The sequence below is a fragment of the Phalangium opilio genome, unplaced genomic scaffold (genome assembly GCF_054372755.1).
Source record: "Phalangium opilio isolate 3A_F unplaced genomic scaffold, DU_Popi_V2 ptg001675l_1, whole genome shotgun sequence".
In the NCBI taxonomy this organism is placed as follows: Eukaryota; Metazoa; Arthropoda; class Arachnida; order Opiliones; family Phalangiidae; genus Phalangium; species Phalangium opilio.
Genome location: NW_028324261.1, coordinates 1,679,856 through 1,740,803, shown reverse-complemented (window position 1 = coordinate 1,740,803; position 60,948 = coordinate 1,679,856). Strand labels below are relative to the sequence as shown.

At 44.4% G+C, this 60,948-nt stretch overlaps 5 non-coding genes across 5 annotated transcripts; all 5 read right to left on the bottom strand.

Moving 5' to 3' along the window:
- Window positions 1–333: 333 nt before the first annotated feature.
- Window positions 334–406, bottom strand: TRNAH-AUG (transfer RNA histidin (anticodon AUG)). The gene has a single exon. It is a non-coding gene; the product is annotated as a tRNA-His (tRNA).
- A 13,095-nt stretch (window positions 407–13,501) lies between these two features.
- Window positions 13,502–13,574, bottom strand: TRNAN-AUU (transfer RNA asparagine (anticodon AUU)). Its single transcript has one exon. It is a non-coding gene; the product is annotated as a tRNA-Asn (tRNA).
- A 1,837-nt stretch (window positions 13,575–15,411) lies between these two features.
- Window positions 15,412–15,484, bottom strand: TRNAI-GAU (transfer RNA isoleucine (anticodon GAU)). Its single transcript has one exon. It is a non-coding gene; the product is annotated as a tRNA-Ile (tRNA).
- A 3,050-nt stretch (window positions 15,485–18,534) lies between these two features.
- Window positions 18,535–18,607, bottom strand: TRNAH-AUG (transfer RNA histidin (anticodon AUG)). Its single transcript has one exon. It is a non-coding gene; the product is annotated as a tRNA-His (tRNA).
- A 1,927-nt stretch (window positions 18,608–20,534) lies between these two features.
- On the bottom strand, window positions 20,535–20,607 carry TRNAH-AUG (transfer RNA histidin (anticodon AUG)). Its single transcript has one exon. It is a non-coding gene; the product is annotated as a tRNA-His (tRNA).
- Window positions 20,608–60,948: the final 40,341 nt, after the last annotated feature.

Genomic DNA, 60,948 nt, shown 5'->3' with positions numbered 1-60,948 from the left:
AAGTTTGACTTTTCACGCTACATCTGAGACCTCACAACACCGCTCCCGGATGGGCTCGAACCACCAACCTTTCGATTAACAGCCGAACGCGCTAACCATTCGCCACGGACGCCCAAAAATTAAATGGTCGTCAGGTATTGTGGAAAAACTCTGACATTTTACGTTACATCTGAGACGTCACAACACCTCTCCCGGATGAGCTCGAACCACCAACCTATTGGTTAACAGCCGAACGCGCTAACCATTGCGCCACTGAAGCCCAAAAATTAAATTTTCGTCAGGTATTGAGGTAAAACTTTGACTTTTTACTTCACATCTGAGACCTCACAACACCGCTCCCGGATGGGCTCGAACCACCAACCTTTCGGTTCATAGCCGAACGCGCTAACCAATGCGCTACGGAAACCCAAAAATTAAATGTTCGTCAGGTATTGTGGAGAAACTTTGGTTTTTACGTTACATTTGAGATCCCACAACACCGGTCCCGGGTGGGCTCGAACCACCAACCTATTGGTTAACAGCCGAACGCGCTAACAATTAAGCCACGGAAGCTCAGAAATTAAATGGTTATCACGTATTGTGGAAAAGTTTTGAATTTTTATGCTACATCTGAGACCCCACAACACCGCTCCCGGGTGGGCTCGAACCACCAACCTATTGGTTAACAGCCGAACGCGCTAACCATTGAGCCACGGAAGCTCAGGAATTAAATGGTTGTCCCGTATTGTGGAAAAGTTTTGACTTTTTACGCTACATCTGGGACCCCACAACACCTCTCCCGGGTGGGCTCGAACCACCCACCTTTCGGTTAACTGCTGAACGCACTAACCATTGCGCCACGGAAGCCCAAAAATTAAATGTTCGTCAGTTATTGTGGAAAAACTCTGACATTTTACGTTACATCTGAGACCTCACAGCACCGCTCCCGAGAGGGCTCAAACCACCACTCTTTTGAATAACAGCTGAACGCGCTAACAATTGCGCCACGGAAGCCCAAAAATTGAATGGTCGTCAGGTATTGTGGAAAAACCTTGACTTTTTACGCCACATCTGAGACCTCACAACACCGATTTCGGGTGGGCTCGAACCACCAACTTACTGGTTAACAGCCGAACGCGCTAACCATTGAGCCACGGAAGTTCAGAAATTATATGGTTGTCTCGTATTGTGGAAAAACTCTGACTTTGTACGTCACATCTGAGACCTCACAACACCGCTCCTGGGAGGGCTTAAACCACCAGCTTTTGAATAACAGCTGAACGCGCTAACCATTGCGCCACGGAAGCCCAAATATTAAACGGTCGTCAGGTATTGTGGAAAACTCTTGACTTTTACGTCACATCTGAGATCTCACAACACCGCTCCCGGATGGGCTCGAACCACCAACCTTTCGGTTAACAGCCGAACGCGCCAACCATTGAGCCACGGAAGCTCAGTAATTAAATGGTTGTCAGGTATTGTGGAGAAACCTTGACTTTTTACGCCACATCTGAGACCTCACAACACCGGTTTCGGGTGGGCTCGAACCACCAACTTACTGGTTAACAGCCGAACGCGCTAACCATTGAGCCACGGAAGTTCAGAAATTATATGGTTGTCTCGTATTGTGGAAAAACTCTGACTTTTTACGTTACATCTGAGACCCCACAAAACGCTCCCGGAGGGGCTCGAACCAGCAACCTTTAGAATAACAGCTGAGCGCACTAACCATTGCGCCACGGAAGCCCAAAAATTAAATGTTCGTCAGGTATTGTGGAAAAACTCTGACTTTTCACGTTACATCTGAGACACCACAAAACGCTCCCGGATGGGCTCGAACCACCAAACTTTCGGTTCGTCAGTTATTGTGGAAAACGTTTGACTTTTTACGTTACATCTGAGACCTCACAACACCGCTCCCAGTTGGGCTCGAACCACCAACCTATTGGTTAACAGCCGAACGCGCTAACCATTGAGCCACGGAAGTTCAGAAATTAAATGTTCGTCAGTTATTGTGGAAAAACTATGACATTTTACGTTACATCTGAGACCTCACAACACCGCTTTCGGGTGGGCTCGAACCACCAAGCTTTCGGTTAACAGCCGAACGCGCTAACCATTGCGCCACGGAAGCCCAAATATTAAATGATCGTCAGGTATTGGGGAAAAACCGCGACTTTTTACGTCACATCTAAGACATCACAACACCGCTCCCGGGTACGCTCGAACCACCAACGTTTTGAATAACAGTTGAGCGCGCTAACCATTGCGCCACGGAAGCCCAAAAATTAAATGTTCGTCAGGTATTGTGGAAAAACTCTGATTTTTACGTCACATCTGAGACCTCACAACACCGCTCCCGGATGGGCACGAACCACCAACCTTTCGGTTCATATTCGAGGGAATTAAGATGAATTCGGTCAAACATTTCTCCAGAAAAAAATGCATTCAAAAGTGTACCGAAAAAATCGCATGTTTTTTTTCTTCAAGATACAAAATCCGTGACAACGATTTCTTATTTAAAATTGAATTTTAACAGTTTGTTGAATGAATATCGTTACATTTGCTTGAATTAACGCAAAAATTACAAAAATAATGGTTTCAGTGGTTATATTTGAAAACAGTGAACAAATACTCAAAATGTTTTTCTTAGGCCGAGTTACGTCGATTTTGAAAATGTTATTAAAAATCGAGGTACATTTTTATTTATTGTTCAATCGAGATGAAATCACTTTCAATGAGTGTTTTATAGGGAATTAAGCTGAATTGGGTCAAAAATTTCTCCAGAAAAAAATGCATTCAAAAAAGTTTAGAAAAAATCGCATGTTTTTCTTCTTCAAGATACAAAATCCGTGACAACGATTTCTTATTGAAAAATTGAATTTTAACAGTTTTTTGAATGAATATCGTTACATTTGCTTGAATTAAAGCAAAAAGTATAAAAATAATGGTTTCAGTGAATATATTTGTAAATAGTGAACAAATACTCAAAATGTTTTTCTTAGGCCTAGTTACGTCGATTTTGAAAATGTTATTTAAAATCGAGGTACATTTTTATTTATTGTTCAATCGAGATGAAATCACTTTTATTGAGTGTTTTATAGGGAATTAAGCTGAATACGGTCAAAAATTTCTCCAGAAAAAAATGCATTCAAAAAAAGTACCGAAAAAATCGCATGTTTTTTTCTTCAAGATACAAAATCCGTGACAACGATTTCTTATTTAAAATTGAATTTTAACGGTTTGTTGAATTAATATCGTTACATTTGCTTGAATTAACGCAAAAATTACAAAAATAATGGTTTCAGTGGTTATATTTGAAAACAGTGAACAAATACTCAAAGTAAGCTTCTTTGGCCGTGAAACGTCGATTTTGAAAATGTTATTAAAAATCGAGGTAAATTTTTAATTATTGTTCAATCGAGATGAAATCAATTTCAATGAGTGTTTTATAGGGAATTAAGCTGAATTCGGTCAAACATTTCTCCAGAAAAAAATGCATTCAAAAGTGTACCGAAAAAATCGCATGTTTTTTTTCTTCAAGATACAAAATCCGTGACAACGATTTCTTATTTAAAATTGAATTTTAACAGTTTGTTGAATGAATATCGTTACATTTGCTTGAATTAACGCAAAAATTACAAAAATAATGGTTTCAGTGGTTATATTTGAAAATAGTGAACAAATACTCAAAATGTTTTTCTTAGGCCGAGTTACGTCGATTTGGAAAATGTTATTAAAAATCGAGGTACATTTTTATTTATTGTTCAATCGAGATGAAATCACTTTTATTGAGTGTTTTATAGGCAATTAAGCTGAATTCGGTCATATATTTATCCAGAAAAAAATGCATTCAAAAAAGTACCGAAAAAATCGCATGTTTTTCTTCTTCAAGATACAAAATCCGTGACAACGATTTCTTATGGAAAAATTGAATTTTAACAGTTTTTTGAATGATTATCGTTACATTTGCTTGAATTAAAGCAAAAAGTATAAAAATAATGGTTTCAGTGGTTATATTTGAAAATAGTGAAGAAATACTCAAAATATGCTTCTTTGGCCGTGAAACGTCGATTTTGAAAATGTTATTAAAAATCGAGGTACATTTTTATTTATTGTTCAATCGAGATGAAATCACTTTTAATGAGTGTTTTATAGGGAATTAAGCTGAATTCGGTCAAAAATTTCTCCAGAAAAAAATGCATTCAAAAAAGTACCGAAAAAATCGCATGTTTTTCTTCTTCAAGATACAAAATCCGTGACAACGATTTCTTATGGAAAAATTGAATTTTAACAGTTTTGTGATTGAATATCGTTACATTTGCTTGAATTAAAGCAAAAAGTATAAAAATAATGGTTTCAGTGTGGATAAACTTTGGGTTTTTACGTTACATTAGAGATCCCTCAACACCGCTCCCGGGTGGGCTCGAACCACCAACCTTTCGGTTAACAGCCGAACGCGCTAACCATTGCGCAACGGAAGCCCAAATATTAAATGGTCGTCAGGTATTGTGGAAAAACTCTGACATTTTACGTAACATCTGAGACGTCACAACACCGCTCCCGGATGGGCTCGAACCACCAACCTTTCGGTTAACAGCCGAACGCGCTAACCATTGCGCCACGGACGCCCAAAAATTAAATGGTCGTCAGGTATTGTGGGAAAATTTGGGTTTTTACGTTACATTAGAGATCCCACAACACCGCTCCCGGATGGGCTCGAACCACCAACCTTTCGGTTAACAGCCGAACGCGCTAACCATAGCGCAACGGAAGCCCAAATATTAAATGGTCGTCAGGTATTGAGGTAAAACTTTGACTTTTTACTTCACATCTGAGACCTCACAGCACCGCTCCCGGATGGGCTCGAACCACCACCGTTTCGGTTAACAGCCGAACGCGCTAACCATTGCGCCACGGACGCCCAAAAATTAAATGGTCTTCAGGTATTGTGGAAAAACTTTGGGTTTTTACGTTACATTTGAGATCCCAAAACACCGCTCCCGGGTGGGCTCGAACCACCAACCTATTGGTTAACAGCCGAACGCGCTAACAATTGAGCCACGGAAGCTCAGAAAATAAATGGTTATCACGTATTATGGAAAAAGTTTGACTTTTCACGCTACATCTGAGACCTCACAACACCGCTCCCGGATGGCCTCGAACCACCAACCTTTCGATTAACAGCCGAACGCGCTAACCATTGAGCCACAGAAGCCCAAAAATTAAATGTTCGTCAGGTATTGTGGAAAAACTCTGACATTTTACGTTACATCTGAGACGTCACAACACCGCTCCCGGGAGGGCCCGAACCACCAACCTATTGGTTAACAGCCGAAAGCTCTAACCATTGAGCCACGGAAGCCCAAAAATTAAATGTTCGTCAGGTATTGTAGAAAAACTCTGACATTTTACGTTACATCTGAGACGTCACAACACCGCTCCCGGGAGGGCCCGAACCACCAACCTATTGGTTAACAGCCGAACGCTCTAACCATTGAGCCGCGGAAGCCCAAAAATTAAATGTTCGTCAGGTATTGTAGAAAAACTCTGACATTTTACGTTACATCTGAGACGTCACAACACCGCTCCCTGGAGGGTTCGAACCACCAACCTATTGGTTAACAGCCGAACGCTCTAACCATTGAGCCACGGAAGCCCAAAAATTAAATGTTCGTCAGGTATTGTGGAAAAACTCTGACATTTTACGTTACATCTGAGACGTCACAACACCGCTCCCGGGAGGGCCCGAACCACCAACCTATTGGTTAACAGCCGAACGCTCTAACCATTGAGCCACGGAAGCCCAAAAATTAAATGTTCGTCAGGTATTGTGGAAAAACTCTGACATTTTACGTTACATCTGAGACGTCACAACACCGCTCCCGGGAGGGCCCGAACCACCAACCTATTGGTTAACAGCCGAACGCTCTAACCATTGAGCCACGGAAGCCCAAAAATTAAATGTTCGTCAGGTATTGTGGAAAAACTCTGACATTTTACGTTACATCTGAGACGTCACAACACCTCTCCCGGATGGGCTCGAACCACCAACCTATTGGTTAACAGCCGAACGCGCTAACAATTGAGCCACGGAAGCTAAGAAAATAAATGGTTATCACGTATTATGGAAAAAGTTTGACTTTTCACGCTACATCTGAGACCTCACAACACCGCTCCCGGATGGCCTCGAACCACCAACCTTTCGATTAACAGCCGAACGCGCTAACCATTGAGCCACGGAAGCCCAAAAATTAAATGTTCGTCAGGTATTGTGGAAAAACTCTGACATTTTACGTTACATCTGAGACGTCACAACACCGCTCCCGGGAGGGCCCGAACCACCAACCTATTGGTTAACAGCCGAACGCTCTAACCATTGAGCCACGGAAGCCCAAAAATTAAATGTTCGTCAGGTATTGTGGAAAAACTCTGACATTTTACGTTACATCTGAGACGTCACAACACCGCTCCCGGGAGGGCCCGAACCACCAACCTATTGGTTAACAGCCGAACGCTCTAACCATTGAGCCACGGAAGCCCAAAAATTAAATGTTCGTCAGGTATTGTAGAAAAACTCTGACATTTTACGTTACATCTGAGACGTCACAACACCGCTCCCGGATGGCCTCGAACCACCAACCTTTCGATTAACAGCCGAACGCGCTAACCATTGAGCCACAGAAGCCCAAAAATTAAATGTTCGTCAGGTATTGTGGAAAAACTCTGACATTTTACGTTACATCTGAGACGTCACAACACCGCTCCCGGGAGGGCCCGAACCACCAACCTATTGGTTAACAGCCGAACGCTCTAACCATTGAGCCACGGAAGCCCAAAAATTAAATGTTCGTCAGGTATTGTAGAAAAACTCTGACATTTTACGTTACATCTGAGACCTCACAACACCGCTCCCGGATGGCCTCGAACCACCAACCTTTCGATTAACAGCCGAACGCGCTAACCATTGAGCCACGGAAGCCCAAAAATTAAATGTTCGTCAGGTATTGTGGAAAAACTCTGACATTTTACGTTACATCTGAGACGTCACAACACCGCTCCCGGGAGGGCCCGAACCACCAACCTATTGGTTAACAGCCGAACGCTCTAACAATTGAGCCACGGAAGCTAAGAAAATAAATGGTTATCACGTATTATGGAAAAAGTTTGACTTTTCACGCTACATCTGAGACCTCACAACACCGCTCCCGGATGGCCTCGAACCACCAACCTTTCGATTAACAGCCGAACGCGCTAACCATTGAGCCACGGAAGCCCAAAAATTAAATGTTCGTCAGGTATTGTGGAAAAACTCTGACATTTTACGTTGCATCTGAGACGTCACAACACCGCTCCCGGGAGGGCCCGAACCACCAACCTATTGGTTAACAGCCGAACGCTCTAATCATTAAGCCACGGAAGCCCAAAAATTAAATGTTCGTCAGGTATTGTGGAAAAACTCTGACATTTTACGTTACACCTGAGACGTCACAACACCGCTCCCGGGAGGGCCCGAACCACCAACCTATTGGTTAACAGCCGAACGCTCTGACCATTGAGCCACGGAAGCCCAAAAATTAAATGTTCGTCAGGTATTGTGGAAAAACTCTGACATTTTACGTTACATCTGAGACGTCACAACACCGCTCCCGGGTGGGCTCGAACCACCAACCTTTCGGTTAACAGCCGAACGCGCTAACCATTGCGCAACGGAAGCCCAAATATTAAATGGTCGTCAGGTATTGTGGAAAAACTCTGACATTTTACGTAACATCTGAGACGTCACAACACCGCTCCCGGATGGGCTCGAACCACCAACCTTTCGGTTAACAGCCGAACGCGCTAACCATTGCGCCACGGACGCCCAAAAATTAAATGGTCGTCAGGTATTGTGGGAAAATTTGGGTTTTTACGTTACATTAGAGATCCCACAACACCGCTCCCGGATGGGCTCGAACCACCAACCTTTCGGTTAACAGCCGAACGCGCTAACCATAGCGCAACGGAAGCCCAAATATTAAATGGTCGTCAGGTATTGAGGTAAAACTTTGACTTTTTACTTCACATCTGAGACCTCACAGCACCGCTCCCGGATGGGCTCGAACCACCACCGTTTCGGTTAACAGCCGAACGCGCTAACCATTGCGCCACGGACGCCCAAAAATTAAATGGTCTTCAGGTATTGTGGAAAAACTTTGGGTTTTTACGTTACATTTGAGATCCCAAAACACCGCTCCCGGGTGGGCTCGAACCACCAACCTATTGGTTAACAGCCGAACGCGCTAACAATTGAGCCACGGAAGCTCAGAAAATAAATGGTTATCACGTATTATGGAAAAAGTTTGACTTTTCACGCTACATCTGAGACCTCACAACACCGCTCCCGGATGGCCTCGAACCACCAACCTTTCGATTAACAGCCGAACGCGCTAACCATTGAGCCACAGAAGCCCAAAAATTAAATGTTCGTCAGGTATTGTGGAAAAACTCTGACATTTTACGTTACATCTGAGACGCCACAACACCGCTCCCGGGAGGGCCCGAACCACCAACCTATTGGTTAACAGCCGAAAGCTCTAACCATTGAGCCACGGAAGCCCAAAAATTAAATGTTCGTCAGGTATTGTAGAAAAACTCTGACATTTTACGTTACATCTGAGACGTCACAACACCGCTCCCGGGAGGGCCCGAACCACCAACCTATTGGTTAACAGCCGAACGCTCTAACCATTGAGCCGCGGAAGCCCAAAAATTAAATGTTCGTCAGGTATTGTAGAAAAACTCTGACATTTTACGTTACATCTGAGACGTCACAACACCGCTCCCTGGAGGGTTCGAACCACCAACCTATTGGTTAACAGCCGAACGCTCTAACCATTGAGCCACGGAAGCCCAAAAATTAAATGTTCGTCAGGTATTGTGGAAAAACTCTGACATTTTACGTTACATCTGAGACGTCACAACACCGCTCCCGGGAGGGCCCGAACCACCAACCTATTGGTTAACAGCCGAACGCTCTAACCATTGAGCCACGGAAGCCCAAAAATTAAATGTTCGTCAGGTATTGTGGAAAAACTCTGACATTTTACGTTACATCTGAGACGTCACAACACCGCTCCCGGGAGGGCCCGAACCACCAACCTATTGGTTAACAGCCGAACGCTCTAACCATTGAGCCACGGAAGCCCAAAAATTAAATGTTCGTCAGGTATTGTGGAAAAACTCTGACATTTTACGTTACATCTGAGACGTCACAACACCTCTCCCGGATGGGCTCGAACCACCAACCTATTGGTTAACAGCCGAACGCGCTAACAATTGAGCCACGGAAGCTAAGAAAATAAATGGTTATCACGTATTATGGAAAAAGTTTGACTTTTCACGCTACATCTGAGACCTCACAACACCGCTCCCGGATGGCCTCGAACCACCAACCTTTCGATTAACAGCCGAACGCGCTAACCATTGAGCCACGGAAGCCCAAAAATTAAATGTTCGTCAGGTATTGTGGAAAAACTCTGACATTTTACGTTACATCTGAGACGTCACAACACCGCTCCCGGGAGGGCCCGAACCACCAACCTATTGGTTAACAGCCGAACGCTCTAACCATTGAGCCACGGAAGCCCAAAAATTAAATGTTCGTCAGGTATTGTGGAAAAACTCTGACATTTTACGTTACATCTGAGACGTCACAACACCGCTCCCGGGAGGGCCCGAACCACCAACCTATTGGTTAACAGCCGAACGCTCTAACCATTGAGCCACGGAAGCCCAAAAATTAAATGTTCGTCAGGTATTGTAGAAAAACTCTGACATTTTACGTTACATCTGAGACGTCACAACACCGCTCCCGGATGGCCTCGAACCACCAACCTTTCGATTAACAGCCGAACGCGCTAACCATTGAGCCACAGAAGCCCAAAAATTAAATGTTCGTCAGGTATTGTGGAAAAACTCTGACATTTTACGTTACATCTGAGACGTCACAACACCGCTCCCGGGAGGGCCCGAACCACCAACCTATTGGTTAACAGCCGAACGCTCTAACCATTGAGCCACGGAAGCCCAAAAATTAAATGTTCGTCAGGTATTGTAGAAAAACTCTGACATTTTACGTTACATCTGAGACCTCACAACACCGCTCCCGGATGGCCTCGAACCACCAACCTTTCGATTAACAGCCGAACGCGCTAACCATTGAGCCACGGAAGCCCAAAAATTAAATGTTCGTCAGGTATTGTGGAAAAACTCTGACATTTTACGTTACATCTGAGACGTCACAACACCGCTCCCGGGAGGGCCCGAACCACCAACCTATTGGTTAACAGCCGAACGCTCTAACAATTGAGCCACGGAAGCTAAGAAAATAAATGGTTATCACGTATTATGGAAAAAGTTTGACTTTTCACGCTACATCTGAGACCTCACAACACCGCTCCCGGATGGCCTCGAACCACCAACCTTTCGATTAACAGCCGAACGCGCTAACCATTGAGCCACGGAAGCCCAAAAATTAAATGTTCGTCAGGTATTGTGGAAAAACTCTGACATTTTACGTTGCATCTGAGACGTCACAACACCGCTCCCGGGAGGGCCCGAACCACCAACCTATTGGTTAACAGCCGAACGCTCTAATCATTAAGCCACGGAAGCCCAAAAATTAAATGTTCGTCAGGTATTGTGGAAAAACTCTGACATTTTACGTTACACCTGAGACGTCACAACACCGCTCCCGGGAGGGCCCGAACCACCAACCTATTGGTTAACAGCCGAACGCTCTGACCATTGAGCCACGGAAGCCCAAAAATTAAATGTTCGTCAGGTATTGTGGAAAAACTCTGACATTTTACGTTACATCTGAGACGTCACAACACCGCTCCCGGGAGGGCCCGAACCACCAACCTATTGGTTAACAGCCGAAAGCTCTAACCATTGAGCCACGGAAGCCCAAAAATTAAATGTTCGTCAGGTATTGTAGAAAAACTCTGACATTTTACGTTACATCTGAGACGTCACAACACCGCTCCCGGGAGGGCCCGAACCACCAACCTATTGGTTAACAGCCGAACGCTCTGACCATTGAGCCACGGAAGCCCAAAAATTAAATGTTCGTCAGGTATTGTGGAAAAACTCTGACATTTTACGTTACATCTGAGACGTCACAACACCGCTCCCGGGAGGGCCCGAACCACCAACCTATTGGTTAACAGCCGAACGCTCTAACCATTGAGCCACGGAAGCCCAAAAATTAAATGTTCGTCAGGTATTGTAGAAAAACTCTGACATTTTACGTTACATCTGAGACGTCACAACACCGCTCCCGGGAGGGCCCGAACCACCAACCTATTGGTTAACAGCCGAACGCTCTAACCATTGAGCCACGGAAGCCCAAAAATTAAATGTTCGTCAGGTATTGTAGAAAAACTCTGACATTTTACGTTACATCTGAGACGTCACAACACCGCTCCCGGGAGGGCCCGAACCACCAACCTATTGGTTAACAGCCGAACGCTCTAACCATTGAGCCACGGAAGCCCAAAAATTAAATGTTCGTCAGGTATTGTGGAAAAACTCTGACATTTTACGTTACATCTGAGACGTCACAACACCTCTCCCGGACGGGCTCGAACCACCAACCTATTGGTTAACAGCCGAACGCGCTAACAATTGAGCCACGGAAGCTAAGAAAATAAATGGTTATCACGTATTATGGAAAAAGTTTGACTTTTCACGCTACATCTGAGACCTCACAACACCGCTCCCGGGAGGGCCCGAACCACCAACCTATTGGTTAACAGCCGAACGCTCTGACCATTGAGCCACGGAAGCCCAAAAATTAAATGTTCGTCAGGTATTGTGGAAAAACTCTGACATTTTACGTTACATCTGAGACGTCACAACACCGCTCCCGGGAGGGCCCGAACCACCAACCTATTGGTTAACAGCCGAAAGCTCTAACCATTGAGCCACGGAAGCCCAAAAATTAAATGTTCGTCAGGTATTGTAGAAAAACTCTGACATTTTACGTTACATCTGAGACGTCACAACACCGCTCCCGGGAGGGCCCGAACCACCAACCTATTGGTTAACAGCCGAACGCTCTAACCATTGAGCCACGGAAGCCCAAAAATTAAATGTTCGTCAGGTATTGTAGAAAAACTCTGACATTTTACGTTACATCTGAGACGTCACAACACCGCTCCCGGGAGGGCCCGAACCACCAACCTATTGGTTAACAGCCGAACGCTCTAACCATTGAGCCACGGAAGCCCAAAAATTAAATGTTCGTCAGGTATTGTGGAAAAACTCTGACATTTTACGTTACATCTGAGACGTCACAACACCTCTCCCGGACGGGCTCGAACCACCAACCTATTGGTTAACAGCCGAACGCGCTAACAATTGAGCCACGGAAGCTAAGAAAATAAATGGTTATCACGTATTATGGAAAAAGTTTGACTTTTCACGCTACATCTGAGACCTCACAACACCGCTCCCGGATGGCCTCGAACCACCAACCTTTCGATTAACAGCCGAACGCGCTAACCATTGAGCCACGGAAGCCCAAAAATTAAATGTTCGTCAGGTATTGTGGAAAAACTCTGACATTTTACGTTGCATCTGAGACGTCACAACACCGCTCCCGGGAGGGCCCGAACCACCAACCTATTGGTTAACAGCCGAACGCTCTAATCATTAAGCCACGGAAGCCCAAAAAATAAATGTTCGTCAGGTATTGTGGAAAAACTCTGACATTTTACGTTACATCTGAGACGTCACAACACCGCTCCCGGGAGGGCCCGAACCACCAACCTATTGGTTAACAGCCGAAAGCTCTAACCATTGAGCCACGGAAGCCCAAAAATTAAATGTTCGTCAGGTATTGTAGAAAAACTCTGACATTTTACGTTACATCTGAGACGTCACAACACCGCTCCCGGGAGGGCCCGAACCACCAACCTATTGGTTAACAGCCGAACGCTCTAACCATTGAGCCACGGAAGCCCAAAAATTAAATGTTCGTCAGGTATTGTAGAAAAACTCTGACATTTTACGTTACATCTGAGACGTCACAACACCGCTCCCGGGAGGGCCCGAACCACCAACCTATTGGTTAACAGCCGAACGCTCTAACCATTGAGCCACGGAAGCCCAAAAATTAAATGTTCGTCAGGTATTGTGGAAAAACTCTGACATTTTACGTTACATCTGAGACGTCACAACACCTCTCCCGGATGGGCTCGAACCACCAACCTATTGGTTAACAGCCGAACGCGCTAACCATTGCGCCACTGAAGCCCAAAAATTAAATTTTCGTCAGGTATTGAGGTAAAACTTTGACTTTTTACTTCACATCTGAGACCTCACAACACCGCTCCCGGATGGGCTCGAACCACCAACCTTTCGGTTAACAGCCGAACGCGCTAACCATTCGCCACGGACGCCCAAAAATTAAATGGTCGTCAGGTATTGTGGAAAAACTTTGGCTATTTACGTTACATTTGAGATCCAAAAACACCGCTCCCGGGTGGGCTCGAACCACCAACCTTTCGGTTAATAGCTGAACGCGCTGACCATTGCGCCACTGAAGCCCAAAAATTAAATTTTCGTCAGGTATTGAGGTAAAACTTTGACTTTTTACTTCACATCTGAGACCACACAACACCGCTCCCGGATGGGCTCGAACCACCAACCTTTCGGTTAACAGCCGAACGCGCTAACCATTGCGCCACGGACGCCCAAAAATTAAATGGTCGTCAGGTATTGTGGGAAAATTTGGGTTTTTACGTTACATTAGAGATCCCACAACACCGCTCCCGGGTGGGCTCGAACCACCAACCTTTCGGTTAACAGCCGAACGCGCTAACCATAGCGCAACGGAAGCCCAAATATTAAATGGTCGTCAGGTATTGAGGTAAAACTTTGACTTTTTACTTCACATCTGAGACCTCACAGCACCGCTCCCGGATGGGCTCGAACCACCAACCTTTCGGTTAACAGCCGAACGCGCTAACCATTGCGCCACGGACGCCCAAAAATTAAATGGTCGTCAGGTATTGTGGAAAAACTTTGGCTATTTACGTTACATTTGAGATCCCAAAACACCGCTCCCGGGTGGGCTCGAACCACCAACCTATTGGTTAACAGCTGAACGCGCTGACCATTGCGCCACTGAAGCCCAAAAATTAAATTTTCGTCAGGTATTGAGGTAAAACTTTGACTTTTTACTTCACATCTGAGACCACACAACACCGCTCCCGGATGGGCTCGAACCACCAACCTTTCGATTAACAGCTGAACGCGCTAACCATTGCGCCACGGAAGCCCAAAAATTAAATGCTCGTCAGGTATTGTGGAAAAACTCTGACATTTTACGTTACATCTGAGACGTCACAACACCGCTCCCAGGAGGGCTCGAACCACCAACCTATTGGTTAACAGCCGAACGCTCTAACCATTGAGCCACGGAAGCCCAAAAATTAAATGCTCGTCAGGTATTGTGGAAAAACTCTGACATTTTACGTTACATCTGAGACGTCACAACACTTCTCCCGGATGGGCTCGAACCACCAACCTATTGGTTAACAGCCGAACGCGCTAACCAGTGAGCCCCAGAAGCTCAGAAATTAAATGGTTGTTAGGTATTGTGGATAAGTTATGACTTTTTACGTTACATCTGAGACCCTACAGCACCTCTGCCAGGTGGGCTCGAACCACCAACCTTTCGGTCAACAGCCGAACGCGCTAACCATTGCGCCAAGGAAGCCCAAAAATTAAATGGTAGTCAGGTATTGTGGAAAAACTTTGGCTTTCTACGTTACATTTGAGATCCCACAACACCGCTCCCGGGTGGGCTCGAACCACCAACCTTTCGGTTAACAGCCGAACGCGCTAACCATTGCGCCACGGACGCCCAAAAATTAAATGGTCGTCAGGTATTGTGGAAAAACTCTGACATTTTACGTAACATTTGAGACGTCACAACACGGCTCCCGGATGGGCTCGAACCACCAACCTTTCGGTTAACAGCCGAACGCGCTAACCATTGCGCCACGGACGCCCAAAAATTAAATGGTCGTCAGGTATTGTGGAAGAACTTTGGCTTTTTACGTTACATTAGAGATCCAACAACAACGCTCCCGGGTGGGCTCGAACCACCAACCTTTCGGTTAACAGCCGAACGCGCTAACCATTGCGCAACGGAAGCCCAAATATTAAAAGGTCGTCAGTTATTGTGGAAAATCCTTGACTTTTTACGTCACATTTGCGACCTCACAACACCGCTCCCGGAAGGGCTCAAACCACCAGTCTTTTGAATAACAGCTGAACGCGCTAACCATTGCGCCACGGAAGCCCAAAATTTAAATGGTCGTCAGGTGCTGTGGAAAAACTATGACATTTTACGTTACATCTGAGACCTCACAACACCGCTCCCGGATGGGCTCGAACCACCAACCTATTGGTTATCAGCCGAACGCGCTAACCATTGAGCCACGGAAGCTCAGTAATTAATTGGTTGTCAGGTATTGTGGAGAAACTCTGACTTTTTACGTTATATCTGAGACCCCACAAAACGCTCCCGGAGGGGCTCGAACCACCAACCTTTTGAATAACAGCTGAGCGCACTAACCATTGCGCCACGGAAGCCCAAAAATTAAATGTTCGTCAGGTATTGTGGAAAAACTCTGACTTTTCACGTTACATCTGAGACACCACAAAACGCTCCCGGATGGGCTCGAACCACCAAACTTTCGGTTCGTCAGTTATTGTGGAAAACGTTTGACTTTTTACGTTACATCTGAGACCTCACAACACCGCTCCCAGATGGGCTCGAACCACCAACCTATTGGTTAACAGACGAACGCGCTAACCATTGAGCCACGGAAGTTCAGAAATTAATGTTTGTCCCGTATTGTGAAAAAGTTTTGACTTTTTACGCTACATCTGAGACCCCACAACACCTCTCCTGGGTGGGCTCGAAACACCAACCTTTCAGTTAACTGCTGAACGCGCTAACCATTGCGCCACGGAAGCCCAAATATTAAATGGTCGTCAGGTATTGTGGAAAAGCCTCGACTTTTTACGTCACATCTGAGACATCACAACACCGCTCCCGGGTACGCTCGAACCACCAACCTGTCGGTTAACAGCCGAAAGCGCTAACCATAGCGCAACGGAAGCCCAAATATTAAATGGTCGTCAGGTATTGAGGTAAAACTTTGACTTTTTACTTCACATCTGAGACCTCACAGCACCGCTCCCGGATGGGCTCGAACCACCAACCTTTCGGTTAACAGCCGAACGCGCTAACCATTGCGCCACGGACGCCCAGAAATTAAATGGTCGTCAGGTATTGAGGTAAAACTTTGACTTTTTACTTCACATCTGAGACCACACAACACCGCTCCCGGATGGGCTCGAACCACCAACCTATTGGTTAACAGCTGAACGCTCTAACCATTGAGCCACGGAAGCCCAAAAATTAAATGCTCGTCAGGTATTGTGGAAAAACTCTGACATTTTACGTTACATCTGAGATCCCAAAACACCGCTCCCGGGTGGGCTCGAACCACCAACCTATTGGTTAACAGCTGAACGCGCTGACCATTGCGCCACTGAAGCCCAAAAATTAAATTTTCGTCAGGTATTGAGGTAAAACTTTGACTTTTTACTTCACATCTGAGACCACACAACACCACTCCCGGATGGGCTCGAACCACCAACCTTTCGATTAACAGCTGAACGCGCTAACCATTGCGCCACGGAAGCCCAAAAATTAAATGCTCGTCAGGTATTGTGGAAAAACTCTGACATTTTACGTTACATCTGAGACGTCACAACACCGCTCCCGGGAGGACTTGAACCACCAACCTATTGGTTAACAGCCGAACGCTCTAACCATTGAGCCACGGAAGCCCAAAAATTAAATGCTCGTCAGGTATTGTGGAAAAACTCTGACTTTTCACGTTACACCTGAGATACCACAAAACGCTCCCGTATGGGCTCGAACCACCAAACTTTCGGTTCGTCAGTTATTGTGGAAAACGTTTGACTTTTTACGTTACATCTGAGACCTCACAACACCGCTCCCAGATGGGCTCGAACCACCAACCTATTGGTTAACAGCCGAACGCGCTAACCATTGAGCCACGGAAGTTCAGAAATTAAATGTTTGTCCCGTATTGTGAAAAAGTTTTGACTTTTTACGCTACATCTGAGACCCCACAACACCTCTCCTGGTTGGGATCGAAACACCAACCTTTCGGTTAACTGCTGAACGCGCTAACCATTGCGCCACGGAAGCCCAAATATTAAATGGTCGTCAGGTATTGTGGAAAAACCTCGACTTTTTACGTCACATCTGAGACATCACAACACCGCTCCCGGGTACGCTCGAACCACCAACCTTTCGGTTAACAGCCGAACGCGCTAACCTTTGCGCCACGGAAGCCCAAATATTAAATGGTCGTCAGGTATTGTGGAAAACCCTCGACTTTTTACGTCACATCTGAGACATCACAACACCGCTCCCGGGTACGCTCGAACCACCAACCTTTTGAATAACAGTTGAGCGCGCTAACCATTGCGCCACGGAAGCCCAAAAATTAAATGTTCGTCAGGTATTGTGGAAAAACTCTGACTTTTTACGTCACATCTGAGACCTCACAACACCGCTCCCGGATGGGCACGAACCACCAACCTTTCGGTTAACAGCCGAACGCGCTAACCATTGCGCCACGGACGCCCAAAAATTAAATGGTCGTCAGGTATTGTGGGAAAATTTGGGTTTTTACGTTACATTACAGATCCCACAACACCGCTCCCGGGTGGGCTCGAACCACCAACCTTTCGATTAACAGCTGGACGCGCTAATTATTGCGCCACGGAAGCCCAAAAATGAAATGTTCGTCAGGTATTGTGGAAAAACTCTGACATTTTACGTAACATCTGAGACGTCACAACACCGCTCCCGGATGGGCTCGAACCACCAACCTCTCGGTTAACAGCCGAACGCGCTAACCATTGCGCCACGGACGCCCAAAAATGAAATGTTCGTCAGGTATTGAGGTAAAACTTAGGCTATTTACGTTACATTTGAGATCCCAAAACACCGCTCCCGGGTGGGCTCGAACCACCAACCTATTGGTTAAAAGCCGAACGCGCTAACAATTGAGCCACGGAAGCTCAGAAAATAAATGGTTATCACGTATTATGGAAAAGTTTGACTTTTCACGCTACATCTGAGACCTCACAACACCGCTCCCGGATGGGCTCGAACCACCAACCTTTCGATTAACAGCCGAACGCGCTAACCATTCGCCACGGACGCCCAAAAATTAAATGGTCGTCAGGTATTGTGGAAAAACTCTGACATTTTACGTTACATCTGAGACGTCACAACACCTCTCCCGGATGAGCTCGAACCACCAACCTATTGGTTAACAACCGAACGCGCTAACCATTGCGCCACTGAAGCCCAAAAATTAAATTTTCGTCAGGTATTGAGGTAAAACTTTGACTTTTTACTTCACATCTGAGACCTCACAACACCGCTCCCGGATGGGCTCGAACCACCAACCTTTCGGTTCATAGCCGAACGCGCTAACCAATGCGCTACGGAAACCCAAAAATTAAATGTTCGTCAGGTATTGTGGAGAAACTTTGGTTTTTACGTTACATTTGAGATCCCACAACACCGGTCCCGGGTGGGCTCGAACCACCAACCTATTGGTTAACAGCCGAACGCGCTAACAATTAAGCCACGGAAGCTCAGAAATTAAATGGTTATCACGTATTGTGGAAAAGTTTTGAATTTTTATGCTACATCTGAGACCCCACAACACCGCTCCCGGGTGGGCTCGAACCACCAACCTATTGGTTAACAGCCGAACGCGCTAACCATTGAGCCACGGAAGCTCAGGAATTAAATGGTTGTCCCGTATTGTGGAAAAGATTTGACTTTTTACGCTACATCTGGGACCCCACAACACCTCTCCCGGGTGGGCTCGAACCACCCACCTTTCGGTTAACTGCTGAACGCACTAACCATTGCGCCACGGAAGCCCAAAAATTAAATGTTCGTCAGTTATTGTGGAAAAACTCTGACATTTTACGTTACATCTGAGACCTCACAGCACCGCTCCCGAGAGGGCTCAAACCACCACTCTTTTGAATAACAGCTGAACGCGCTAACCATTGCGCCACGGAAGCCCAAAAATTGAATGGTCGTCAGGTATTGTGGAAAAACCTTGACTTTTTACGCCACATCTGAGACCTCACAACACCGATTTCGGGTGGGCTCGAACCACCAACTTACTGGTTAACAGCCGAACGCGCTAACCATTGAGCCACGGAAGTTCAGAAATTATATGGTTGTCTCGTATTGTGGAAAAACTCTGACTTTCTACGTCACATCTGAGACCTCACAACACCGCTCCCGGGAGGGCTTAAACCACCAGCTTTTGAATAACAGCTGAACGCGCTAACCATTGCGCCACGGAAGCCCAAATATTAAACGGTCGTCAGGTATTGTGGAAAACTCTTGACTTTTACGTCACATCTGAGATCTCACAACACCGCTCCCGGATGGGCTCGAACCACCAACCTTTCGGTTAACAGCCGAACGCGCCAACCATTGAGCCACTGAAGCTCAGTAATTAAATGGTTGTCAGGTATTGTGGAGAAACCTTGACTTTTTACGCCACATCTAAGACCTCACAACACCGGTTTCGGGTGGGCTCGAACCACCAACTTACTGGTTAACAGCCGAACGCGCTAACCATTGAGCCACGGAAGTTCAGAAATTATATGGTTGTCTCGTATTGTGGAAAAACTCTGACTTTTTACGTTACATCTGAGACCCCACAAAACGCTCCCGGAGGGGCTCGAACCACCAACCTTTAGAATAACAGCTGAGCGCACTAACCATTGCGCCACGGAAGCCCAAAAATTAAATGTTCGTCAGGTATTGTGGAAAAACTCTGACTTTTCACGTTACATCTGAGACACCACAAAACGCTCCCGGATGGGCTCGAACCACCAAACTTTCGGTTCGTCAGTTATTGTGGAAAACGTTTGACTTTTTGCGTTACATCTGAGACCTCACAACACCGCTCCCAGATGGGCTCGAATCACCAACCTATTGGTTAACAGCCGAACGCGCTAACCATTGAGCCACGGAAGTTTAGAAATTAAATGTTCGTCAGTTATTGTGGAAAAACAATGACATTTTACGTAACATCTGAGACCTCACAACACCGCTTTCGGGTGGGCTCGAACCACCAACCTTTCGGTTAACAGCCGAACGCGCTAACCATTGCGCCACGGAAGCCCAAATATTAAATGATCGTCAGGTATTGTGGAAAAACCGCGACTTTTTACGTCACATCTAAGACATCACAACACCGCTCCCGGGTACGCTCGAACCACCAATGTTTTGAATAACAGTTGAGCGCGCTAACCATTGCGCCATGGAAGCCCAAAAATTAAATGTTCGTCAGGTATTGCGGAAAAACTCTGATTTTAACGTCACATCTGAGACCTCAAAACACCGCTCCCGGATGGGCACGAACCACCAACCTTTCGGTTCATAGCCGAACGCGCTAACCAATGCGCCACGGAAACCCAAAAATTCAATGGTCGTCAGGTATTGTGGAAAAACTTTGGTTTTTACGTTACATTTGAGATCCCACAACACCGGTCCCGGGTGGGCTCGAACCACCAACCTATTGGTTAACAGCCGAACGCGCTAACAATTAAGCCACGGAAGCTCAGAAATTAAATGGTTATCACGTATTGAAAAAGTTTTGAATATTTATGCTACATCTGAGACCCCGCAACACCGCTCCCGGGTGGGCTCGAACCACCAACCTATTGGTTAACAGCCGAACGCGCTAACCATTGAGCCACGGAAGCTCAGGAATTAAATAGTTGTCCCGTATTGTGGAAAAGTTTTGACTTTTTACGCTACATCTGAGACCCCACAACACCTCTCCCGGGTGGGCTCGAACCACCAACCTTTCGGTTAACTGCTGAACGCACTAACCATTGCTCCACGGAAGCCCAAAAATTAAATGTTCGTCAGTTATTGTGGAAAAACTCTGACATTTTACGTTACAACTGAGACCTCACAGCACCGCTCCCGGGAGGGCTCAAACCACCACTCTTTTGAATAACAGCTGAACGCGCTAACCATTGCGCCACGGAAGCCCAAAAATTGAATGGTCGTCAGGTATTGTGGAAAAACCTTGTCTTTTTACGCCACATCTGAGACCTCACAACACCGGTTTCGGGTGGGCTAGAACCACCAACTTACTGGTTAACAGCCGAACGCGCTAACCATTGAGCCACGGAAGTTCAGAAATTATATGGTTGTCTCGTATTGTGGAAAAACTCTGACTTTTTACGTCACATCTGAGACCTTACAACACCGCTCCCGGGAGGGCTTAAACCACCAGCTTTTGAATAACAGCTGAACGCGCTAACCATTGCGCCACGGAAGCCCAAATATTAAATGGTCGTCAGGTATTGTGGAAAACTCTTGACTTTTTACCTCACATCTGAGACCTCACAACACCGCTCCCGGATGGGCTCGAACCACCAACCTTTCGGTTAACAGCCGAACGCGCCAACCATTGCGCCATGGAAGCTAGAAACTTATATGGTCGTCAGGTATTGTGGAAAAACTTTGACTTTTTACGTCACATCTGAGACCTCACAACACCTCTCCTGGGTGGGCTCGAACCACCAAACTTTCGGTTAACAGCTGTACGAGCTAACCATTGAGCCACGGAAATTCAGAAATTAAATGTTTGTCCCGTATTGTGGAAAAGTTTTGACTTTTTACGCTACATCTGAGACCCCACAACGCCTCTCCTGGGTGGGCTCGAAACACCAACCTTTCGGTTAACTGCTGAACGCGCTAACCATTGCTCCACGGAAGCCCAAATATTAAATATTCGTCAGTTATTGTGGAAAAACTATGACATTTTACGTTACATCTGAGACCTCACAACACCGCTTTCGGGTGGGCTCGAACCACTAACCTTTCGGTTAACAGCCGAACGCGCTAACCATTGCGCCACGGAAGCCCAAATATTAAATGGTCGTCAGGTATTGTGGAAAAACTCTGACTTTTTACGTCACATCTGAGACCTCACAACACCACTCCCGGGTACGCTCGAACCACCAACCTTTTGAATAACAGTTGAGCGCGCTAACCATTGCGCCACGGAAGCCCAAATATTAAATGTTTGTCAGGTATTGTGGAAAAACTCTGACTTTTACGTCACATCTGAGACCTCACAACACCGCTCCCGGATGGGCACGAACCACCAACCTTTCGGTTCATAGCCGAAAGCGCTAACCAATGCTGCACGGAAACCCAAAAATTAAATGGTTGTCAGGTATTGTGGAAAAACTTTGGTTTTTACGTTACATTTGAGATCCCACAACACCGGTCCCGGGTGGGCTCGAACCACCACTTTCAATGGGTGTTTTATAGGGAATTAAGCTGAATTCGGTCAGAAATTTCTCCAAAAAAAAAATGCATTCAAAAAAGTACCGAAAAAATCGCAGGTTTTTCTTCTTCAAGACACAAAATCCGTGAATACGATTTCTTATTGAAAATTGAATTTTAAGTTTTTTGAATGAATATCGTTACATTGCTTGAATTAAAGCAAAAAGTATAAAAATAATGGTTTCAATGAATATATTTGAAAATAGTGAAGAAATACTCAAAGTATGATTCTTTGGCCGTGAAACGTCGATTTTGAAAATGTTATTAAAAATCGAGGTACATTTTTATTTATTGTTCAATCGAGATGAAATCACTTTTATTGAGTGTTTTATAGGGAATTAAGCTGAATTCGGTCAAACATTTCTCCAGAAAAAAATGCATTCAAAAGTGTACCGAAAAAATCGCTTGTTTTTCTTCTTCAAGATACAAAATCCGTGACAACGATTTCTTATTGAAAAATTGAATTTTAACAGTTTTTTGAATGAATATCGTTATATTTGCTTGAATTAAAGCAAAAAGTGTAAAAATAATGGTTTCAGTGGTTATATTTGAAAATAGTGAAGAAATACTCAAAATATGCTTCTTTGGCCGTGAAACGTCGATTTTGAAAATGTTATTAAAAATCGAGGTACATTTTTATTTATTGTTCAATCGAGATGAAATCACTTTTAATGAGTGTTTTATAGGGAATTAAGCTGAATTGGGTCAAAAATTTCTCCAGAAAAAAATGCATTCAAAAAAGTACCGAAAAAATCGCATGTTTTTCTTCTTCAAGATACAAAATCCGTGACAACGATTTCTGATTGAAAAATTTAATTTTAACAGTTTTTTGATTGAATATCGTTACATTTGCTTGAATTAAAGCAAAAAGTATAAAAATAATGGTTTCAGTGAACATATTTGAAAATAGTGAAGAAATACTACAGTCACTGGTAACAAGATCTAACTGCATTCTCGACGCTCCCACTACCGTGATTATTGCTATCTTTCTGTTGTGCCCTACTTGTGAGAAGTCAGTTCGCTTTCGCTCGTGATCGATTAGTTTTGTTGCCAAATCCGGCCCAATCAAAAACGAGTAACTAGCAAACCGTGTTAAAAAATCTTCTGTTATTGCGTCGCAACCTAAAAAAAATGGCGTGTAAATTCAAGACCAACGTACTTTCGTGAAACATTCAACGCCCGCTATATAAAAAATAAAATCGAATATCTCTTATTTTATCAGCAACCGACGAAAAATTTGGAATCTCAATTTTTCACTCTTCAGAGCACCAGCCACTGTGAACAAGGACTAACTGTATTCTATCTTTCAGGTATGAATGATCACCTTTAACGTTTTCAACGTCTCGCCTTCCACTGTGATCGCTACCGTCGGCTTAGCTACTTGCAAATCGTCGTAAGTCATCCCGCTTTTGCTGGTGGACAGCTTTCTCCAAGACCCGTATTTGCCTCGTGATAAGTACCATTAACGCATAACTTACAATCCGTGCTGAAACAAAAAACATCCGTTCTTGCGTCGCTTAAAAAAGACCTGGCGTGCAAAGCCAAGAGCATCGGTCTTCTTAAAAAAATCAACGCCCGCTTCTAAAAAAAAAGAAAGGAACTACTCTCGCTTATCTCATCTACAACCGAGGATTTAAATTGTGATCTCAACGCTTTGGAGCTTCAGTCACTGGTAACAAGATCTAACTGCATTCTCGACGCTCCCACTACCGTGATTATTGCTATCTTTCTGTTGTGCCCTACTTGTGAGAAGTCAGTTCGCTTTCGCTCGTGATCGATTAGTTTTGTTGCCAAATCCGGCCCCATCAAAAACGAGTAACTAGCAAACCGTGTTAAAAAATCTTCTGTTATTGCGTCGCAACCTAAAAAAACTGGCGTGTAAATTCAAGACCAACGTACTTTCGTGAAACATTCAACGCCCGCTATATAAAAAATAAAATCGAATATCTCTTATTTTATCAGCAACCGACGAAAAATTTGGAATCTCAATTTTTCACACTTCAGAGCACCAGCCACTGTGAACAAGGAGGGGTTTGTTTGTTCACGTATTGCTTAATTACTTGACCCTGTTCTTTCGATTAAAAATAATAACATATCTTTAGTGTAGCGGTTATCGCATCCGCCTCACTCCCGGAAGGCCACAGGTTCGAAACCGCGAAGCTTTTTTTTTGCTTGGAACATGCAAAGACCTTTATAATTATCCGAACATTTGTGTCAAGGTCACATTATTTACATCCCCGTATCTCTGGTAGAACCAGAGTTACGAGCCTGCAAAGTTTATTTTCAAAAATCAAAAGTAACCTTCTAACAATAAGTGAGACAAAAAATAAGTTGACGACGATATTGAGGTAGCCTCAAGATTAAAGTATCCTTGTATGGGGAGCAAAGAGTACTATAACATATCCAAAGGAGATCCCAGTATCTCTTGTAGAACAAGAGTTATGAGCCTCCAAAGTTTAGTGCAAAAATCATAAGTAACATAATAAAAATAAGTGAGACGATACCAAAGTTGACGAACATTTTGCTTAATATCTCGGCCCTTGTTTGTCGTAGCTCAATGTTTTTAGTATGGTTAGATGGGGGACAATTTGGACTATAACATATCCTAAGGACATCCCCGTATCTCTAGTAGACAAAGAGTTATGGGCCTGCAAAATATAGTCTAATGCATTTCCTATGGACCGGTTGTTTGTTTACGTTTAGCTTAATTACTCGGCCCCTGTTTGTCGTAGCCCAAAGTTTTTAGTATGGTTAGATGGGGGACAATTTGGACTATAACATATCCTAAGGACATCCCCGTATCTCTAGTAGACACAGAGTTATGGGCCTGCAAAGTATAGTCTAATGCATTTCCTATGCAGGGGTTTGTTTGTTTACGATTAGCTTAATTACTCGACTACTGTTTGTCGTAGCTCAATGTTTTTAGTATGGTGAGATGGGGGACAAATTGGACTATAACATACTCAAAGGACATCCCCGTATCTCCAGTAGATACAGAGTTACGAGCCTGCAAAGTATAGTCTAATGCATTTTCTATGGAGGGGTTTGTTTGTTCACGTATTGCTTAATTACTTGACCCTGTTCTTACGATTAAAAATAATAACATATCCTTAGTGTAGCGTATATCGCATCCGCCTCACTCTCGGAAGGCCACAGGTTCGAAACCACGAAGTTTTTTTTTGCTTGGAACATGCAAAGACCTTTATAATTATCCGAACATTTGTGTCAAGGTCACATTATTTACATCCCCGTATCTCTGGTAGAACCAGAGTTACGAGCCTCCAGAATTTAGTCTAATGTATTTCCTATGGAGGGGTTTGTTTGTTTACGATTAGCTTAATTACTCGACTACTGTTTGTCGTAGCCCTAATTCTTAGTGTGGCAAGATGGGGGACAAATTGGTCTATAACATACTCTAAGGACATCCCCGTATCTCCAGTAGAAACAGAGTTACGAGCCTGCAAAGTATATTTTCAAAAATCAAAAGTAACCTTCTAACAATAAGTGAGACAAAAAGTAAGTTGACGACGATATTGAGGTAGCCTCAAGTTTAAAGTATCCTTGTATGGGGAGCAAAGAGTACTATAACATATCCAAAGGAGATCCCAGTACCTCTTGTAGAACAAGAGTTATGAGCCTCCAAAGTTTAGTGCAAAAATCATAAGTAACATAATAAAAATAAGTGAGACGATACCAAAGTTGACGAACATTTTGCTTAATATCTCGGCCCCTGTTTGTCGTAGCTCAATGTTTTTAGTATGGTTAGATGGGGGACAATTTGGACTATATCATATCCTAAGGACATCCCCGTATCTCTAGTAGACACAGAGTTATGGGCCTGCAAAATATAGTCTAATGCATTTCCTATGGACGGGTTGTTTGTTTACGTTTAGCTTAATTACTCGGCCCCTGTTTGTCGTAGCCCAAAGTTTTTAGTATGGTTAGATGGGGGATAATTTGGACTATAACATATCCTAAGGACATCCCCGTATCTCTATTAGGCACAGAGTTATGGGCCTGCAAAGTATAGTCCAATGCATTTCTTAAGGACGGGTTGTTTGTTTACGTTTAGCTTAATTACTCGGCCCCTGTTTGTCGTAGCCCAAAGTTTTTAGTATGGTTAGATGGGGGACAATTTGGACTATAACATATCCTAAGGACATCCCCGTATCTCTAGTAGACACCGAGTTTGGGGCCTGCAAAGTATAGTCAAATGCATTTCCTATGCAGGGGCTTGTTTGTTTACGATTAGCTTAATTACTCGACTACTGTTTCTCGTAGCTCAATGTTTTTAGTATGGTTAGATGGGGGACAATTTGGACTATAACATATCCTAAGGACATCCCCGTATCTCTAGTAGGCACAGAGTTATGGGCCTGCAAATTATAGTCCAATGCATTTCTTAAGGACGGGTTGTTTGTTTACGTTTAGCTTAATTACTCGGCCCCTGTTTGTCGTAGCCCAAAGTTTTTAGTATGGTTAGATGGACGACAATTTGGACTATAACATACTCAAAGGACATCCCCGTATCTCCAGTAGATACAGAGTTACGAGCCTGCAAAGTATAGTCTAATGCACTTTCTATGGAGGGGTTTGTTTGTTCACGTATTGCTTAATTACTTGACCCTGTTCTTTCGATTAAAAATAATAACATATCTTTAGTGTAGCGGTTATCGCATCCGCCTCACTCTCGGAAAGCCACAGGTTCGCGCCATTGCGCCACGGAAGCCCAAAAATTAAATGGTCGTCAGGTATTGTGGAAAAATTTTGGCTTTCAACGTTACATTTGAGATCCCAAAATACCGCTCCCGGGTGGGCTCGAACCACCAACCTATTGGTTAACAGCCGAATTCGCTAACCATTGAGCCACGGAAGCTCAGAATTTAAGTGGTTGTCACATATTGTGGAAAAGTTTTGACATTTTACGTTACATCTGAGACGTCACAACACCGCTCCCGGATGGGCTCGAACCACCAACCTTTCGGTTAACAGCTGAACGCGCTAATCATTGCGCCACGGAAGCCCAAAAATTAAATGTTCGTCAGGTATTGTGGAAAAACTCTGACATTTTACGTTACATCTGAGACCTCACAACACCGCTCCCGGATGGGCTCGAACCACCAACCTATTGGTTAACAGCCGAACGCGCTAACCATTGCGCCACGGAAGACCAAAAATTAAATGGTCGTCAGGTGTTGTGGAAAAAACCTTGACTTTTTACGTCACATCTGAGACGTCACAAAACCGCTCCCGGATGGGCTCGAACCACACACCTATTGGTTAACAGCCGAACGCGCTAACCTTTGAGCCACGGAAGCTCAGAAATTAAATGGTTGTCAGGTATTGTGGATAAGTTATGACTTTTTACGTTACATGTGTGACCCTACAACACCTCTTCCGGTTGGGCTCGAACCACCAACCTTTCGGTTAACAGCCGAACGCGCTAAACATTGCGCCAAGGAAGCCCAAAAATTTAATGGTCGTCAGGTATTGTGGCAAAACTTTGGCTTTCTACGTTACATTTGAGATCCCACACCACCGCTCCCGGGTGGGCTCGAACCACCAACCTATTGGTTAACAGCCGAACGCGCTAACCATTGAGCCACGGAAGCTCAGAAATTAAATGGTTGTCACGTATTGTGGATAAGTTTTGACTTTTTAAACTACATCTGAGACCCCACAACACCTCTTCCGGGTGGGCCTGAACCACCAGCCTTTCGATTAACAGTTGAACGCGCTAATAATTGCGCCACGGAAGCCCAAAAATTAAATGTTCGTCAGGTATTGTGGAAAAACTCTGACATTTTACGTTACATCTGAGACCTCACAACACCGCTCCCGGATGGGCTCTAACCACCAACCTATTGGTTAACAGCCGAACGCGCTAACCATTGAGCCACGAAAGCTCAGAAATTAAATGGTCGTCACGTATTGTGGAAAAACTTTGGCTTTCTACGTTACATTTGAGATCCCACAACACCGCTCCCGGGTGGGCTCGAACCACCAACCTATTGGTTAACAGCCGAACGCGTTAACCATTGCGCCACGGAAGCCCAAAAATTAAATGGTCGTCAGGTATTGTGGAAAAACTTTGGCTTTCTACGTTACGTTTGAGATCCCACAACGCCGCTCCCGGGTGGGCTCGAACCACTAAATTATTTGTTAACTGCTGAACGCGCTAACCATTGCGCCACGGAAGCTCAGAAATTAAATGGTTGTCACGTATTGTGGAAAAGTTTTGACTTTTTACGCTACATCTGAGACCCCACAACACCTCTCCCGGGTGGGCTCGAACCACCAACCTTTCGATTAACAGCTGAACGCGCTAACCATTGAGCCACGGAAGCTCAGAATTTAAGTGGTTGTCACATATTGTGGAAAAGTTTTGACATTTTAAGTTACATCTGAGACGTCACAACACCGCTCCCGGATGGGCTCGAACCACCAACCTTTCGGTTAACAGCTGAACGCGCTAATCATTGCGCCACGGAAGCCCAAAACTTAAATGTTCGTCAGGTATTGTGGAAAAACTCTGACATTTTACGTTACATCTGAGACCTCACAACACCGCTCCCGGATGGGCTCGAACCACCAACCTATTGGTTAACAGCCGAACGCGCTAACCATTGCGCCACGGAAGACCGAAAATTAAATGGTCGTCAGGTGTTGTGGAAAAAACCTTGACTTTTTACGTCACATCTGAGACGTCACAAAACCGCTCCCGGATGGGCTCGAACCACACACCTATTGGTTAACAGCCGAACGCGCTAACCTTTGAGCCACGGAAGCTCAGAAATTAAATGGTTGTCAGGTATTGTGGATAAGTTATGACTTTTTACGTTACATGTGTGACCCTACAACACCTCTTCCGGTTGGGCTCGAACCACCAACCTTTCGGTTAACAGCCGAACGCGCTAACCATTGCGCCAAGGAAGCCCAAAAATTTAATGGTCGTCAGGTATTGTGTCAAAACTTTGGCTTTCTACGTTACATTTGAGATCCCTCACCACCGCTCCCGGGTGGGCTCGAACCACCAACCTATTGGTTAACAGCCGAACGCGCTAACCATTGAGCCACGGAAGCTCAGAAATTAAATGGTTGTCACGTATTGTGGATAAGTTTTGACTTTTTACGCTACATCTGAGACCCCACAACACCTCTTCCGGGTGGGCCTGAACCACCAGCCTTTCGATTAACAGTTGAACGCGCTAATAATTGCGCCACGGAAGCCCAAAAATTAAATGTTCGTCAGGTATTGTGGAAAAACTCTGACATTTTACGTTACATCTGAGACCTCACAACACCGCTCCCGGATAGGCTCTAACCACCAACCTATTGGTTACCAGCCGAACGCGCTAACCATTCAGCCACGGAAGCTCAGAAATTAAATGGTTGTCACGTATTGTGGAAAAGTTTTGACTTTTTACGCTACATCTGAGACGTCACAACACCGCTCCCGGATGGGCTCGAACCACCAACCTATTGGTTAACAGACGAACGCGCTAACCATTGAGCCACGGAAGCTCAGAATTTAAATGGTTGTCACGTATTGCGGAAAAGTTTTGACTTTTTACGCTATATCTGAGACCCCACAACACCTCTCTCGAAGGGGCTCGAACCTTCAACCTTTCGATTAACAGCTGAACGCGCTAATCATTGCGCCACGGAAGCCCAAAAATTAAATGGTCGTCAGGTGCTGTGGAAAAAACCTTGACTTTTTACGTCACATCTGAGACGTCACAACACCGCTCCCGGATGGGCTCGAACCACACACCTATTCGTTAACAGCCGAACGCGCTAACATTTGAGCCACGGAAGCTCAGAAATTAAATGGTTGTCACGTATTGTGGATAAGTTTTGACTTTTTACGCTACATCTGAGACCCCACAACACCTCTTCCGGGTGGGCCTGAACCACCAGCCTTTCGATTAACAGTTGAACGCGCTAATAATTGCGCCACGGAAGCCCAAAAATTAAATGTTCGTCAGGTATTGTGGAAAAACTCTGACATTTTACGTTACATCTGAGACCTCACAACACCGCTCCCGGATAGGCTCTAACCACCAACCTATTGGTTACCAGCCGAACGCGCTAACCATTCAGCCACGGAAGCTCAGAAATTAAATGGTTGTCACGTATTGTGGAAAAGTTTTGACTTTTTACGCTACATCTGAGACGTCACAACACCGCTCCCGGATGGGCTCGAACCACCAACCTATTGGTTAACAGACGAACGCGCTAACCATTGAGCCACGGAAGCTCAGAATTTAAATGGTTGTCACGTATTGCGGAAAAGTTTTGACTTTTTACGCTATATCTGAGACCCCACAACACCTCTCTCGAAGGGGCTCGAACCTTCAACCTTTCGATTAACAGCTGAACGCGCTAATCATTGCGCCACGGAAGCCCAAAAATTAAATGGTCGTCAGGTGCTGTGGAAAAAACCTTGACTTTTTACGTCACATCTGAGACGTCACAACACCGCTCCCGGATGGGCTCGAACCACACACCTATTCGTTAACAGCCGAACGCGCTAACATTTGAGCCAAGGAAGCCCAAAAATTTAATGGTCGTCAGGTATTGTGGCAAAACTTTCGCTTTCTACGTTACATTTGAGATCCCACACCACCGGTCCCGGGTGGGCTCGAACCACCAACCTATTGGTTAACAGCCGAACGCGCTAACCATTGAGCCACGGAAGCTCAGAAATTAAATGGTTGTCACGTATTGTGGATAGGTTTTGACTTTTTACACTACATCTGAGACCCCACAACACCTCTTCCGGGTGGGCTTGAACCGCCAGCCTTTCGATTAACAGTTGAACGCGCTAATAATTGCGCCACGGAAGCCCAAAAGTTAAATGTTCGTCAGGTATTGTGGAAAAACTCTGACATTTTACGTTACATCTGAGACGTCACAACACCGCTCCCGGATGGGCTCGAACCACCAACCTTTCGGTTAACAGCTGAACGCGCTGACCATTGCGCCACGGAAGCCCAAAAATTAAATGGTCGTCAGGTATTGTGGAAAAATTTTGGCTTTCAACGTTACATTTGAGATCCCAAAATACCGCTCCCGGGTGGGCTCGAACCACCAACCTATTGGTTAACAGCCGAATTCGCTAACCATTGAGCCACGGAAGCCCAAAAATTTAATGGTCGTCAGGTATTGTGGCAAAACTTTGGCTTTCTACGTTTCATTTGAGATCCCACACCACCGCTCCCGGGTGGACTCGAACCACCAACCTATTGGTTAACAGCCGAACGCGCTAACCATTGAGCCACGGAAGCTCAGAAATTAAATGGTTGTCACGTATTGTGGAAAAGTTTTGACTTTTTACGCTACATCTGAGACCCCACAACACCTCTTCCGGGTGGGCCTGAACCACCAGCCTTTCGATTAACAGTTGAACGCGCTAATAATTGCGCCACGGAAGCCCAAAAATTAAATGTTCGTCAGGTATTGTGGAAAAACTCTGACATTTTACGTTACATCTGAGACCTCACGACACCGCTCCCGGATGGGCTCTAACCACCAACCTATTGGTTAACAGCCGAACGCGTTAACCATTCAGCCACGGAAGCTCAGAAATTAAATGGTTGTCACGTATTGTGGAAAAGTTTTGACTTTTTACGCTACATCTGAGACCCCACAACACCTCTCCCGGTTGGGCTCGAACCACCAACCTTTCGATTAACAGCTGAACGCGCTAACCATTGCGCCACGGAAGCCCAAAAATTCAATGTTCGTCAGGTATTGTGGAAAAACCTTGACTTTTTACGTCACATCTGAGACCTCACAACACCGCTCCCGGATGGGCTCTAACCACCAACCTATTGTTTAACAGCCGAACGCGCTAACCATTGAGCCACGAAAGCTCAGAAATTAAATGGTTGTCACGTATTGTGGAAAAGTTTTGACTTTTTACGCTACATCTGAGACCCCACAACACCTCTTCCGGGTGGGCCTGAACCACCAGCCTTTCGATTAACAGTTGAACGCGCTAATAATTGCGCCACGGAAGCCCAAAAATTAAATGTTCGTCAGGTATTGTGGAAAAACTCTGACATTTTACGTTACATCTGAGACCTCACGACACCGCTCCCGGATGGGCTCTAACCACCAACCTATTGGTTAACAGCCGAACGCGTTAACCATTCAGCCACGGAAGCTCAGAAATTAAATGGTTGTCACGTATTGTGGAAAAGTTTTGACTTTTTACGCTACATCTGAGACCCCACAACACCTCTCCCGGTTGGGCTCGAACCACCAACCTTTCGATTAACAGCTGAACGCGCTAACCATTGCGCCACGGAAGCCCAAAAATTCAATGTTCGTCAGGTATTGTGGAAAAACCTTGACTTTTTACGTCACATCTGAGACCTCACAACACCGCTCCCGGATGGGCTCTAACCACCAACCTATTGGTTAACAGCCGAACGCGCTAACCATTGAGCCACGAAAGCTCAGAAATTAAATGGTCGTCACGTATTGTGGAAAAACTTTGGCTTTCTACGTTACATTTGAGATCCCACAACACCGCTCCCGGGTGGGCTCGAACCACCAACCTATTGGTTAACAGCCGAACGCGTTAACCATTGCGCCACGGAAGCCCAAAAATTAAATGGTCGTCAGGTATTGTGGAAAAACTTTGGCTTTCTACGTTACGTTTGAGATCCCACAACGCCGCTCCCGGGTGGGCTCGAACCACTAAATTATTTGTTAACTGCTGAACGCGCTAACCATTGCGCCACGGAAGCTCAGAAATTAAATGGTTGTCACGTATTGTGGAAAAGTTTTGACTTTTTACGCTACATCTGAGACCCCACAACACCTCTCCCGGGTGGGCTCGAACCACCAACCTTTCGATTAACAGCTGAACGCGCTAACCATTGTGCCACGGAAGCCCAAAAGTTAAATGCTCGTTAGGTATTGTGTAAAAACCTTGACTTTTTACGTCACATCTGAGACCTCACTACACCGCTCCCGGATGGGCTCGAACCACCAACCTATTGGTTAACAGCCGAACGCGCTAACCATTGCGACACGGAAGCCCAAAAGTTAAATGCTCGTCAGGTATTATGTAAAAACCTTGGCTTTTTACGTCACATCTGAGACCTCACAACACCGCTCCCGGATGGGGTCGAACCACCAACCTATTGGTTAACAGCCGAACGCGCTAACGATTGCGCCACGGAAGCCCAGAATTTAAATGGTCGTCCGGTATTGTGGAAAAACCTTGACTTTTTACGTCACATCTGAGACGTCACAACACCGCTCCCGGGTGGGCTCGAACCACCAACCTATTGGCTAACAGCCGAACGCGCTAACCATTGAGCCACGGAAGCTCAGAAATTAAACTGTTGTCAGGTATTGTGGAAAAACTTTGGCTTTCTACGTTACATTTGAGACCCCACAACACCTCTCCCGGGTGGGCTCGAACCACCAACCTTTCGATTAACAGCTGAACGCGCTAACCATTGTGCCACGGAAGCCCAAAAGTTAAATGCTCGTTAGGTATTGTGTAAAAACCTTGGCTTTTTACGTCACATCTGAGACCTCACAACACCGCTCCCGAATGGGCTCGAACCACCAACCTATTGGTTAACAGCCGAACGCGCTAACCATTGAGCCACGGAAGCTCAGAAATTAAATGGTTGTCACGTATTGTGGATAAGTTTTGACTTTTTACGCTACATCTGAGACCCCACAACACCTCTTCCGGGTGGGCCTGAACCACCAGCCTTTCGATTAACAGTTGAACGCGCTAATAATTGCGCCACGGAAGCCCAAAAATTAAATGTTCGTCAGGTATTGTGGAAAAACTCTGACATTTTACGTTACATCTGAGACCTCACAACACCGCTCCCGGATGGGCTCTAACCACCAACCTATTGGTTAACAGCCGAACGCGCTAACCATTCAGCCACGGAAGCTCAGAAATTAAATGGTTGTCACGTATTGTGGAAAAGTTTTGACTTTTTACGCTACATCTGAGACGTCACAACACCGCTCCCGGATGGGCTCGAACCACCAACCTATTGGTTAACAGGCGAACGCGCTAACCATTGAGCCACGGAAGCTCAGAATTTAAATGGTTGTCACGTATTGCGGAAAAGTTTTGACTTTTTACGCTACATCTGAGACCCCACAACACCTCTCTCGGGTGGGCTCGAACCTTCAACCTTTCGATTAACAGCTGAACGCGCTAATCATTGCGCCACGGAAGCCCAAAAATTAAATGGTCGTCAGGTGCTGTGGAAAAAACCTTGACTTTTTACGTCACATCTGAGACGTCACAACACCGCTCCCGGATGGGCTCGAACCACACACCTATTCGTTAACAGCCGAACGCGCTAACCTTTGAGCCAAGGAAGCCCAAAAATTTAATGGTCGTCAGGTATTGTGGCAAAACTTTGGCTTTCTACGTTACATTTGAGATCCCACACCACCGGTCCCGGGTGGGCTCGAACCACCAACCTATTGGTTAACAGCCGAACGCGCTAACCATTGAGCCACGGAAGCTCAGAAATTAAATGGTTGTCACGTATTGTGGATAGGTTTTGACTTTTTACACTACATCTGAGACCCCACAACACCTCTTCCGGGTGGGCTTGAACCGCCAGCCTTTCGATTAACAGTTGAACGCGCTAATAATTGCGCCACGGAAGCCCAAAAATTAAATTTTCGTCAGGTATTGTGGAAAAACTCTGACATTTTACGTTACATCTGAGACGTCACAACACCGCTCCCGGATGGGCTCGAACCACCAACCTTTCGGTTAACAGCTGAACGCGCTGACCATTGCGCCACGGAAGCCCAAAAATTAAATGGTCGTCAGGTATTGTGGAGAAATTTTGGCTTTCAACGTTACATTTGAGATCCCAAAATACCGCTCCCGGGTGGGCTCGAACCACCAACCTATTGGTTAACAGCCGAATTCGCTAACCATTGAGCCACGGAAGCTCAGAATTTAAGTGGTTGTCACATATTGTGGAAAAGTTTTGACATTTTACGTTACATCTGAGACGTCACAACACCGCTCCCGGATGGGCTCGAACCACCAACCTTTCGGTTAACAGCCGAACGCGCTAACCATTGCGCCACGGAAGACCAAAAATTAAATGGTCGTCAGGTGTTGAGGAAAAAACCTTGACTTTTTACGTCACATCTGAGACGTCACAAAACCGCTCCCGGATGGGCTCGAACCACACACCTATTGGTTAACAGCCGAACGCGCTAACCTTTGAGCCACGGAAGCTCAGAAATTAAATGGTTGTCAGGTATTGTGGATAAGTTATGACTTTTTACGTTACATGTGTGACCCTACAACACCTCTTCCGGTTGGGCTCGAACCACCAACCTTTCGGTTAACAGCCGAACGCGCTAACCATTGCGCCAAGGAAGCCCAAAAATTTAATGGTCGTCAGGTATTGTGGCAAAACTTTGGCTTTCTACGTTACATTTGAGATCCCACACCACCGCTCCCGGGTGGGCTCGAACCACCAACCTATTGGTTAACAGCCGAACGCGCTAACCATTGAGCCACGGAAGCTCAGAAATTAAATGGTTGTCACGTATTGTGGATAAGTTTTGACTTTTTACGCTACATCTGAGACCCCACAACACCTCTTCCGGGTGGGCCTGAACCACCAGCCTTTCGATTAACAGTTGAACGCGCTAATAATTGCGCCACGGAAGCCCAAAAATTAAATGTTCGTCAGGTATTGTGGAAAAACTCTGACATTTTACGTTACATCTGAGACCTCACAACACCGCTCCCGGATGGGCTCTAACCACCAACCTATTGGTTAACAGGCGAACGCGCTAACCATTGAGCCACGGAAGCTCAGAATTTAAATGGTTGTCACGTATTGCGGAAAAGTTTTGACTTTTTACGCTACATCTGAGACCCCACAACACCTCTCTCGGGTGGGCTCGAACCTCCAACCTTTCGATTAACAGCTGAACGCGCTAATCATTGCGCCACGGAAGCCCAAAAATTAAATGGTCGTCAGGTGCTGTGGAAAAAACCTTGACTTTTTACGTCACATCTGAGACGTCACAACACCGCTCCCGGATGGGCTCGAACCACACACCTATTCGTTAACAGCCGAACGCGCTAACCTTTGAGCCAAGGAAGCCCAAAAATTTAATGGTCGTCAGGTATTGTGGCAAAACTTTGGCTTTCTACGTTACATTTGAGATCCCACACCACCGGTCCCGGGTGGGCTCGAACCACCAACCTATTGGTTAACAGCCGAAAGCGCTAACCATTCAGCCACGGAAGCTCAGAAATTAAATGGTTGTCACGTATTGTGGAAAAGTTTTGACTTTTTACGCTACATCTGAGACCCCACAACACCTCTCCCGGTTGGTCTCGAACCACCAACCTTTCGATTAACAGCTGAACGCGCTAACCATTGCGCCACGGAAGCCCAAAAATTCAATGTTCGTCAGGTATTGTGGAAAAACCTTGACTTTTTACGTCACATCTGAGACCTCACAACACCGCTCCCGGATGGGCTCGAACCACCAAGCTATTGGTTTACAGCCGAACGCGCTAACCATTGAGCCACGGAAGCTCAGAAATTAAATGGTTGTCACGTATTGTGGATAAGGTTTGACTTTTTACGCTACATCTGAGACCCCACAACACCTCTTCCGGGTGGGCCTGAACCACCAGCCTTTCGATTAACAGTTGAACGCGCTAATAATTGCGCCACGGAAGCCCAAAAATAAAATGTTCGTCAGGTATTGTGGAAAAACTCTGACATTTTACGTTACATCAGAGACCTCACAACACCGCTCCCGGATGGGCTCTAACCACCAACCTATTGGTTAACAGCCGAACGCGCAAAACCATTGAGCCACGGAAGCTCAGAAATTAAATGTTTGTCCCGTATTGTGGAAAAGTTTTGACTTTTTACGCTACATCTGAGACCCCACAACGCCTCTCCTGGGTGGGCTCGAAACACCAACCTTTCGGTTAACTGCTGAACGCGCTAACCATTGCTCCACGGAAGCCCAAATATTAAATATTCGTCAGTTATTGTGGAAAAACTATGACATTTTACGTTACATCTGAGACCTCACAACACCGCTTTCGGGTGGGCTCGAACCACTAACCTTTCGGTTAACAGCCGAACGCGCTAACCATTGCGCCACGGAAGCCCAAATATTAAATGGTCGTCAGGTATTGTGGAAAAACTCTGACTTTTTACGTCACATCTGAGACCTCACAACACCACTCCCGGGTACGCTCGAACCACCAACCTTTTGAATAACAGTTGAGCGCGCTAACCATTGCGCCACGGAAGCCCAAATATTAAATGTTTGTCAGGTATTGTGGAAAAACTCTGACTTTTACGTCACATCTGAGACCTCACAACACCGCTCCCGGATGGGCACGAACCACCAACCTTTCGGTTCATAGCCGAAAGCGCTAACCAATGCTGCACGGAAACCCAAAAATTAAATGGTTGTCAGGTATTGTGGAAAAACTTTGGTTTTTACGTTACATTTGAGATCCCACAACACCGGTCCCGGGTGGGCTCGAACCACCACTTTCAATGGGTGTTTTATAGGGAATTAAGCTGAATTCGGTCAGAAATTTCTCCAAAAAAAAAATGCATTCAAAAAAGTACCGAAAAAATCGCAGGTTTTTCTTCTTCAAGACACAAAATCCGTGAATACGATTTCTTATTGAAAATTGAATTTTAAGTTTTTTGAATGAATATCGTTACATTGCTTGAATTAAAGCAAAAAGTATAAAAATAATGGTTTCAATGAATATATTTGAAAATAGTGAAGAAATACTCAAAGTATGATTCTTTGGCCGTGAAACGTCGATTTTGAAAATGTTATTAAAAATCGAGGTACATTTTTATTTATTGTTCAATCGAGATGAAATCACTTTTATTGAGTGTTTTATAGGGAATTAAGCTGAATTCGGTCAAACATTTCTCCAGAAAAAAATGCATTCAAAAGTGTACCGAAAAAATCGCTTGTTTTTCTTCTTCAAGATACAAAATCCGTGACAACGATTTCTTATTGAAAAATTGAATTTTAACAGTTTTTTGAATGAATATCGTTATATTTGCTTGAATTAAAGCAAAAAGTGTAAAAATAATGGTTTCAGTGGTTATATTTGAAAATAGTGAAGAAATACTCAAAATATGCTTCTTTGGCCGTGAAACGTCGATTTTGAAAATGTTATTAAAAATCGAGGTACATTTTTATTTATTGTTCAATCGAGATGAAATCACTTTTAATGAGTGTTTTATAGGGAATTAAGCTGAATTGGGTCAAAAATTTCTCCAGAAAAAAATGCATTCAAAAAAGTACCGAAAAAATCGCATGTTTTTCTTCTTCAAGATACAAAATCCGTGACAACGATTTCTGATTGAAAAATTTAATTTTAACAGTTTTTTGATTGAATATCGTTACATTTGCTTGAATTAAAGCAAAAAGTATAAAAATAATGGTTTCAGTGAACATATTTGAAAATAGTGAAGAAATACTACAGTCACTGGTAACAAGATCTAACTGCATTCTCGACGCTCCCACTACCGTGATTATTGCTATCTTTCTGTTGTGCCCTACTTGTGAGAAGTCAGTTCGCTTTCGCTCGTGATCGATTAGTTTTGTTGCCAAATCCGGCCCAATCAAAAACGAGTAACTAGCAAACCGTGTTAAAAAATCTTCTGTTATTGCGTCGCAACCTAAAAAAAATGGCGTGTAAATTCAAGACCAACGTACTTTCGTGAAACATTCAACGACCGCTATATAAAAAATAAAATCGAATATCTCTTATTTTATCAGCAACCGACGAAAAATTTGGAATCTCAATTTTTCACTCTTCAGAGCACCAGCCACTGTGAACAAGGACTAATTGTATTCTATCTTTCAGGTATGAATGATCACCTTTAACGTTTTCAACGTCTCGCCTTCCACTGTGATCGCTACCGTCGGCTTAGCTACTTGCAAATCGTCGTAAGTCATCCCGCTTTTGCTGGTGGACAGCTTTCTCCAAGACCCGTATTTGCCTCGTGATAAGTACCATTAACGCATAACTTACAATCCGTGCTGAAACAAAAAACATCCGTTCTTGCGTCGCTTAAAAAAGACCTGGCGTGCAAAGCCAAGAGCATCGGTCTTCTTAAAAAAATCAACGCCCGCTTCTAAAAAAAAAGAAAGGAACTACTCTCGCTTATCTCATCTACAACCGGGGATTTAAATTGTGATCTCAACGCTTTGGAGCTTCAGTCACTGGTAACAAGATCTAACTGCATTCTCGACGCTCCCACTACCGTGATTATTGCTATCTTTCTGTTGTGCCCTACTTGTGAGAAGTCAGTTCGCTTTCGCTCGTGATCGATTAGTTTTGTTGCCAAATCCGACCCCATCAAAAACGAGTAACTAGCAAACCGTGTTAAAAAATCTTCTGTTATTGCGTCGCAACCTAAAAAAACTGGCGTGTAAATTCAAGACCAACGTACTTTCGTGAAACATTCAACGCCCGCTATATAAAAAATAAAATCGAATATCTCTTATTTTATCAGCAACCGACGAAAAATTTGGAATCTCAATTTTTCACACTTCAGAGCACCAGCCACTGTGAACAAGGAGGGGTTTGTTTGTTCACGTATTGCTTAATTACTTGACCCTGTTCTTTCGATTAAAAATAATAACATATCTTTAGTGTAGCGGTTATCGCATCCGCCTCACTCCCGGAAGGCCACAGGTTCGAAACCGCGAAGCTTTTTTTTTGCTTGGAACATGCAAAGACTTTTATAATTATCCGAACATTTGTGTCAAGGTCACATTATTTACATCCCCGTATCTCTGGTAGAACCAGAGTTACGAGCCTGCAAAGTTTATTTTCAAAAATCAAAAGTAACCTTCTAACAATAAGTGAGACAAAAAATAAGTTGACGACGATATTGAGGTAGCCTCAAGATTAAAGTATCCTTGTATGGGGAGCAAAGAGTACTATAACATATCCAAAGGAGATCCCAGTATCTCTTGTAGAACAAGAGTTATGAGCCTCCAAAGTTTAGTGCAAAAATCATAAGTAACATAATAAAAATAAGTGAGACGATACCAAAGTTGACGAACATTTTGCTTAATATCTCGGCCCTTGTTTGTCGTAGCTCAATGTTTTTAGTATGGTTAGATGGGGGACAATTTGGACTATAACATATCCTAAGGACATCCCCGTATCTCTAGTAGACAAAGAGTTATGGGCCTGCAAAATATAGTCTAATGCATTTCCTATGGACCGGTTGTTTGTTTACGTTTAGCTTAATTACTCGGCCCCTGTTTGTCGTAGCCCAAAGTTTTTAGTATGGTTAGATGGGGGACAATTTGGACTATAACATATCCTAAGGACATCCCCGTATCTCTAGTAGACACAGAGTTATGGGCCTGCAAAGTATAGTCTAATGCATTTCCTATGCAGGGGTTTGTTTGTTTACGATTAGCTTAATTACTCGACTACTGTTTGTCGTAGCTCAATGTTTTTAGTATGGTGAGATGGGGGACAAATTGGACTATAACATACTCAAAGGACATCCCCGTATCTCCAGTAGATACAGAGTTACGAGCCTGCAAAGTATAGTCTAATGCATTTTCTATGGAGGGGTTTGTTTGTTCACGTATTGCTTAATTACTTGACCCTGTTCTTACGATTAAAAATAATAACATATCTTTGGTGTAGCGTATATCGCATCCGCCTCACTCTCGGAAGGCCACAGGTTCGAAACCACGAAGTTTTTTTTTGCTTGGAACATGCAAAGACCTTTATAATTATCCGAACATTTGTGTCAAGGTCACATTATTTACATCCCCGTATCTCTGGTAGAACCAGAGTTACGAGCCTCCAGAATTTAGTCTAATGTATTTCCTATGGAGGGGTTTGTTTGTTTACGATTAGCTTAATTACTCGACTACTGTTTGTCGTAGCCCTAATTCTTAGTGTGGCAAGATGGGGGACAAATTGGTCTATAACATACTCTAAGGACATCCCCGTATCTCCAGTAGAAACAGAGTTACGAGCCTGCAAAGTATATTTTCAAAAATCAAAAGTAACCTTCTAACAATAAGTGAGACAAAAAGTAAGTTGACGACGATATTGAGGTAGCCTCAAGTTTAAAGTATCCTTGTATGGGGAGCAAAGAGTACTATAACATATCCAAAGGAGATCCCAGTACCTCTTGTAGAACAAGAGTTATGAGCCTCCAAAGTTTAGTGCAAAAATCATAAGTAACATAATAAAAATAAGTGAGACGATACCAAAGTTGACGAACATTTTGCTTAATATCTCGGCCCCTGTTTGTCGTAGCTCAATGTTTTTAGTATGGTTAGATGGGGGACAATTTGGACTATATCATATCCTAAGGACATCCCCGTATCTCTAGTAGACACAGAGTTATGGGCCTGCAAAATATAGTCTAATGCATTTCCTATGGACGGGTTGTTTGTTTACGTTTAGCTTAATTACTCGGCCCCTGTTTGTCGTAGCCCAAAGTTTTTAGTATGGTTAGATGGGGGATAATTTGGACTATAACATATCCTAAGGACATCCCCGTATCTCTATTAGGCACAGAGTTATGGGCCTGCAAAGTATAGTCCAATGCATTTCTTAAGGACGGGTTGTTTGTTTACGTTTAGCTTAATTACTCGGCCCCTGTTTGTCGTAGCCCAAAGTTTTTAGTATGGTTAGATGGGGGACAATTTGGACTATAACATATCCTAAGGACATCCCCGTATCTCTAGTAGACACCGAGTTTGGGGCCTGCAAAGTATAGTCTAATGCATTTCCTATGCAGGGGCTTGTTTGTTTACGATTAGCTTAATTACTCGACTACTGTTTCTCGTAGCTCAATGTTTTTAGTATGGTTAGATGGGGGACAATTTGGACTATAACATATCCTAAGGACATCCCCGTATCTCTAGTAGGCACAGAGTTATGGGCCTGCAAATTATAGTCCAATGCATTTCTTAAGGACGGGTTGTTTGTTTACGTTTAGCTTAATTACTCGGCCCCTGTTTGTCGTAGCCCAAAGTTTTTAGTATGGTTAGATGGACGACAATTTGGACTATAACATACTCAAAGGACATCCCCGTATCTCCAGTAGATACAGAGTTACGAGCCTGCAAAGTATAGTCTAATGCACTTTCTATGGAGGGGTTTGTTTGTTCACGTATTGCTTAATTACTTGACCCTGTTCTTTCGATTAAAAATAATAACATATCTTTAGTGTAGCGGTTATCGCATCCGCCTCACTCTCGGAAAGCCACAGGTTCGCGCCATTGCGCCACGGAAGCCCAAAAATTAAATGGTCGTCAGGTATTGTGGAAAAATTTTGGCTTTCAACGTTACATTTGAGATCCCAAAATACCGCTCCCGGGTGGGCTCGAACCACCAACCTATTGGTTAACAGCCGAATTCGCTAACCATTGAGCCACGGAAGCTCAGAATTTAAGTGGTTGTCACATATTGTGGAAAAGTTTTGACATTTTACGATACATCTGAGACGTCACAACACCGCTCCCGGATGGGCTCGAACCACCAACCTTTCGGTTAACAGCTGAACGCGCTAATCATTGCGCCACGGAAGCCCAAAAATTAAATGTTCGTCAGGTATTGTGGAAAAACTCTGACATTTTACGTTACATCTGAGACCTCACAACACCGCTCCCGGATGGGCTCGAACCACCAACCTATTGGTTAACAGCCGAACGCGCTAACCATTGCGCCACGGAAGACCAAAAATTAAATGGTCGTCAGGTGTTGTGGAAAAAACCTTGACTTTTTACGTCACATCTGAGACGTCGCAAAACCGCTCCCGGATGGGCTCGAACCACACACCTATTGGTTAACAGCCGAACGCGCTAACCTTTGAGCCACGGAAGCTCAGAAATTAAATGGTTGTCAGGTATTGTGGATAAGTTATGACTTTTTACGTTACATGTGTGACCCTACAACACCTCTTCCGGTTGGGCTCGAACCACCAACCTTTCGGTTAACAGCCGAACGCGCTAAACATTGCGCCAAGGAAGCCCAAAAATTTAATGGTCGTCAGGTATTGTGGCAAAACTTTGGCTTTCTACGTTACATTTGAGATCCCACACCACCGCTCCCGGGTGGGCTCGAACCACCAACCTATTGGTTAACAGCCGAACGCGCTAACCATTGAGCCACGGAAGCTCAGAAATTAAATGGTTGTCACGTATTGTGGATAAGTTTTGACTTTTTAAACTACATCTGAGACCCCACAACACCTCTTCCGGGTGGGCCTGAACCACCAGCCTTTCGATTAACAGTTGAACGCGCTAATAATTGCGCCACGGAAGCCCAAAAATTAAATGTTCGTCAGGTATTGTGGAAAAACTCTGACATTTTACGTTACATCTGAGACCTCACAACACCGCTCCCGGATGGGCTCTAACCACCAACCTATTGGTTAACAGCCGAACGCGCTAACCATTGAGCCACGAAAGCTCAGAAATTAAATGGTCGTCACGTATTGTGGAAAAACTTTGGCTTTCTACGTTACATTTGAGATCCCACAACACCGCTCCCGGGTGGGCTCGAACCACCAACCTATTGGTTAACAGCCGAACGCGTTAACCATTGCGCCACGGAAGCCCAAAAATTAAATGGTCGTCAGGTATTGTGGAAAAACTTTGGCTTTCTACGTTACGTTTGAGATCCCACAACGCCGCTCCCGGGTGGGCTCGAACCACTAAATTATTTGTTAACTGCTGAACGCGCTAACCATTGCGCCACGGAAGCTCAGAAATTAAATGGTTGTCACGTATTGTGGAAAAGTTTTGACTTTTTACGCTACATCTGAGACCCCACAACACCTCTCCCGGGTGGGCTCGAACCACCAACCTTTCGATTAACAGCTGAACGCGCTAACCATTGAGCCACGGAAGCTCAGAATTTAAGTGGTTGTCACATATTGTGGAAAAGTTTTGACATTTTACGTTACATCTGAGACGTCACAACACCGCTCCCGGATGGGCTCGAACCACCAACCTTTCGGTTAACAGCTGAACGCGCTAATCATTGCGCCACGGAAGCCCAAAACTTAAATGTTCGTCAGGTATTGTGGAAAAACTCTGACATTTTACGTTACATCTGAGACCTCACAACACCGCTCCCGGATGGGCTCGAACCACCAACCTATTGGTTAACAGCCGAACGCGCTAACCATTGCGCCACGGAAGACCGAAAATTAAATGGTCGTCAGGTGTTGTGGAAAAAACCTTGACTTTTTACGTCACATCTGAGACGTCACAAAACCGCTCCCGGATGGGCTCGAACCACACACCTATTGGTTAACAGCCGAACGCGCTAACCTTTGAGCCACGGAAGCTCAGAAATTAAATGGTTGTCAGGTATTGTGGATAAGTTATGACTTTTTACGTTACATGTGTGACCCTACAACACCTCTTCCGGTTGGGCTCGAACCACCAACCTTTCGGTTAACAGCCGAACGCGCTAACCATTGCGCCAAGGAAGCCCAAAAATTTAATGGTCGTCAGGTATTGTGTCAAAACTTTGGCTTTCTACGTTACATTTGAGATCCCTCACCACCGCTCCCGGGTGGGCTCGAACCACCAACCTATTGGTTAACAGCCGAACGCGCTAACCATTGAGCCACGGAAGCTCAGAAATTAAATGGTTGTCACGTATTGTGGATAAGTTTTGACTTTTTACGCTACATCTGAGACCCCACAACACCTCTTCCGGGTGGGCCTGAACCACCAGCCTTTCGATTAACAGTTGAACGCGCTAATAATTGCGCCACGGAAGCCCAAAAATTAAATGTTCGTCAGGTATTGTGGAAAAACTCTGACATTTTACGTTACATCTGAGACCTCACAACACCGCTCCCGGATAGGCTCTAACCACCAACCTATTGGTTACCAGCCGAACGCGCTAACCATTCAGCCACGGAAGCTCAGAAATTAAATGGTTGTCACGTATTGTGGAAAAGTTTTGACTTTTTACGCTACATCTGAGACGTCACAACACCGCTCCCGGATGGGCTCGAACCACCAACCTATTGGTTAACAGGCGAACGCGCTAACCATTGAGCCACGGAAGCTCAGAATTTAAATGGTTGTCACGTATTGCGGAAAAGTTTTGACTTTTTACGCTATATCTGAGACCCCACAACACCTCTCTCGAAGGGGCTCGAACCTTCAACCTTTCGATTAACAGCTGAACGCGCTAATCATTGCGCCACGGAAGCCCAAAAATTAAATGGTCGTCAGGTGCTGTGGAAAAAACCTTGACTTTTTACGTCACATCTGAGACGTCACAACACCGCTCCCGGATGGGCTCGAACCACACACCTATTCGTTAACAGCCGAACGCGCTAACATTTGAGCCAAGGAAGCCCAAAAATTTAATGGTCGTCAGGTATTGTGGCAAAACTTTGGCTTTCTACGTTACATTTGAGATCCCACACCACCGGTCCCGGGTGGGCTCGAACCACCAACCTATTGGTTAACAGCCGAACGCGCTAACCATTGAGCCACGGAAGCTCAGAAATTAAATGGTTGTCACGTATTGTGGATAGGTTTTGACTTTTTACACTACATCTGAGACCCCACAACACCTCTTCCGGGTGGGCTTGAACCGCCAGCCTTTCGATTAACAGTTGAACGCGCTAATAATTGCGCCACGGAAGCCCAAAAGTTAAATGTTCGTCAGGTATTGTGGAAAAACTCTGACATTTTACGTTACATCTGAGACGTCACAACACCGCTCCCGGATGGGCTCGAACCACCAACCTTTCGGTTAACAGCTGAACGCGCTGACCATTGCGCCACGGAAGCCCAAAAATTAAATGGTCGTCAGGTATTGTGGAAAAATTTTGGCTTTCATCGTTACATTTGAGATCCCAAAATACCGCTCCCGGGTGGGCTCGAACCACCAACCTATTGGTTAACAGCCGAATTCGCTAACCATTGAGCCACGGAAGCTCAGAATTTAAGTGGTTGTCACATATTGTGGAAAGGTTTTGACATTTTACGTTACATCTGAGACGTCACAACACCGCTCCCGGATGGGCTCGAACCACCAACCTTTCGGTTAACAGCTGAACGCGCTAATCATTGCGCCACGGAAGCCCAAAAATTAAATGTTCGTCAGGTATTGTGGAAAAACTCTGACATTTTACGTTACATCTGAGACCTCACAACACCGCTCCCGGATGGGCTCGAACCACCAACCTATTGGTTAACAGCCGAACGCGCTAACCATTGCGCCACGGAAGACCAAAAATTAAATGGTCGTCAGGTGTTGTGGAAAAAACCTTGACTTTTTACGTCACATCTGAGACGTCACAAAACCGCTCCCGGATGGGCTCGAACCACACACCTATTGGTTAACAGCCGAACGCGCTAACCTTTGAGCCACGGAAGCTCAGAAATTAAATGGTTGTCAGGTATTGTGGATAAGTTATGACTTTTTACGTTACATGTGTGACCCTACAACACCTCTTCCGGTTGGGCTCGAACCACCAACCTTTCGGTTAACAGCCGAACGCGCTAAACATTGCGCCAAGGAAGCCCAAAAATTTAATGGTCGTCAGGTATTGTGGCAAAACTTTGGCTTTCTACGTTTCATTTGAGATCCCACACCACCGCTCCCGGGTGGACTCGAACCACCAACCTATTGGTTAACAGCCGAACGCGCTAACCATTGAGCCACGGAAGCTCAGAAATTAAATGGTTGTCACGTATTGTGGAAAAGTTTTGACTTTTTACGCTACATCTGAGACCCCACAACACCTCTTCCGGGTGGGCCTGAACCACCAGCCTTTCGATTAACAGTTGAACGCGCTAATAATTGCGCCACGGAAGCCCAAAAATTAAATGTTCGTCAGGTATTGTGGAAAAACTCTGACATTTTACGTTACATCTGAGACCTCACGACACCGCTCCCGGATGGGCTCTAACCACCAACCTATTGGTTAACAGCCGAACGCGTTAACCATTCAGCCACGGAAGCTCAGAAATTAAATGGTTGTCACGTATTGTGGAAAAGTTTTGACTTTTTACGCTACATCTGAGACCCCACAACACCTCTCCCGGTTGGGCTCGAACCACCAACCTTTCGATTAACAGCTGAACGCGCTAACCATTGCGCCACGGAAGCCCAAAAATTCAATGTTCGTCAGGTATTGTGGAAAAACCTTGACTTTTTACGTCACATCTGAGACCTCACAACACCGCTCCCGGATGGGCTCTAACCACCAACCTATTGGTTAACAGCCGAACGCGCTAACCATTGAGCCACGAAAGCTCAGAAATTAAATGGTCGTCACGTATTGTGGAAAAACTTTGGCTTTCTACGTTACATTTGAGATCCCACAACACCGCTCCCGGGTGGGCTCGAACCACCAACCTATTGGTTAACAGCCGAACGCGTTAACCATTGCGCCACGGAAGCCCAAAAATTAAATGGTCGTCAGGTATTGTGGAAAAACTTTGGCTTTCTACGTTACGTTTGAGATCCCACAACGCCGCTCCCGGGTGGGCTCGAACCACTAAATTATTTGTTAACTGCTGAACGCGCTAACCATTGCGCCACGGAAGCTCAGAAATTAAATGGTTGTCACGTATTGTGGAAAAGTTTTGACTTTTTACGCTACATCTGAGACCCCACAACACCTCTCCCGGGTGGGCTCGAACCACCAACCTTTCGATTAACAGCTGAACGCGCTAACCATTGTGCCACGGAAGCCCAAAAGTTAAATGCTCGTTAGGTATTGTGTAAAAACCTTGACTTTTTACGTCACATCTGAGACCTCACTACACCGCTCCCGGAGGGGCTCGAACCACCAACCTATTGGTTAACAGCCGAACGCGCTAACCATTGCGACACGGAAGCCCAAAAGTTAAATGCTCGTCAGGTATTATGTAAAAACCTTGGCTTTTTACGTCACATCTGAGACCTCACAACACCGCTCCCGGATGGGGTCGAACCACCAACCTATTGGTTAACAGCCGAACGCGCTAACGATTGCGCCACGGAAGCCCAGAATTTAAATGGTCGTCCGGTATTGTGGAAAAACCTTGACTTTTTACGTCACATCTGAGACGTCACAACACCGCTCCCGGGTGGGCTCGAACCACCAACCTATTGGCTAACAGCCGAACGCGCTAACCATTGAGCCACGGAAGCTCAGAAATTAAACTGTTGTCAGGTATTGTGGAAAAACTTTGGCTTTCTACGTTACATTTGAGACCCCACAACACCTCTCCCGGGTGGGCTCGAACCACCAACCTTTCGATTAACAGCTGAACGCGCTAACCATTGTGCCACGGAAGCCCAAAAGTTAAATGCTCGTTAGGTATTGTGTAAAAACCTTGGCTTTTTACGTCACATCTGAGACCTCACAACACCGCTCCCGAATGGGCTCGAACCACCAACCTATTGGTTAACAGCCGAACGCGCTAACCATTGAGCCACGGAAGCTCAGAAATTAAATGGTTGTCACGTATTGTGGATAAGTTTTGACTTTTTACGCTACATCTGAGACCCCACAACACCTCTTCCGGGTGGGCCTGAACCACCAGCCTTTCGATTAACAGTTGAACGCGCTAATAATTGCGCCACGGAAGCCCAAAAATTAAATGTTCGTCAGGTATTGTGGAAAAACTCTGACATTTTACGTTACATCTGAGACCTCACAACACCGCTCCCGGATGGGCTCTAACCACCAACCTATTGGTTAACAGCCGAACGCGCTAACCATTCAGCCACGGAAGCTCAGAAATTAAATGGTTGTCACGTATTGTGGAAAAGTTTTGACTTTTTACGCTACATCTGAGACGTCACAACACCGCTCCCGGATGGGCTCGAACCACCAACCTATTGGTTAACAGGCGAACGCGCTAACCATTGAGCCACGGAAGCTCAGAATTTAAATGGTTGTCACGTATTGCGGAAAAGTTTTGACTTTTTACGCTACATCTGAGACCCCACAACACCTCTCTCGGGTGGGCTCGAACCTTCAACCTTTCGATTAACAGCTGAACGCGCTAATCATTGCGCCACGGAAGCCCAAAAATTAAATGGTCGTCAGGTGCTGTGGAAAAAACCTTGACTTTTTACGTCACATCTGAGACGTCACAACACCGCTCCCGGATGGGCTCGAACCACACACCTATTCGTTAACAGCCGAACGCGCTAACCTTTGAGCCAAGGAAGCCCAAAAATTTAATGGTCGTCAGGTATTGTGGCAAAACTTTGGCTTTCTACGTTACATTTGAGATCCCACACCACCGGTCCCGGGTGGGCTCGAACCACCAACCTATTGGTTAACAGCCGAACGCGCTAACCATTGAGCCACGGAAGCTCAGAAATTAAATGGTTGTCACGTATTGTGGATAGGTTTTGACTTTTTACACTACATCTGAGACCCCACAACACCTCTTCCGGGTGGGCTTGAACCGCCAGCCTTTCGATTAACAGTTGAACGCGCTAATAATTGCGCCACGGAAGCCCAAAAATTAAATTTTCGTCAGGTATTGTGGAAAAACTCTGACATTTTACGTTACATCTGAGACGTCACAACACCGCTCCCGGATGGGCTCGAACCACCAACCTTTCGGTTAACAGCTGAACGCGCTGACCATTGCGCCACGGAAGCCCAAAAATTAAATGGTCGTCAGGTATTGTGGAGAAATTTTGGCTTTCAACGTTACATTTGAGATCCCAAAATACCGCTCCCGGGTGGGCTCGAACCACCAACCTATTGGTTAACAGCCGAATTCGCTAACCATTGAGCCACGGAAGCTCAGAATTTAAGTGGTTGTCACATATTGTGGAAAAGTTTTGACATTTTACGTTACATCTGAGACGTCACAACACCGCTCCCGGATGGGCTCGAACCACCAACCTTTCGGTTAACAGCCGAACGCGCTAACCATTGCGCCACGGAAGACCAAAAATTAAATGGTCGTCAGGTGTTGAGGAAAAAACCTTGACTTTTTACGTCACATCTGAGACGTCACAAAACCGCTCCCGGATGGGCTCGAACCACACACCTATTGGTTAACAGCCGAACGCGCTAACCTTTGAGCCACGGAAGCTCAGAAATTAAATGGTTGTCAGGTATTGTGGATAAGTTATGACTTTTTACGTTACATGTGTGACCCTACAACACCTCTTCCGGTTGGGCTCGAACCACCAACCTTTCGGTTAACAGCCGAACGCGCTAACCATTGCGCCAAGGAAGCCCAAAAATTTAATGGTCGTCAGGTATTGTGGCAAAACTTTGGCTTTCTACGTTACATTTGAGATCCCACACCACCGCTCCCGGGTGGGCTCGAACCACCAACCTATTGGTTAACAGCCGAACGCGCTAACCATTGAGCCACGGAAGCTCAGAAATTAAATGGTTGTCACGTATTGTGGATAAGTTTTGACTTTTTACGCTACATCTGAGACCCCACAACACCTCTTCCGGGTGGGCCTGAACCACCAGCCTTTCGATTAACAGTTGAACGCGCTAATAATTGCGCCACGGAAGCCCAAAAATTAAATGTTCGTCAGGTATTGTGGAAAAACTCTGACATTTTACGTTACATCTGAGACCTCACAACACCGCTCCCGGATGGGCTCTAACCACCAACCTATTGGTTAACAGGCGAACGCGCTAACCATTGAGCCACGGAAGCTCAGAATTTAAATGGTTGTCACGTATTGCGGAAAAGTTTTGACTTTTTACGCTACATCTGAGACCCCACAACACCTCTCTCGGGTGGGCTCGAACCTCCAACCTTTCGATTAACAGCTGAACGCGCTAATCATTGCGCCACGGAAGCCCAAAAATTAAATGGTCGTCAGGTGCTGTGGAAAAAACCTTGACTTTTTACGTCACATCTGAGACGTCACAACACCGCTCCCGGATGGGCTCGAACCACACACCAATTCGTTAACAGCCGAACGCGCTAACCTTTGAGCCAAGGAAGCCCAAAAATTTAATGGTCGTCAGGTATTGTGGCAAAACTTTGGCTTTCTACGTTACATTTGAGATCCCACACCACCGGTCCCGGGTGGGCTCGAACCACCAACCTATTGGTTAACAGCCGAAAGCGCTAACCATTCAGCCACGGAAGCTCAGAAATTAAATGGTTGTCACGTATTGTGGAAAAGTTTTGACTTTTTACGCTACATCTGAGACCCCACAACACCTCTCCCGGTTGGTCTCGAACCACCAACCTTTCGATTAACAGCTGAACGCGCTAACCATTGCGCCACGGAAGCCCAAAAATTCAATGTTCGTCAGGTATTGTGGAAAAACCTTGACTTTTTACGTCACATCAGAGACCTCACAACACCGCTCCCGGATGGGCTCGAACCACCAAGCTATTGGTTTACAGCCGAACGCGCTAACCATTGAGCCACGGAAGCTCAGAAATTAAATGGTTGTCACGTATTGTGGATAAGGTTTGACTTTTTACGCTACATCTGAGACCCCACAACACCTCTTCCGGGTGGGCCTGAACCACAAGCCTTTCGATTAACAGTTGAACGCGCTAATAATTGCGCCACGGAAGCCCAAAAATTAAATGTTCGTCAGGTATTGTGGAAAAACTCTGACATTTTACGTTACATCAGAGACCTCACAACACCGCTCCCGGATGGGCTCTAACCACCAACCTATTGGTTAACAGCCGAACGCGCAAAACCATTGAGCCACGGAAGCTCAGAAATTAAATGGTTGTCACGTATTGTGGATAGGTTTTGACTTTTTACACTACATCTGAGACCCCACAACACCTCTTCCGGGTGGGCTTGAACCGCCAGCCTTTCGATTAACAGTTGAACGCGCTAATAATTGTGCCACGGAAGCCCAAAAATTAAATGTTCGTCAGGTATTGTGGAAAAACTCTGACATTTTACGTTACATCTGAGACGTCACAACACCGCTCCCGGATGGGCTCGAACCACCAACCTTTCGGTTAAAAGCTGAACGCGCTGACCATTGCGCCACGGAAGTCCAAAAATTAAATGGTCGTCAGGTATTGTGGAAAAATTTTGGCTTTCAACGTTACATTTGAGATCCCAAAATACCGCTCCCGGGTGGGCTCGAACCACCAACCTATTGGTTAACAGCCGAATTCGCTAACCATTGAGCCACGGAAGCTCAGAATTTAAGTGGTTGTCACATATTGTGGAAAAGTTTTGACATTTTACGTTACATCTGAGACGTCACAACACCGCTCCCGGATGGGCTCGAACCACCAACCTTTCGGTTAACAGCCGAACGCGCTAACCATTGCGCCACGGAAGACCAAAAATTAAATGGTCGTCAGGTGTTGTGGAAAAAACCTTGACTTTTTACGTCACATCTGAGACGTCACAAAACCGCTCCCGGATGGGCTCGAACCACACACCTATTTTTTTAGTATGGTTAGATGGGGGACAAATTGGACTATAACATATCCTAAGGACATCCCGGTATGTCTAGTAGACACAGAGTTATGGGCCTTGCAAAGTATAGTCTAATGCATTTTCTATGGAGGGGTTTGTTTGTTCACGTATTGCTTAATTACTTGACCCTGTTCTTTCGATTAAATATAATAACATATCTTTAGTGTAGCGGTTATCGCATCCGCCTCACTCCCGGAAGGCCACAGGTTCGAAACCGCGAAGTTTTTTTTTATAATTATCCGAACATTTGTGTCAAGGTCACATTATTTACATCCCCGTATCTCTGGTAGAACCAGAGTTACCAGCCTCCAGAATTTAGTCTAATGTATTTCCTATGGAGGGGTTTGTTTGTTTACGATTAGCTTAATTACTCGACTACTGTTTGTCGAAGCCCTAATTCTTAGTATGGCTAGATGGGGGACAAATTGGTCTATAACAAACTCAAAGGACATCCCCGTATCTCCAGTAGAAACAGAGTTACGAGCCTGCAAAGTTTATTTTCAAAAATCAAAAGTAACCATCTAACAATAAGTGAGACAAAAAATAAGTTGACGACGACATTGAGGTAGCCTCAAGTTTAAAGTATCCTTGTATGGGGAGCAAAGAGTACTATAACATATCCAAAGGAGATCCCAGTATGTCTAGTAGACACAGAGTTATGGGCCTTGCAAAGTATAGTCTAATGCATTTTCTAAGGAAGGGTTTGTTTGTTCACGTATTGCTTAATTACTTGACCCTGTTCTTTCGATTAAAAATAATAACATATCTTTAGTGTAGCGGTTATCGCATCCGCCTCACTCCCGGAAGGCCACAGGTTCGAAACCGCGAAGCTTTTTTTTTTTTGCTTGGAACATGCAAAGACCTTTATAATTATCCGAACATTTGTGTCAAGGTCACATTATTTACATCCCCGTATCTCTGGTAGAACCAGAGTTACGAGCCTGCAAAGCATAGTCTAATGCATTTCCTTTGGACGGGTTGTTTGTTTACGTTTAGCTTAATTACTCGGCCCCTGTTTTTTGTAGCTCAATGTTTTAGTATGGTTAGATGGGGGACAAATTGGACTATAACATACTCAAAGGACATCCCCCTATCTCCAGTGGAAACAGAGTTACGAGCCTGCAAAGTATAGTCTAACTCATTTCCTATGGAGGGGGTTTGTTTGTTTACGTTTAGCTTAATTACTCGGCCCCTGTTTGTCGTAGCTCAATGTTTTTAGTATGGTTAGATGGGGGACAAATTGGACTAAAACATACTCAAAGGACATCCCCGTATCTACAGTAGAATCAGAGTTACGAGCCTGCAAAGTATAGTCTAATGCATTTCCTAGGGAGGGGGTTTGTTTCTTTACGTTTTGCTTAAGTACTCGGCCCCTGTTTGTCGTAGCCCAAAGTTTTTAGTATGGTTAGATGGGGAACAATTTGGACTATAACATATCCTAACGACATCCCCGTATCTCTAGTAGACACAGAGTTATGGGCCTGCAAAGTATAGTCTAATGCATTTCCTATGGAGGGGTTTGTTTGTTTACGATTAGCTTAATTACTCGACTACTGTTTGTCGTAGCTCAATGCTTTTAGTATGGTTAGATGGGGGACAATTTGGACTATATCATATCCTAAGGACATCCCCGTATCTCTAATAAACACAGAGTTATGGGCCTGCAAAGTATAGTCTAATGCATTTCCTATGGACGGGTTGTTTGTTTACGTTTAGCTTAATTACTCGGCCCCTGTTTGTCGTAGCTCAATGTTTTTAGTATGGTTAGATGGGGGACAAATTGGACTAAAACATACTCAAAGGACATCCCCGTATCTACAGTAGAAACAGAGTTACGAGCCTGCAAAGTATAGTCTAATGCATTTCCTAGGGAGGGGGTTTGTTTCTTTACGTTTTGCTTAAGTACTCGGCCCCTGTTTGTCGTAGCCCAAAGTTTTTAGTATGGTTAGATGAAGGACAATTTGGACTATAACATATCCTAAGGACATCCCCGTATCTCTAGTAGACACAGAGTTATGGGCCTGCAAAGTATAGTCTAATGCATTTCCTATGGAGGGGTTTGTTTGTTTACGATTAGCTTAATTACTCGACTACTGATTGTCGTAGCTCAATGTTTTTAGTATGGTTAGATGGGGGACAATTTGGAATATATCATATCCTAAGGACATCCCCGTATCTCTAATAGACACAGAGTTATGGGCCTGCAAAGTATAGTCTAATGCATTTCCTATGGAGGGGGTTTGTTTCTTTACGTTTTGCTTAAGTACTCGGCCCCTGTTTGTCGTAGCCCAAAGTTTTTAGTATATTTAGATGAAGGACAAATTGGACTATAACATATCCTAAGGACATAACGGTATCTCTAGTAGACACAGAGTTATGGGCCTTGCAAAGTATAGTCTAATGCATTTTCTATGGAGGGGTTTGTTTGTTCACGTATTGCTTAATTACTTGACCCTGTTCTTTCGATTAAAAATAATAACATATCTTTAGTGTAGCGGTTATCGCATCCGCCTCACTCCCGGAAGGCCACAGGTTCGAAACCGCGAAGTTTTTTTTTATAATTATCCGAACATTTGTGTCAAGGTCACATTATTTACATCCCCGTATCTCTGGTAGAACCAGAGTTACGAGCCTCCAGAATTTAGTCTAATGGATTTCCTATGAGGGGTTTGTTTGTTTACGATTAGCTTAATTACTCGACTACTGTTTGTCGTAGCTCAATGTTTTTAGTACGGTTAGATGGGCGACAAATTGGATTATAGGAAATACATTAGACTAAATTCTGGATGCTCGTAACTCTGTTTCTACTGTAGATACGGCGATGTCCTTTGAGTATGTTATATTCCAATTTGTCCCCCATCTAACCATACTAAAAACATTGAGCTACGAAAAACAGGGGCCGAGTAATTAAGCTAAACGTAAACAAACAACCCGTCCAAAGGAAATGCATTAGACTATGCTTTGCAGGCCCATAACTCTGTGTTTACTAGAGATACGGGGATGTCCTTAGGATATGTTATAGTCCAAATTGTCCCCCATCTAACCATACTAAAAACATTGAGCTACGACAAACAGGGGCCGAGATATTAAGCAAAATGTTCGTCAACTTTGGTATCGTCTCACTTATTTTTATTATGTTACTTATGATTTTTGCACTAAACTTTGGAGGCTCATAACTCTTGTTCTACAAGAGATACTGGGATCTCCTTTGGATATGTTATAGTACTCTTTGCTCCCCATACAAGGATACTTTAAACTTGAGGCTACCTCAATATCGTCGTCAACTTACTTTTTGTCTCACTTATTGTTAGAAGGTTACTTTTGATTTTTGAAAATAAACTTTGCAGGCTCGTAACTCTGTTTCTACTGGAGAAACGGGGATGTCCTTTGAGTATGTTATAGACCAATTTGTCCCCCATCTAGCCATACTAAGAATTAGGGCTACGACAAACAGTAGTCGAGTAATTAAGCTAATCGTAAACAAACAAACCCCTCCATAGGAAATACATTAGACTAAATTCTGGAGGCTCGTAACTCTGGTTCTACCAGAGATACGGGGATGTAAATAATGTGACCTTGACACAAATGTTCGGATAATTATAAAGGTCTTTGCATGTTCCAAGCAAAAAAAAAACCTCGCGGTTTCGAACATGTGGCCTTCCGGGAGTGAGGCGGATGCGATAACCGCTACACTAAAACAAACAACCCGTCCAAAGGAAATGCAAGTAACCTTCTAACAATAAGTGAGACAAAAAATAAGTTGACGACGATATTGAGGTAGCCTCAAGTTTAAAGTATCCTTGTATGGGGAGCAAAGAGTACTATAACATATCCAAAGGAGATCCCAGTATCTCTTGTAGAACAAGAGTTATGAGCCTCCAAAGTTTAGTGCAAAAATCATAAGTAACATAATAAAAATAAGTGAGACGATACCAAAGTTGACGAACATTTTGCTTAATATCTCGGCCCCTGTTTGTCGTAGCTCGATGTTTTTAGTATGGTTAGATGGGGGACAATTTGGACTATAACAAATCCTAAGGACATCCCCGTATCTCTAGTAAACACAGAGTTATGGGCCTGCAAAGCATAGTCTAATGCATTTCCTTTGGACGGGTTGTTTGTTTACGTTTAGCTTAATTACTCGGCCCCTGTTTTTCGTAGCTCAATGTTTTTAGTATGGTTAGATGGGGGACAAATTGGAATATAACATACTCAAAGGACCTCGCCGTATCTACAGTAGAAACAGAGTTATGGGCCTGCAAAGTATAGTCTAATGCATTTCCTATGGAGGGGTTTGTTTGTTTACGATTAGCTTAATTACTCGACTACTGTTTGTCGTAGCTCAATGTTTTTAGTATGGTTAGATGGGGGACAATTTGGACTATATCATATCCTAAGGACATCCCCGTATCTCTAATAGACACAGAGTTATGGGCCTGCAAAGTATAGTCTAATGCATTTCCTATGGACGGGTTGTTTGTTTACGTTTAGCTTAATTACTCGGCCCCTGTTTGTCGTAGCTCAATGTTTTTAGTATGGTTAGATGGGGGACAAATTGGACTAAAACATACTCAAAGGACATCCCCGTATCTACAGTAGAAACAGAGTTACGAGCCTGCAAAGTATAGTCTAATGCATTTCCTAGGGAGGGGGTTTGTTTCTTTACGTTTTGCTTAAGTACTCGGCCCCTGTTTGTCGTAGCCCAAAGTTTTTAGTATGGTTAGATGAAGGACAATTTGGACTATAACATATCCTAAGGACATCCCCGTATCTCTAGTAGACACAGAGTTATGGGCCTGCAAAGTATAGTCTAATGCATTTCCTATGGAGGGGTTTGTTTGTTTACGATTAGCTTAATTACTCGACTACTGTTTGTCGTAGCTCAATGTTTTTAGTATGGTTAGATGGGGGACAATTTGGAATATATCATATCCTAAGGACATCCCCGTATCTCTAATAGACACAGAGTTATGGGCCTGCAAAGTATAGTCTAATGCATTTCCTATGGAGGGGGTTTGTTTCTTTACGTTTTGCTTAAGTACTCGGCCCCTGTTTGTCGTAGCCCAAAGTTTTTAGTATATTTAGATGAAGGACAAATTGGACTATAACATATCCTAAGGACATAACGGTATCTCTAGTAGACACAGAGTTATGGGCCTTGCAAAGTATAGTCTAATGCATTTTCTATGGAGGGGTTTGTTTGTTCACGTATTGCTTAATTACTTGACCCTGTTCTTTCGATTAAAAATAATAACATATCTTTAGTGTAGCGGTTATCGCATCCGCCTCACTCCCGGAAGGCCACAGGTTCGAAACCGCGAAGTTTTTTTTTATAATTATCCGAACATTTGTGTCAAGGTCACATTATTTACATCCCCGTATCTCTGGTAGAACCAGAGTTACGAGCCTCCAGAATTTAGTCTAATGGATTTCCTATGAGGGGTTTGTTTGTTTACGATTAGCTTAATTACTCGACTACTGTTTGTCGTAGCTCAATGTTTTTAGTACGGTTAGATGGGCGACAAATTGGATTATAGGAAATACATTAGACTAAATTCTGGAGGCTCGTAACTCTGTTTCTACTGTAGATACGGCGATGTCCTTTGAGTATGTTATATTCCAATTTGTCCCCCATCTAACCATACTAAAAACATTGAGCTACGAAAAACAGGGGCCGAGTAATTAAGCTAAACGTAAACAAACAACCCGTCCAAAGGAAATGCATTAGACTATGCTTTGCAGGCCCATAACTCTGTGTTTACTAGAGATACGGGGATGTCCTTAGGATATGTTATAGTCCAAATTGTCCCCCATCTAACCATACTAAAAACATTGAGCTACGACAAACAGGGGCCGAGATATTAAGCAAAATGTTCGTCAACTTTGGTATCGTCTCACTTATTTTTATTATGTTACTTATGATTTTTGCACTAAACTTTGGAGGCTCATAACTCTTGTTCTACAAGAGATACTGGGATCTCCTTTGGATATGTTATAGTACTCTTTGCTCCCCATACAAGGATACTTTAAACTTGAGGCTACCTCAATATCGTCGTCAACTTACTTTTTGTCTCACTTATTGTTAGAAGGTTACTTTTGATTTTTGAAAATAAACTTTGCAGGCTCGTAACTCTGTTTCTACTGGAGAAACGGGGATGTCCTTTGAGTATGTTATAGACCAATTTGTCCCCCATCTAGCCATACTAAGAATTAGGGCTACGACAAACAGTAGTCGAGTAATTAAGCTAATCGTAAACAAACAAACCCCTCCATAGGAAATACATTAGACTAAATTCTGGAGGCTCGTAACTCTGGTTCTACCAGAGATACGGGGATGTAAATAATGTGACCTTGACACAAATGTTCGGATAATTATAAAGGTCTTTGCATGTTCCAAGCAAAAAAAAAACTTCGCGGTTTCGAACATGTGGCCTTCCGGGAGTGAGGCGGATGCGATAACCGCTACACTAAAACAAACAACCCGTCCAAAGGAAATGCAAGTAACCTTCTAACAATAAGTGAGACAAAAAATAAGTTGACGACGATATTGAGGTAGCCTCAAGTTTAAAGTATCCTTGTATGGGGAGCAAAGAGTACTATAACATATCCAAAGGAGATCCCAGTATCTCTTGTAGAACAAGAGTTATGAGCCTCCAAAGTTTAGTGCAAAAATCATAAGTAACATAATAAAAATAAGTGAGACGATACCAAAGTTGACGAACATTTTGCTTAATATCTCGGCCCCTGTTTGTCGTAGCTCGATGTTTTTAGTATGGTTAGATGGGGGACAATTTGGACTATAACAAATCCTAAGGACATCCCCGTATCTCTAGTAAACACAGAGTTATGGGCCTGCAAAGCATAGTCTAATGCATTTCCTTTGGACGGGTTGTTTGTTTACGTTTAGCTTAATTACTCGGCCCCTGTTTTTCGTAGCTCAATGTTTTTAGTATGGTTAGATGGGGGACAAATTGGAATATAACATACTCAAAGGACCTCGCCGTATCTACAGTAGAAACAGAGTTATGGGCCTGCAAAGTATAGTCTAATGCATTTCCTATGGAGGGGTTTGTTTGTTTACGATTAGCTTAATTACTCGACTACTGTTTGTCGTAGCTCAATGTTTTTAGTATGGTTAGATGGGGGACAATTTGGACTATATCATATCCTAAGGACATCCCCGTATCTCTAATAGACACAGAGTTATGGGCCTGCAAAGTATAGTCTAATGCATTTCCTATGGACGGGTTGTTTGTTTACGTTTAGCTTAATTACTCGGCCCCTGTTTGTCGTAGCTCAATGTTTTTAGTATGGTTAGATGGGGGACAAATTGGACTAAAACATACTCAAAGGACATCCCCGTATCTACAGTAGAATCAGAGTTACGAGCCTGCAAAGTATAGTCTAATGCATTTCCTAGGGAGGGGGTTTGTTTCTTTACGTTTTGCTTAAGTACTCGGCCCCTGTTTGTCGTAGCCCAAAGTTTTTAGTATGGTTAGATGAAGGACAATTTGGACTATAACATATCCTAAGGACATCCCCGTATCTCTAGTAGACACAGAGTTATGGGCCTGCAAAGTATAGTCTAATGCATTTCCTATGGAGGGGTTTGTTTGTTTACGATTAGCTTAATTACTCGACTACTGTTTGTCGTAGCTCAATGTTTTTAAAATGGTTAGATGGGGGACAATTTGGACTATATCATATCCTAAGGACATCCCCGTATCTCTAATAGACACAGAGTTATGGGCCTGCAAAGTATAGTCTAATGCATTTCCTATGGAGGGGGTTTGTTTCTTTACGTTTTGCTTAAGTACTCGGCCCCTGTTTGTCGTAGCCCAAAGTTTTTAGTATATTTAGATGAAGGACAAATTGGACTATAACATATCCTAAGGACATAACGGTATCTCTAGTAGACACAGAGTTATGGGCCTTGCAAAGTATAGTCTAATGCATTTTCTATGGAGGGGTT